This window comes from Sander lucioperca, chromosome 11 (genome assembly GCF_008315115.2).
Source record: "Sander lucioperca isolate FBNREF2018 chromosome 11, SLUC_FBN_1.2, whole genome shotgun sequence".
Lineage (NCBI taxonomy): Eukaryota > Metazoa > Chordata > Actinopteri > Perciformes > Percidae > Sander > Sander lucioperca.
The window spans coordinates 17,858,123-17,930,211 of record NC_050183.1 but is presented as its reverse complement, the minus strand read 5'-3'; the positions used below and the strand labels follow the sequence as shown (position 1 = coordinate 17,930,211).

Below are 72,089 nucleotides of genomic sequence, written 5' to 3'. Positions count from 1 at the left end.
CAAACAACAAAAGCTGGACTTCAGTGCAAAACCAGTAAGTGGGGAGAGTTGAAGAAGTTGGTCGGGCAGTATGTTGTAGAGGAAATGCTGCCCTTAAACACGGTTGACTCGCCTTCGTTTCGTGCGATAATAAACAAGATCCTTACTAAAGGCAACGCCGAGCTGCCTCACAGTAAACCGGTTGTCATTTTTATGTTGAGGCTGTGGGGGTGTTGTCAGCAGCTGCTGAATGTAACTAATAAAGTAACTTGTAATCTAACTTAGTTACTTTTAAAATCAAGTAATCTGTAAAGTAACTAAGTTACTTTTTCAAAGTAACTGTGGCAACACTGGTGTTACCTTAGTTTAAAATGTAGGTGAGAATGTATTCCAGCCTTCAAAACTGGGTACAAGGACATTCCAGTTAAGTGGGAAAAATCACTTACAGCCAAATTGAAATGTTACTCCGTCTTTCAGTCCTGTAGGGCCGGACTCCCACATGGGTCCCAACCTGTATGCTGGAAATCTTTTGGCTTTGTATGTTAGCACTGACAACTTTGGAACAGATCCAGTGGAAGCAGAAACCTTTACAGGCACTGAGCTGTTGTGGCCTAACAAATGGTCTTGTAATGGCACCAGTCAGAGCTCAGATATTCAGCACTGAATACAGTGACATTTGAGAGAAGCTAAAGCAACAGCTTAAAAGAGCAATTATCTTCTGCCACCAGACAAATATCTGACAATTCTTAGGCTTTAGTGACTTCGACACAAAAGACTATGGTTCATTATGATGTCAAAATTAATAGTCTTATTTGATATCTAGTTCAGACAGATGTAGGTCAGAAAACATACTTAGTTAAAAAAATTATCTCAGCACAAGGTCCAATAGTTACTGTTCTGAAACGGCTACAAAGTCATCTAATTAACATTTATAAAATAATAATAGCATCAACTCTGTGTTGCATGGATAGATACATCCTCTCAGTGAAAAACATTGACGCTGGAGACAGGGATGCATCAGTATACAGCTGTCACTGGTCACCAATGACTTTTTCATTATTTAACCAAGTTGGTCAACCAAATGCTATGAGTCACCTAGGCATAACCATAAAAACATGTTTATCATGCTCTAGGCGCCACAAGTATATACAGTATTTTTGAGAGATAAAATGAATATGTTTATGTTGTGTTTTGCAGGTACAATCAATATAAAAAATTTGCAACGTTTGCAGTATCAGATGAAATGTTTCCTTATAATGTTGATTTTATAAAATGTAGCATTATCTCTTTCAAAAGATCTTTGCTGTTGCACATGGGTAGGAAATAAATAAATAGATGCAATTTCTAGCAGACAGTGTATCAAATTGGCATTACAATACCACTGCTTCATTCAGCAGCTATTAAACTATCAGACTATTGCTCTACTGTTTGTATTGTTATGTGTTTTGCTTTTGTTCTAATCTGATTAAAATGTCTATAACTGTCCTGGGATTCTGTCATTTCTTGCTGCCTAACTGCCCGATGGGTTAATCCACCATATTGGAAAGCCTCGTATATATACAAACACACACACACACACACACACACACACACACACACACACACACACACACACCCCAGTGTGTGTAATCCACAAGATTTTCGTCTCCTGGCCAGCCACCTAGTTAGCTATCTTTGCAGTCTGCTCACACACACACAACCCTCTCCTTTGGACAAACACAGCAGTCTCCTCTGTGATGGATGTGGAGTCTAAGTGCCACCACTGTTTTTAGCCTTCTAAATATTTCTGCTCTCACACAACCGCCTCCATGAGCTTGACACTGGCTTCTCTGTTTGGCCTCTTTGTCTGCATATTTGCACCTGTTCCATCTGTATCTCCGCACAGCACGTTCCTTTTCTTTCTTTCTTTTAGTTTTTTTGCCATTTGTTTTCTCTCTGTGTGTCTCACAGAAAATCCACTGGAAACGTATTGAGGGAGCTATGCTAATTTCCCTGACAATAGTGCGGGTGAGGAAAACATATTGCCTGTTATGGAGAAAATGTGCAAGCATACACAATACCATGCATATGTTTGCGGGCATCCCATATGTTAGCGTGTTCCTGTATGTAAATTAGAGGTCTGATCGGGCCGAATTTTTCCGTCCAAACCCGGCCCGCGTCCAACAGAGCCGTGACCGAACCCGGCCCGAGCCCGACAGGCATTAAGATATTTATGTCTGAGCCCGACACAGTTAAAATCTCGTTTTCTTTCTCATACTAATGACACATGTACGTTTGTTTGCGTGGAAAGATGCTTTTATTAAGCAACTATAGGAAAGCATTCGGAAATGTCAACAGATGAGCGCATTAGCGCACACGGGGGAACAAGCGCACGTTAATAAGCTGTTAAGATGTTCAATGTGTTAACCTTTCCTGCTTGCTTCGATTCCGACCGTGATCAGAAAACCAGGGGAGACTCGTTACCTCCAGGGCCGACGTTATATAACGTCAGGGTTAAAATCCCTAAATAAATTTTACAACAAATGCCTTATGCCTGATGTGACCGAGCCCGACCCGAACCCGACCATAATTTCTAAATATCTGTCCGAACCCGGCGGGCTTGGGTCGGGTATCCATGCCTTAATGTAAATGTATTCTGCATGCTCCTCTGAGATCAGCGAGTTTGAGTTTATTATGGCTCAGATGATGCAGCATTATAGGAAACCCATAGTGCCAGACATGGTGCTCTCGGTGGCCCTTTTTCAGAGATTTGTTAGAATAAAGATTGGGATCTATTGCAGAGGGCAAGCTGGCCGACACTCTTGCAGACAGGGAGGGAGGGAGGCAGGTTGAAGAAATATACCAAGTTTTTATGAGGCTGAAGAAAATGTAAATTCTAAAGCTAAAAGAAATCTTAAATTATATGCAACCACACATGGAGGTTTTCTGTTAAGAGACCAATAAAATTCACACAAAATACAACATTAATAAAAGGTTTTAAATTAGTGGGACTACTTTTGTTGCATCAACAAAAAGTGAAGGTTACAGAAAACTGTATACTGCTAAATGTCACTGTGCATAGGATGGATGTGTGGGTTGCATATCTGAAATAAACTTCTGTATTGTATAATTTATCCCCAACCGTACATCAGTACAAGTACATGACTTGTATATGCGGCCACTACAACTCAGCAAATGTGCAACATCCATAAGTGCAATATCTCAGCAATTTTAACTGTTTGATATGCATCAATGCACCATCAAAATTGCTACTTTAATTTTATTGTACAGTTACGCACTGACAATAAAGGAATTATATTCTAATGACAGCAATGATATCAGCTACATATGACATAATGTATTTTTTAATTGACTGATAATGATTATATAAACCAAGATAAAAAAGATTGTTTGATTTATACCCACTGTGCTCTGGCTACATCAGTCATAAGGGGCATGTTGAAACCACCATTAGCACTGTGTAAAAAAAGAATAGACTTGTCATTAAGTTCAATAAAATCACTGTATTGACAGAAAAGGGGTATTGACACAGGCAGCTCTGACAAAAATGGAGGGGCTTCCGGCCTGAACGTGACTCAACTTTTCCTGCAACAATCCAGCATCATCCAGCAATTCACATATGTTTTACCATAATACCCTAACTCTAACCATAAAGGCTGGAAGATGCCTCTCTGGAAGGCACTTAAGCAAACATGAACATGCCTCATTTGTAGAGGTTTGCATGGTTGTTTCTTTTTATACTAAAACAGATTTTGAGTTTGAGTTGACATTTATGGTGTTTTGTTTTTCACCAGCCTACCAACAGGAGCTATATAAATACAACAGGTGGTTGAGATTTGAGAGGTGTGTGCGTGTCGGCTCCTTTGCAAGTCTCTGTGACCCACTGTGCAGTTACTCATTACACCTTTGCACACGCACATTTAGACCTGCAGAGGCCTGCATCTTTGCAAAACCATAATTCCAGCCTGAAAAAAACAGCTAGTAGCTTGTGAAGTTAAGATATCCACCTGACTATGCGCCTCACTCTTCCCTGACACAACAGTTTCAGACTGGCACTGCTCTCCTTAGACACTGTAGACAGTTTTGTCAGATTCTACTGCCAGTATTGCACGAGGAAAAACACCTTTGCCACATTTGCTCTATGTCATTCTTATCAAAAACAAAAGCAAAAATTATGTTATTAAAGAGATGAGACGTTCACAAGGGTTCAAATGTTCAGCTGTGTCATTGTGTATATAATGTAAATACAAACCACTAAAAACATTTTTTTTTATGAAAGCTATGACAGACACTAGTTTCCCATAATGCAGATTTCAGTGTCAATAGATGCTCAGTATTAAGTGAATCAGTTTGGGGCGGATGGCAACAAATGTGATGTGTCTTCTTTTTTTTTATTTAGCATTTACAAGCAATAAAGAAACATACAAGCCACCGGCATGACCCAAAGGCATAAGTCTTGGTAATAAAAGTTTTTTTATAGTGGCGTAGTGGAGCACTAGAGAGACAAATGGCTGGGGCATGGCTGATGTTCACACATTTACAATCAAACAATCCTCCAAATGCTTGGTCCTGATTCAAAACAGAAGCTCAGAGAGTCAGCTTCAGACTGCGGCAGCCACAAACAGACCATGAAGGGAAGACATCAGTGCTGAGCTGTTTCCTGCCTCTTTAGGGAGGAGAGAGTAATGCCGGGAGACAGGCTGAGAGTCAGAGATGCACTGAAGGGTGTCAATATAGTACAAAATTGAATTAAAGTGTAATTAGGGAAATCATTACCTGACACTTCTGCAGTTGGGGATTTGGTTAATTTACTGAACAATCCTTCAGTGAATGGACTGTGTCTTAGAAGATTTTTATGTCAAGGGTGACTGAGTGCCTGTGCGTGGTAAAGGATGAATTCATAATGCACTCCTTAATAATGGAATATAGATTCAATCAAATCTGCTTTAAAAGTCTTTATGCAGTTTAAGAAAAGGCAAAGTTGGTGCTTATGGAAGCATATTTTTTCCTGCGTTGAAGCGTAAACAATAACTGTGAGGGGCAATTTATTGCTCCCTGTATGCTTTAAAACAGTAGTATAAAGCACTCAATTCATACTTCATAATTATCATGAAGGATCTGAATGATAAGATATGGTACATTTACTTTCTGCCCTTTTTACATTATTCATTTATTTAATCAGGTAAAAGTCTCTGTGAGATTAAAATGTAATTTCCAAGAAAGACCTGGCCAAGAGGGTAGTATTAAAACATAAACCAGCTAAAACATCACACCGACCTGTAGAACACAGGCCATAACATAAAGCCCAGTGGTATACAGCAGCCAACAATTTTAGACATTAAGCAGTGTAGTCATGAAGAGCAGATCATCCAACAATGATAACAAAAGTTGCTGATACCAGGTGTTTCCCTACCATGAAGAAGAAACCAGAATTAAGAACAATTAATGTGTTCAATTTGATTAATATCATACATAAATAATTTGAGACCATTTCAATTTTAACTCCTTGGGCAGTTGAAAGCCTGGGAACGGTAGTAGTAAGGAACTGAACTAAAGGAACATCTTAGGCACATTGAGGGAATTTAAGGGTTTGTAAAGAGCAATAGATAACAGTATCATCAGCATAAAACTGGTACAATGCAGTTGATACGTTATCACAAAGATTATTTGTAATAATACTAATGGTCTTAGTATAGAACCCTGAGGCATGCCCCTTAATACAGAGAGAAAGGAAGAAGACCCAGCATACCGAAACACATTCTTTACCTAACAGGGAGTTGCCAAACCAGTTTACAGCTTGTATAGATAAGCCAATACTGTGGTGTCTATTAACCCAGAAGACATATTCAACTGTATAAAAAGCCTTTCAGTAGTTGATGCCTTTAGACATACATCTGGAGAAGATGACTCTATGACATTGTTGCTTGCTACACACTGCTCTTTTTCAGGCTAAACAACGTAGCTACACACAAGTTACATGACCGCAATTAGCTACAGTGGGTCCCTCTGGGGGGAGAGATTTATGAGCAGGTGCATATTTTTGTATGTATATTTGTATGTGTGTGTGATCTTGAAAGTGCTGCACTGGGGCAAAGCAGTGTGTGTGATGCTATTATTTCCACAGAGGAGCATCATTTGTTGCTCCTTCTCAAGTAATTAATTTATACATGCCAGTTAAAAATAAAATCAGGAGAGGACCCTTGTGAGAATATTAAGGGAGGGGAAGAAGCTGGAAGGGTGTCAAAACATCTGGTGATCGCACTGCAGAGCAGCATCCACTAATGATCAAAAATCACAGAAAACGCTAGTTTATGGGCTCTTAGTAGTGGTGAAACATTGTGTACTGTTCATCAGTTTATTTAGCAGCAGTATGGACCAAAAAGTTTTTTCTCCTCGGGGAAAAAAAATGAGATGTTAATCTTGATGCTTACCTGAATTGCTCTTTTGGATTTCTACTGTGAATGAAACAAGCAGGATTTTCAAGTCCAGCTTTTCAGAGCGATATGGCCACTGAGTAAATACAGTCTTATGCAGGGGGGGTGAGTTTTAAATGCATTCTTAAACACATCTAGTCACCCAGTGTAAGGATACAGCCAGCATGCGCCCTTTGGGTAATGATGCAGCATCAAATAAAAAGGTGTGGAAAATATGACCTTCAGCTAGTGAATATCATGAGGCAAACAACCACCAGTAAGAAAAAAAATCAATTCTACATTTAGAAAAGCATTTCCTTTTTCCTCTTAAAATACCATTTGCACGTATATATTGTACATCAACATTTCATTTGCAATGATGACTACTTTAAATTAACTAAAAAATTATATTCTATTGCACAAACTGGTGAAATCACATTCCACTACATCAAAGTGTATGTGGCCTTCCCCTATCAAACAACACCATAGGCTGTTTGTATAAGCAGCTTATTACGACCTAGTGTCACATTGCCAGACCTATCCCCACATCGCTGTTGAGAAAGGTCTGGCTACACCACACATAAAATCTGGGATAGGAGAAAGAAACGCTCTGGGTTGTTTGAATTTCTTGAAAACCAAATTACATCATCTTGGGCGGCGCGAAAGCGGTGGCTCTGCAAAATGGGCTCAGGAAAAAACTTGTTTTGGTGAAACATTTGCACCTGCAAAAGAAAACACCACATACAATATTAAATGAAGTTAACTGTTCACACAATACAGTAACGTGACCTAATTCAATTAGCTGGATACATTGTTTAACGTGATTTGCTCTTACCAGTGTATCATCGTGTACTTCATCCAAAGCAATCCTTGCCAATCTGTCCCAAAACATCCCAGTTAGAGAGTAAATGCAGTTAACATATTCTTTGTAAACCTTTACAACCATTCCCCGAAAGAACCAAGCAGGCCTGCCTTGTTGCACCATCCCAATCTTCTTCAAAACTTGCAATTTTCAGCGTGTAGCCTGCTAGCTTGAAGTTTGTTGTTTCCCGAAGCGAACAGAGTTTGAGAACGGCAACACACAGAGGGCGGAAAGAGAGCCGCATGTCAGGCGATTATCCTGGAGATGTACTTCTGTTGATCCAGACTACTGTGAATGTAACCAGCAGGATTTTTCAGTCCAGCTTTTCAGATATTCCCATGAAAGCTGTAAAAATATATAAAAAAAATAGTAATAAAAGAAAGATATGGGCCTAATGCAGGAAAGGTGACTTTTTATGCATTTTTAAACAAATCTAATGACCCAATGTAAGGATACGGCCAGTGTGCGCCCTGTTGGTAATGATGCAGCATCAAATAAAAAGGTGTGAAAAATATGAGACACTGGACCTCAAACATAGTTCTAATGTTTTAGGTATTAGGTTGGCTTAGGAGGTAGAACGGGTTGTCTATTAATCACAGGGTTGGCAGTTTGATCCTCTGCTCCTCCTGTCAAAGTGTCTAGACACTGAACCCCAGATTGCTCCCAATAAGGCAGGCCAGCACCTATGACATGTACCATTTAGAGGCAACATAGTAAAGGGCTTTGTCTGTTAAGGTAGAAAAGCACCATATAAGTGCAGAGCATTTATCTTCTCACACTTCTTATGATTTTATTTCTCTTTTACATCTCCCTGGCCTGAGTTGTGACAGCTCAGGTCCCTGCAGCCTCCCCTGGTGTCAGTCATTTTCTAGCAGCACCCTCAAATCACAACATTCCATTTATTCGGTGTTTGTGATTACATGTAATTTGGTTTTCTCTGCACTGTCCCATTCTTGATGGCAGCTGATGAGGTCTTAAGAGAGCCAGGCCTTTTATTCTCCGGAGAGCTTGTCCCAAAACAGCATCTGGCCATGCCTCACAGCCAAACACGCACACACACACACACAGTCTGTCACACAAACTGCCACACAAGCGCTGAATATACTATATTTAACCAGTTCAGTTTGTCTCACTGCTGCATTAGCTCTAACCATTCGTCCATCTGCAGTCACTCCATTAAATCTCACTGCAGTCTGTTGTCTGCTGTTTAAAATCCCACTGCTGTGTAATTTCAGTATTGCAGGGACATATGGTCTCTGATAAAATGATATTATGTTGTTCCAAGTATAACTCAAAGGAGAAATTAGTCTTTCTAAACTGAACTATAAATGATGAACATTGTATGAGACAAATTGGAGAAAGACACAAGAGATGTGATAATGTTTTTGCAATATTCACAGCTTTAGGATGTACCATAAAAAACTCAATAAGTCCATGTCTCCATTATATTAAGATTTTGATACATTTCCAACCTCAGCCACCGTTTTATCTCAAATATAGCCTGCAGCAAACGACTGAGTCATACCCACAATTTGTTAAGGTAATAGTCTCAGGAAATTTAAATTTATTATTTCATTTATCTGGTATGACTACAGTAAGAATTAGTGTGAGAAAAGAAGAGAAAAGCAGGTTGAATTCAATGCTATCACAGAGTTATTAGTTTACCTAACAATGAAAATCGTATTCTCTCTACAGAAAAACTTTGTATGTCATTATAACTTAATGAGCTTGCTGCTTCAGGTTCTCCCCCAAAACAGTTTTTGACCCATAACGAGGTCAGTTGAGATCTAATGTGAGCAAACAATGACCATTAAATTACTGCAAACATCTTGTGCAGCACAATCAACGTATTCAAGGGTCCAATATTTACCTCATTATCTCCTAGATGTTCCCCACTCACAATGCTCTGGTGGCCCTGCTGCAAGTGGAAAAATAATGCTGCTCTCTGTAGGCCCTCTTGTGTGTGCACAATCTTCCAAATTTAAAGGTCTAAATATGACATGCAGTGATTAGATATGATATAATCCTGAGACTTAAGTAGCTCATTTGGCATTTATGTTGGTGGCTACCAAGTGGCGCAAAGCTGCTTGGTGCTGCATTGGCAGAATTACGAGGCAGTGGAAAAATTAAGATTAATTAGCATTCATTTATTTATTTTGGGGACAGTGGAATAACTATTAATACAAGATGGATGTATGATCACCTTATTAGGTTGTCATGGCAAATGTGTTAGAAAACAGTTGCCTATTGAAACACTAGCACATTAGCATTCATTTAGAGTCTTGGTTTAGCCATCTGATTAATGTAAGTTCCAATTTTTACTTTCCTGTAAGCTCTGTTTTGGGCTCTACCATTATACCAACTCCTCTTTGCAATTTGATGCTGGACAGCTTTTTGACTTAATATCTTCAATGTGTTAGAATTATCTATACAATAGTTGATTAACAGAAAGTTTACTGACAACAACAAATTGGTTATTCATTTAAGCCAAAATGCTCTTACTTTTCTAAAATAAAATACAAATAAAATATTCTGATCTCAGCTGGTCAAATGTGAAAATAAGCTGCTTTTATGATTTAAATATATATATATAGTTTGTTGTAAATATGGAGCATCCTAAATACATGGTGAATGGAGTGAAAATAATGAAGTCAATATTTTACTTTTAACACCCAAAGCCCCATTGTTTGGCTTTACAGCACTGTTTATGCTGTATGGTTATCAGAGTAATTATTTGGTCATTTGTGTCCTCTTTTGGAACATTTCAATTAAGATACAACCATATTTAGTGCTCAGACTGACATTAGTCTGAAAAGTAGATTTGTCATTTTGGGGTGTATGTACTACTTTTCTGAAAGGAAAAAGAAATGGGAAAGAAGTGCGTCTTACGTGCAGTGTTGACTGTCGTGCAAAGTAGACTGATTGTAATAAGCCATTTGGGCCATTTGCATACTCTGATGACAGTTACACTCACAATGGGTGAGCAATAGCAATCCAATCAGGCTTGTAAACAACATGTTCGCCACATGGAGAGGATTGGAGCAGAGCTCCTGGGTATTTCAGCTGGACACTGCACAAGACTGGAGGCTGTTGGTTGAGGTCATTTATCAGCAGCCAGCCACCACAGACAGAGAGGCCCGGCACATTCTATCCCTGACCTATGTTCTCTATAAACCGAGACAATGTCCTACTAAGACTCGTTTTTTTTCCTGGGAAAAGTCTCTCTATCACTGGTGAATTGTTTGCTTTTCTTTCCCCAGAGGGAATGAATTGTCCTTGCCCACCCCCCCTGCAAATGCAGACCAGCATCAAGGGGGAATAACTCTGAAAAGGTAAAAACAGAAGAGGAGAGGAAAACAACGCTAACAAGGTTTATACAATGGGTAGTGCCAGCCAAGCATTCTGCTTGGTCAGATAAGCGTTCTTTCCATGTTTTATGAGACCCTTAACAACATTCAGCCCAACAGGACAAAAATGAAACTGGTTGCTAAGCTAAAAAAGTGAGCTATTGTGTTAGTCAGGGAGATAAGTAACCATTTGGGTTTGTCCTTTATTTTTGTTTATTTATATTACTTTAGAGGGATATTTCAGACAATAACCATATGTTAAACAACTGTGAAACAGCATGTACAGCAATATACTACACAGTGTTTACATAATGCACTACTAATAAATGTGTCCCACAGATGTCAAGCACTCAACAACACACTTCCTTGGGTCCTCAGCAATACACCCGCCAAGTGCGAAGTCGATCGGATGAACGGGTTTCGGGAAAATTGAAGGACATACATACAGACAGAAACACAGAGATTCCTCGCTTTAAAGTTAGATTTATTTTGTGTGTTTTTAATAATTCATAATGGCAATAATGCCCATGTTCAGAATAGAGCTGCATCATCTTCTTAGCTTCTTACCTGGTGTCTTGACACATATCAGAGGCGCATTTCACTTGCAAGCAACAGATATGTTCTCATTTTGGGATATTCCAGAATTATTCGGGTTTTAGAGGCAGTTTTTGGGCATGTATACAACACATTCGGAATATGCGTCTCCATCTGGGTTTTTACCGCAGTTTACGGCCTCTTGTCTGTTTACGGCTTATGGTCAGCTCTATGCATTGCTATGGTTGCTGTACACAAACCAACCAGCCAACCAACAGTTTGCAAGGCTGCAGACCCGATAAAAAGAAGAAACCTTTTAAACATTATCAAAGACTTGGATATCAACAGGTTTTTGGATATGCACAAACATTGCTACACTGACCTTTAAAGATGCTGGTTGAACGAATGAAAGAGGGACGCTGTGTTCACACGGTCCAACAAGTCCGCCACTGCTGGAAAACTTAGAAAAATCTTATTTTGCATGGCTACATGTAAACGGGAATATTAGTGGAATATTTATTTTCCATGTTAATGTGACACTGACTATGTTTACATGCACATAATATTCTGGTTTTTGCTCTTATTCCGAAAAAAACAATATTTCGACTAAGCTGTTAATGCAATCGGCACGCAAGTGTGACACTGACGCAACGTTTGTGGTCAAGACGGCGGGTTATGCCTATTGTTAGTGTGTAAAGCAACATCAGTTCAACAATTTGGATGATTGTGCCAATGCCTTCCTCACTATTATACTGTCTATCACTAACAAGAATGTAACAATATAGTATACTGTAATTGCTATAAGCACATCTTGAAAGCCAGACATGCTGGAGATTACCATCTGCTTGTTAGCCCTCTGTTTATTCCTGTCAATAAAAATGCAATAATGTTTGCTCTTTACTATGCAACACAGTATATATTTCAATATCTGAAGTTAATGGGTTTTTAACTGGAGTGGCCACATTTGCAAATAACAATGTTGTTCCTGCAAATGAACTCAACTCCCTGATGAGGTGAAAAGTCTACGAGCCTCAACAGTGGGGAATGATTTCACACAGGCTCCTTATCATATGGTATACACACCAAATACACGAGTGCACACAAACACACCGGCTGTCACTGTATTCTTGACTGAATATGAAGGAGGCTGTGAAGAGAGGTATGAGCCTCTCCCTTTGTGGATAGACATTTAATTATTTCTCTCTCTCTCTCTCTCTCTCTCTCTCTCTCTCTCGCTCTCGCTCTCGCTCTCTCACCTGCTTCCAATATACTGTACTTGCATTAATAGTTAATGGCAATTGTACAGCAAGCATATGATATGAGACAACATACAAACGAAAATGAATGACAATGAAAAACATGAAGAATTTATAAAGAGCATACACTTCAATATAAGAACAAAAATACAGTAGGTCCGGTTGATAATGGATCATACTGTAACGGACTGTGTTAATTCTCCAGGTTAATGTCTTCATGTTAATGTTAAATGTTAAGAGTATCACTGTTTATATACAGTAGTTTGGGCCAGAATAGAGATGTTGAGTTAAACACTGTGATTTCCCCCTGTCAGTGAATTAAACGTGAGTTTAGATGCTGTGAACCCTGTCTACATGTCATCTCGAGATCACACGAGATCGTACACCTGTAGTTGGCTGAGAGCTAAGGGGGGGTTGCTGTTGTTATGTCCTGCAGGAAGAGAAGAGGTGTGTTAGGAGACGGAGCTAGCGGGTAGCTAGTAATGTCAGGTAACGTTAGTTGACTTAAATGTTTCTTTGTTTTGGTGTTGGTTACGGCCCACAGTAGCCTGTATTCAGGTCAGTAATAAAACCTAAAATAAACTGGCTATAACTTCTCACCGGTTGCTTATTGAGGGACGTTACAATACATAAAAACTTAAACTGCAAAACGTATGTTTAGTATACATTACAAACAAACACATATGTATATACTGTACAGAGCCACAGTATTATTACATACTTTATACATTTCACAGGGCTATATTAGACATGTTCTCTCTCTGAGAAAATCTGTGTAACTTATATGTAACTTAAGTAATGCTGCCTAAAAGGTAAAAGTTATTATAAATGTAAGTAAAAGTAAAAAAAATAAATTATCTATGTGGCAATTACATTTCCTTCAAAATATATTTGGTATGTTGTAGAGACGGGGTTGAAAACAAATTTCGACAACGTGAAACAAGACCATAAATGAAACAAATGTTAAATAACCTAATTATGATAATACAACATAAATTGGATCTCATTGCAGCATATTGGATCGCACATACTGTAGATGCACGTAGATGCACATATTGTGAATACAGTCGCGTTCACACATATTGTATATATTTAAACAGCACAGTTCACAGCGTCTCATAAAACATCTGTTTCCTGTCTCAGCTGATGGCAAGTGAGGATGGAATCTGCAGATATTTGTGCTGTTTCTGTACTTCGACAGAATGCAGACTTTCTCCTCACAACTGCATTCGTAGAATTTTCACACATACACAACTTTAGAAATAATGAACTACTAGAGAAAAGTACACACATTAACCGCACTAACCTGGCAGAAACACTGTGTGGCAGGGAGGAAGATTAAAAAAAAAGTCTAAAATATATAAACGATCACAGAATTGGGTTTGAATATGTTACTGTAATCTAGACAAGTTGTAACCATTTAAGAAAAGAAAAGAGCATGACTGACATGATAGAAAAAAAAAATCCATGACCAACATCTATTAAGCCATGAAACAGCCCTGCAGCACTGATCTATCTCCTGTTGACTCTCCTCTGTGCACAAGACAATAATGTGTCTCAAACAGTCAGACAGCAACACAAGACCTCACAGTGACCAGCATTTATTGTACTCAAACAAATGCTTGTGCAATCCTGCCCTAGTATTAAAGAAGCTCAGCTTTTTCTTACGTTGATTAATGGCGAGTTTGGTGACCCAGATGAGCAATAAGTAATGCAGATTCTGATTAAAGCGCTGTCAGGCTATTGGCTCTTTTAATCACCACATTTTATATGCCTCTGACTTCGCTGAGATATGTACTTTGGACAACATTAAGTGTGGATGTTTTTTAATTTTGTTTTTTACAATTGACTGGAGGCAATTTATCATTTATGGAGACATAGAAGCAGTTAACTGGCATCCTGTGCCACTTAGTGCTACTTATCTGAACAAAGAAGATGCAGGGCCCTATTTCAACGATCTAAGCGCATGGCGTGAAGCACATGGCACATGTTTTGGGCATAACATGCAATAAACCAATCAGAGTGTCATCTCCCATTCCCTTTAAAAGCCAGGTGCATTTGTACTTTGACGCATTGCTATTATGATGGCGGATTTGCACCATAATATTTATGTTTGTAATCTTTTGCATGTTTGTGTGCTGCACTTCACTGTGTGTGTGTGTGTGTGTGTGTGTGTGTGTGTGTGTGTGTGTACCAAGCATAGTGTTTGCGCGCTATGCATAAGCCTAGGCACATTTTACCAATGCACTGTTAAAATAACAATGAAATGCTGCGCTATTGACCTTAGACCAGGTCAATAGACCAGGTTAATGGATAATGTCTTATCCATTAAAGCTCATAGACAGAGATGACGTTAAAGATTTATTTTTGAGCACAAACACATCTGCAAAAATGCATGATTAGTTCACGAGGAGAAAACAAGTAAAGCCGATACTGCTGTTACAAAGCACTGACAAAGGCTGTCAGCTTTTCAGGCTAATTAAAAACTCAGCTTCACTCTGTTCCCTGATCACTCCTCACAAAGACCCTTGAGTGGCATCAATGAGCACGCTCAGGCTTAAGTGAATGTTTACCTCCCCTAATGACTATCTGTCTCAGTGCTGAGTAAATGCATCTGCCTCGGTCCTCTCTGCCACTCGTTAAGGTTACACACACTAACACAGAGACGAGACCTCAGCCCCGAGGTCTGTGTAGCGGCTGTTTGTCGACTCGACACGACCATTTTGCGGGTTGTTGTTATTTTTGCTGTGCATGATGATTGCTGGACAGCACGGCGGCTCAGTGGTGCACATCGTTGCTTAGCACTAAGAGGAATGCTAGTTTGATTCCACACCTCTGTTTTGTCTGCTTAAAGCTGCGTGCAAGTTCTTTCTGCTTCTTTAAAAAAAAATGCAAGTCAGGTTGCTGGAAGAATCTGAACTGTCAGCATGTGTGAATATGAATGTGAATGTCTCTTTTATCTGTGTTCCCCGGTGATAGAATGATGACCTGCTCCTCGATGATGAGGTTAGATCAGAGGTGCCGAAATTCTTTCATATGAAGGGCCAAAATGTATCTGGATGGATGAAATAATATGGATGTTAAATAATACCATAATTATTTTTTTTCATAGATAAAACTTACCCATGTGATTTAATAGGTAAGTTTAACAGCACTGTGCTTTACATTGCCGTAAAACTCAGATTAAGTACTTGTTAGTCTTACTTTGCCAGACCTTCCTCCACAGCGCTGCAGAGGAGGTAGGTCTGGCTAGTCCACACAGCATTCCAGGATGGGAGAAAAACATCCTCTGGTTTATTGGCATTTCTTTAAACCAATCACAATCGTCTTGGGTGGCGCTACGCCGAACTTGGTCCGTTCAAAAGTTGTTTTAGTTGTGAAGAAAACTCAGATTGGGCAGATAGTCTAGCTAGCTGTCTGGATTTACCCTGCAGAGATCTGAGGGGCAGTTAACCATAGTCCTCATAAATCCACCAGAGTTTAGAATGTCAACACAAAGAAAGTGGAAGGTACCGGTGGCACTGGAGCAATCCCGGAAGTGGAAGGTCGTTGATATAGACTAAGTACTTGTTAGCTGCACAAAATGGACGTTTCGTAGTCATTACGGTTAGGATTTTACAACACTTTCAAAATAAGAGGAGAATAAGCATGAACATGTCAAATGCCATGGCTGGCCAAAACAAAGGGAGCACAGTAGCTAACATAGTGCCCTTTTTCCATTCACAACAGGCTGCTTTTTTCAGCTAAACAAAGCTCTTAAAACCGACTGTTTACTACCTGCTCACCACCAAATACGCGGACACACTGTAAGAGACTAACTGGAGAACAAAGTAGAACATTTCTAAAGAGCCAGGTATTTCCCTCAGGAGTTGCTACTGTATAGAGACCAGAAACAGAGCTGTAAATATTGGACTTACATTCAACTTAAAAGGTGATATGTCAGTAATGTTGCACTCACAACTAGTTTCCGCAGCCCCCAAGTGGCCCAAAAAAATCAGTTATTACAGGTTTAAAGCTATACCGTGCAACTATTTTATATTAATGGACGTTGGTTACATTCAAGCCATTGCCAAATTAGTTGATACATCAGCTCCACAAAACTCTCTGTATATTCATTATGGCCATGTTTACAAAACAGTGTTGTACGGTGACATTCGTGCACAGCAGCTCGAGTGATGCGTTTTACCACACCACTAACTCCCATTTTCCACGTCTGTGCTGCGTTCCAGCTGCGTTCAGGTTTTGTTCCGTCCTCCACCACGCGCTATACCACACCGCGAGTGTCTTGCCTGCCAGAATCGCAGATTATATTGTCTCTACTTTGTACTTTACAGAACAAACACGTGTTTATTAAGCTATCTACCCACTCCAGGCACTTGTACAGTTAACTCCATGCCTTCTCTTTTCTGGCGTTTTATAAAAAAGGAGACATATATGATATTGGGCGGGGGGGCTTTTGGTAAATTGACTGGATGCTCTTGGTGTTTCACTTGCTGCCCGGCTGTTCGAACGCCCCGCGGCTCGTGTGAAAATAGACCTGGGGCGTATCTTTAGCGGAGTGGAGCGGAGAGCCACTTTATGCATGCTTCTAATATAAGTTAGAGACCTGCTTACAACTGTTTGCTAAGTCACGTTACATAATTTCTCAAATATATGAGACTTTACAAGGCATGTGTCTTCCAGATATGGACCGTTTAAAAAAAGAATGGGAAAAGGAACTAGGTGTCTCAATACTACCAAATGTTTGGGAGGGTAGCTTGGACTATATCCATGACTGCTCCATTAATGCTCGACACTGCTTAATACAGTTTAAAATTCTTCACAGACTTCACTATTCTAAAGCAATGCTATGCTATGCGTAAAATATTTCCAGAAGTGTCACCCCTCTGTGAGAAATGTGAATGCATGGACGCTACCTTACTTCATAGCTACGCTTTATGTCCCAAATTGCAAGAGTTCTGGTGCGACATATTTCATTTTCTCTCTATGATCTTAGAGGTCCAGATAGAGCCTGACCCTGTTTTAATAGTTCTGGGTATATCTGAGGAGTTAAGGAAGTTAAGAGTAGCACAACAGCGTCTTCTGGCATATGGTGCTATAATCGCGAAAAAACTTGTCTTACTTTTTTGGAAAAAGAAAGAGGTGCCATCTTTCAAGCACTGGCTGACAGAACTGACCGATACTCTACACTTGGAGAGAATTAGATTCATCCTGAAGGACAAGCTTAGGGATTTTGAGAAAGTTTGGCTTCCCTTGGACTCTTACCTTGGCAGAGAAGGCCTTTAAGACATGAGTAAGAATACTGGGTAACTGAAGAAAGGGATCATTAGAGGAGTTAAAGGGAGGGGGTGGTAAGCTATGTTGGGTTTTTATTTGTATATATATTTTCAATTTGTATTACGTCTGTCACTGTTTCTGTTACTATTTGTATGATGCCTGTTACTGTTTTTTTGTTGTTTTGATTATTCTTAAGGAAACATGTAAATGCCATGCAAATTCCTTTGTTGAAAGAAATGTTTCACAATAAATATATTTGAAACGAGAAAGGACAACAGCAGCGTTCAGCTTTGGAGACGAAGAGGACATAAAAATAACAAGATAATTACCTCTTCTGAAGAGTCCATCATACTTTGTTTTTGTATCCTCCATGTAAGCAACTGTGTGAAGGAGGGTTGGGGGTGATGCAATATCACCGAAGGCCTGCGTCGTGTGGATGTTCCGACAGTGTTGTTGTCATTACTTAGAAATCCTCATGGGGGTGATAGAAACTATGCACTATAGCTTAAAGTGTGCATTTCATGTGCATTATTCCTGGCTGCAAGACAAAAAAAATCCATTAAGGGACAATAGAGTAAAAGCTGAATTAAAAGAAGCTAATCATAACTGGATATGATAGGAAAAAGATAGGAGCAAGATGGTAAGAATGATTTTTTTGGTTGCCATTACTGGATGGTGCTAGTAGTAATACTGCAGAATCCAATGTAACATTTCTCCATAGTTTACACATTTTTAAACCTCTGCTGAATGCGGTTGCCAAGGTTCCGCTTTTGGAATCTTTGGTTACTGTGGCCTCAAAGGGAATATAGGATAGCTCCTTATTATAGGTCACTGCTCAGCCGCTGTGACCTACACATTTCCTGCACCTATCTGAAGCCATAATGAGCCCATTGCTGTGACAGTCTCTTTGATTTTTTGTTGTGTTATTGGTATACATCTGGCCTTGCATGAACATCCTTATGTTCCATCAATTCTCTTGCCTTGAATGTCTCTCCTGAAAATTAATAGGCAAGCACAGCACAGCACATCACAGTAGGCTACACACGTAAACGTATCTCATATTGTACACACAAACACGCACAAAATGATGAATGATTTATTTGAAACGGTAAATATGAGCTGCGGGGACTTGTTTCCACTCTGCTCTTTTTGGAGTTTGGGGGCTCTGAAACCTAAAAAAAAAAAAGCGTTCTAAAAACTGCCTAAAATGCAATGTGAAAGTAATGAGCCGTGGCACTCTCATCTCATCTTTTATTCAAAACTTTAAAAAAATAAACGTTAACCTGTGCTTGCAGACAAACTTTAAAGAGGCGCTATGCAGTTTTGGCCATTTCTTTGCTGTTTTTTTTTCGCTTTTTGCTCGCAGGTTTCTCTATAGAGCTCCCCTTACAGCTTCGGAATAGATATTTGGCAACTCCGATGTTCACTTGTGTCTGACTCCTCGCTCGGTCAGTCTGCCGTTTCCTCTTTCTCTGTTCCTCCAACAATGCTTTCCTAGCTTTCTGCTTCTTTTTAGCCAGCTCAGCCATGACGATAGTGTGAAAAACTCCATCGCTAGCCGGTTCCTGAATGGGCATATGTGTGCAGTGCCGTGAAGCAATTCGTTACATCGCGAGACCTGATATCACGCAATACTTCCTGACGCTGAGGCCGGCGACTCGCAGGCCCAAAGTTGCAAGGGTGGTTTTTCCACTCACAGGCGCTAGGGGGAAGCGAGATGACCACCATTCAACCCGAAAAAAGTCATAAAACCATTCCAATGACTCCGAAGCTGTTCAGTTAAGGTAAATTAAGCTAAAAAAAAAAAAAACTGCATAGTTCCCCTTTAAATGGTCAGCTTCAATGCAACTTGGAAAAAACAACAACAGCAAAGTAGAAAAGATCCTCATTCAAAAAACAACACTATATAGACCAAAGAATGTCTGTTCCTATTAGATAGTTGTCCTTCACAAGTCATCATGGCTGCAAGGCAGGGTCAGAAGAAAAGCCACCCAATCCCGAGACATGATGATGAAACCCTGACAAATCAACTCATTCTTTCACTCCAGAATCTGCAAGTTGCCATGCCACGGGATTTCAGTTTCTCTTTGAGGTTGGGAGCCAGTGAATCTCGCGAAGACGCGAATCAATGGTGTTCATTTCTCTAATCCAATCCCTGTATAAAACCTCCCTTTGAAAGTCTGCAGAAAAGCTGAAAGGCAGCACATATCCCTCCCTTCGTTCGCCTGCTCCCTGCCTCTCTGATCCACGCTCAGTGTCCGACGCACAGGCGCGCGGATAGAGCGGGGATAGAGCAGATCTAATTAAGTTTGCTGATGGTGAAAGTGATGATTGCTCTGCAGGAAGAAAGGAGAAGGAGGAAGAAGGCAAAGGAGATAACGAGAATAACTGCAGGGAGGCTGAATACACCCTTCTCTTCTCCTCATGATCGTCATCATCATCACCACAACCATCGTTTATCTTTTATTATTATTACATGATTCAAACTTTTTATTAAGATTAATTTATACAATGATATCATAATTTCTGGTTTTCTTTACAATCTACCATTAGCAGATTGACTATACATCTATTAGAGTTCTAGAATGTTAATTTATCAAATCACAATGAGATGAATTTTCTGTTTTTCTGAACAACTCAAATGTTCCCAAATATATGCTATATTGAAGTTTCCGTTTCCTTTCCTTGAGAATTAGGGTTTTTTGCTATTACAAAATTGATTGTGCCATTCTAAATCTATTCGCAGAATTAAATAGAATTCAGAAATGTGATGGCACTGGTACTAAAAGTTGACATGTGCTGCTTTTTTATCCCGATTTCGTCTTTTCTCTCCATCCTCCTTTGAATCTCTATTGATCGCAACAGCAGGTAACTTCTGTCGGTTTTATAAAATGAGGTATCTGACTCAAGCATATCGGCATCCTCTGACCCCCTCCCCCCACCTCTGAACACCTCCTACTCTCACTTCCTCCAGTTACATCTTAGCCAACCGAGAGTGTGCTCGCTGCTGGAATAAATTGAATTGCGGTTGTATGGTACACGGAGAGAGAGAGAGAGATAAAGAGAGAGAGAGAGAGAGAGAGAGAGAGAGAGAGAGAGAGAGAGAGAGAGCCGCGAATGCCATTCACACATTCAGTGCGCTGGGAGTCCAGGCACCGTCAGCAGCTTTCCGTGCGCCCTGCATGCGCTCCGAGCGCGTCGCTCCAATAAAGAGCAGAAATGAGTTAGAGGGCAGCAGCTTTAGCGACGCTCCTCGCATGCAGGTGGTCATTTTGGCCCCCCGCACATTCATCGACTCCAAAACCTACTGGTTTGTTAAAAAAAAAAACGATTTGGTCTACCTGGAAGGCTTGACCCTGTGCGCACTAGAGGCATCGTGTCCGCTGCGACTCATTCCGTTGGATTAGACCTACAGTACTTACTGCGCATCGTCTGAGGCTCTCCGCTGGAACTATATGCCACTGTGAAAAAAAGAGGAGAAGAGCGCGCTCGGAGGAGGTTGGATGTCATCTTCTGTTTCGCTCAAGTTGCGCTGCCCCTAATTGTGCGTCTGTTTCCATTTGTGGCGATAATCCTCCGCGAGAAAGTCCTTTGCCAATGTCGCCGCGTCTGTGCGCCGAACCGAACCCAACTTCACGGTCCTATCAGGGGATTTTGCGGAGACTAATTCCGACCACTCACGGACCACAACACTTACACAATAAGGTAAAAAACGTCATATTAAAATAATAACGGAATTGTACACATTGAAGCTTTTCTAGCATCCAATTTAAAATGAATATACATTATTTAAAAATATATATCATTTGCTTTATTATGTGTATTACGCACACGCACTGTATATACTCTAACCTCTAAAACTATAGTGAGCCTTTGCCATCATTTATGACCCAGCAATACTGGAGAAATGCAGCTCAGTTCATCTTTATCCCCCTCACACCCAAGCCAAAATTACAACCTTATTGTCCTATGCTTCAACTCCTCTTCCTCTTCCTCTGCTTCCTCCTTCCAGCAGGACTCATCCGGAGTGCAGGGAGCATGAGGAGTCACCGGGGCCGGGGGAAGCAGCATGAGTGGCCCGTGCATCTCCGTTAGACTGACGGCCCTCATGTTTCTATGGAAGTGGTTAACATTAAGCCTGCTCCAGAGCTGGGTGTCAGTAGGGACCAGGGCGGCGGACCCTGTCGGGGCTGGCTTCAGCGGCTCCACCGGGCCACTGGGCTGGCTCCTGTCGGACAAGGGACCTTTTCACCACTCCCAGGAGTTTGTTGATTTCACAGAGCGCTACCAGCAAGGATTCACCACCAAGTACAAGATATACAGGTGAGAGACAGTAGACAGCTGGGGCCAGAGATGACTCTCTGCATGGTCTGCAAAGCTCAGATGCCTGTGGGGAAGGTTGTTTGTGAAATGGCCCAAATGCAGAGAATGTTGTGTAATTTCTTTTAAGCCTTCTTGTGGCCTCGCTTGGAAGAGAAGATGCGTTTCTGCAGGATCTTTAGAAAAGTATAGGCAATAGATCACATAATACTTTTTTTGTCTATAAAAGATGCAGATTTAGTAGGTGGCAAAGTGTGGGATGATGCGTTGAGACGATTACTTAGTGGAGTTTTACATACAAATAAAAGCTCTGCATGTGTTCTATACATATAGCTTATCTGGGTGCGACTGGCTGCTTCCTCTTTACGTGGGCAGCAGAGACATATGGTTTGAGTATGATACAAACCCTCAGAAAGCTACATATCAGTGGAAACTCAAAGTGGAGATACAGCAGGAGGGTTTGGGCAAAGCAGCGGGATGTAACAGATATCTGACTGAGCCTGTTGATGTGTGACAGTGGGTAGACAGAATGGCTTCAGATGTGTGGTGTGAAGTATAGTCGTTTTTTGTTTTTATAGAAGCAGCAGGGTATTGTTTTAAAGACAGGTTGCAAACTCCCACATATGAGTTCACCGGATTTTAGATAGTTGTCCATTTTTCTGTCAGTCAGATATATGGCATTAAAAAGTATACAACATGTATGCTGTTTCATTTTTTTTTTTTAAATAACACAATTCTGAATCTTGCTTTTGAAGAGAAAGCATGATGGTTTTGTCATTTCACAATTCCACCAAAGTTTACTAGCCATACAAAGTGAATGACTTTGGCTACGTACAGTACACAAGCAAACCATACTGTAACAGCTGTAAACCTCAACTGTACTCAGCAGGCTTTCTTCATTTGTAAGTCGTCTGTGTGTACGTAAGCGTGGGTGTGTGTTTGTGCTTTATACTCAACACCCAAACTCAGACTGATAAAATTATTTTAGGTGGTTGTTCAGTGTCCGTTTAAGGCAGTAAGCATGGCAAAGTGTGTGTGTGGGCTTGTTTAACTATATTTGTGGGGTCCAAAAACCGGGAGTCCAGTATACTTGTGGGGTCCAGCATTTTGGCCCCACAAAGCTGTCGGCAGGGCTGTTTAAAGGGCTGTTTGATGGTTAAGACTTGGTTGTAGGATTAGGGATAGAATTAGGTTATGGTTAGGGTGAGGGTGAGGGTAAGGGTTAAGGTTAGGCATTTAGTTGGGATGGTTAAGCTTAGGGTAAGGGGCTAGGGAATGCATTATGTCAATGATGGGTCCCCAAAAAGATAGTGCCACAAACCTGAGTGTGTGTGTGTGTGTGTGTGTGTGTGTGTATGTGTGTGTGTTATATACATGTTTATTTTACAAATTCCCATACTAACTGTATTTTGCACACTTTGATGTTTTGACTTCAGGTTGTCGGGGTCCTCTAGAGGTTAGAAGAAACTTCTCTGATCTATAGTCAAACCTTTTCAAAATGCATTTTTCATGTGGAGTAGCATAATTTTTGGGGGGTTGGTTTTCTCAATGTCGATGTACTGTTTTCAACCGACAACAACAATAAGGTGACCGTGATCGGGCGTGCATACTTGAGTGTCTGTATAAGTGGCTGTGTGTTGTGCCAGGAAAGTGTTGATGAGAGCGATGCTAGCGGAGCATCCGCAGCCGTGAAGTGGAGAGGCTGAGTCCAGCTGAACAGAGGTTTGACTGACACTGGCATTTAGCAGCTGACAGGGGTGACAATGCCAGGCAAAGATAGAGAATGTAGCGCTGTTGGCTTCCTCACATCCATCACTTCCTCCCTCGCTGCCTCTCTGCTGGCCTCTTCTTTCCATCTCTCGCAATGTCTCTATACCTCCCTTTCTCCCTTCCTGTGTTTTTGTCTTCGTACCCCACCCTTAGCACTAAAGTCGAACAGATATTACACATACATACACAATATTCACAGTTTACCTAAAACTCACATGGGAATTGTCTGACCACTTTCATTTCCAAAACTATAGCACTAAACCATTTTTAGCATTCTGTTACCTACAGTATGACTACTGACCTCTATCAGCAAATATCCAGAAATGCAAACTTGACAAGTCCATAACCCTCCTTTCCCCTTGAGCTACAGTGGCCTTTTCAGTTTCCTCTAAAGAAAAGTAAGCTGACTAATTAGAGCAAAAAATCCAACTCAAGTGAAGGGGAAGATTATCAGTTTGTTAAAAAGTGGAATGCAATTCCTGCATTGTCGTTTGCTTTCCTTGCCTTGAAAAGCAAGTCTTTTTAGGCTTTAAATATCTTGTACCCAAAGCACTGCCATTCATAGCTGAGCAGTCGAGGATGCCAGTTAGCTGAGTGCTGAAGAGATCAGAAATGCCTTTAAAATGCAACGGGCTGCACAGTTTTTTTGTTCCAAAACTGACTTATGATTTTTTATAAAGCCAGGAAAATCTAGGCAAAGAAATCTTTGGGTCATTTCGTATTGATCAACAACACTGTTGTGCTTCGTGCAGACACATTACAGTCTTTTATGGGTCAGTAAAATTCTTGTTATTGGCTCTTGAATTGTCACCGCTATGGGTTGTAATCCTAAATCCAAGTCCAAAAAGGCAAACTGGCTTCTTGTAGAACTAGTGAGCAGCCAAAATGTCCTCAATATTGACAGTTTTCCTCAATGCTTTTGCAAAAATGTTTGGTCTTTGTAGCTGTAGAAAAGAAGTACACGCAGACTGAGATAGAGGCAGAGGAATAGTAATACAAAAACTTTTAATTATCCGCCAGGTTAGAAGAAGTTTAAATAAAAACATTAAAATCCAACCTCTGTCTCCGCCTTTGTCTCCACATCTATCTCTGTTTTCTCTTTTCTCTCTTCCACTCTCTCGCCCTCCCCCATTCTCGCTCTTCCTCCCTCCCTTGCCGAATGATCTCAAACCAATTGCTCTCCCTCGCTCATAAATATTCTCCAGAGCTCAGTTGGCCTTTAGCGTCAGGGGGCAGGGGAGAGGGAGTCGGGGATGAGGGGGAGGACCGCAGGAGTGTCATTTCAGAGGTGTATCCCCCCCTGCTGGCAGGTCACTGCACGAAAACAGCTTGTAGCCATTTCTAATAAAAAAAAATAAAAAAAAATGTTAAATGGAAATTTAAATAAATTGTTACAACAACCTTTCATCTTCTTTTTGGTCTGTATTAAAAGAACATATTTAAAAGCTTGAGAATCACAGCTTTCTGTCACAGTGGTGTAATGTGAAGCATTGTAACAAAGTGATTTTCAAACTGCAAATCCTCTGAGTAAAAGAGGTTTTCTTCTTCTCAAGGTCTCATGAAATGCAATAATGGAGGCGATGAATTAATGGATTCAACGCCTTTTAAAAGCAGCGAAAGCTGTTATTGCAAAAAAAATGCACTTGTTATGTCAGGCATAATGGCTGGTTTTAAAACACTTACTCATTCTTTTATTCTTTGTCTTCTCCTACGCAGGGTTGCAAATCTCTTAAAAGCTTTGTGGCTTTAATTTTATACTGAAAGCAGTCGGCTGGTTGCATGTTTCCTCGTTCGCCAGATACACCTGGGTATATTCGAAAAAGACAAGACTAAAGCAATTAACAGCATTTCTTAATTGACTGCTCTTGCTGTTCACACTGATGGCATGAGTTCAAATTAAAGCCATTTTTGTGCAGTTGCTGCTGTTACGCACGCATCAGAGGTGGAAATGTGTGTAAAATGAACAAAAGCATGTTTCATTTTATAATTTAGAAGCTTGTGGGGTTGTGAAATCATTCCTGTGAACGTGAGAATCTCTTGCGCCATCATTTCTGTAGTCGAGCCGCAGCCACAGACAATAACATATTAGTCAAAATGTCAGCTCCTCCTTTCTTCTTCTTCATGGGCCATAACTTTTATATCACGCCTCATCTGCCGGGCTTTCTCCTTCTCTTTTCTCCTGTCAGCCAACTGGCTATCACATTGACTTCCTTGATGTAAGGAGTCGTCTCTTGTAATTATGGGGTAATTAGTGTTTCCAGTACAGATGCATGCTGTTACAATACCTGTGCAATAACTGTGTTATCATGTCATTTAGATTTGGTGGAAGTATTCTGCTTTTTCTGTCTCGTGTTTGTGATAATGCTCTTGTGTTTTTGAATGCTTTAGATGAGACAGCACATTTAAAAACGATTATACAATGGGATGAAATACATGGGTATACAACTGCATACATGGAGCAATGAAGAAAAGAAAAGAAAAGAAAAGAGAGCCTTGAAGAATAACATACTACCCCCCCCTTCCCCCCATTTTTTTTTTGTTGTTGGTCCAATCAGATACTTCATTATCTTACCATGTATGTCTGTGCTGACTGTCGATAAATATGATAAATAAAAAATAAGTAAACAAAAAAAAAATAAAGAATACCATACTACAGTCAACCATGCCATATATAATACAGTAGGTGTACAGGAAATAATGAATATTTAAGACAGCAATACAAACTAATTCTTCCATTATGGTAAAGGCATTTTAAATATAAATATCTAATTTTCAAATCAAAGGGGCAACTCAACTTTTTGGGAATGTTTTCTTAAGATGCAAGGCGTGATGTTGTTAAAGCACCACAAAAGCTCTTATCTAAAGGTGAGGGAGGACAGTTGGGTCAGCAAAGTATTTGATCTTTCATGCTGAGACTGTGACCTTCCCTATTTTCGAAAAGTCAACATTGTTTTCTTTGCACCATCTCTGTGATATTTCCCTAACCTTAGTGTTTGTGCCTTAACAAAGCAAACTTTCATATCAATCATTTTGTAATAATTTTGGACAAACAATTAGGGAGGCCAGATCAATAAAACACATTGGGAGGCAATGATGAACCTCTTTGGTTGTTTAGTTTGGAGGACTTGTTGGGAAGATTGCCTTAATGTTTGTGTGTGTATGTATTGTATATGTATGTATATATTGTTATGTTTGTGTTGAGAGCGAATAGGACATAAACTGTGGTCTCTGGGTTCAACGTAGTCTCACATTGCCAGACCTTTCTCCACAGCGCTGCCGAGGAGGGTCTGGCTAGTCCACACAGCATTCTGGGATGGGAGAAAAACGCATTTCTTTAAACCAATCACAATCGTCTTGCGCAGCACTAAAGGCCGGACGGAGCAATGGTGCATCTGCAAAACAGCCTCGGAAAGGAACTTGTTTTGGTGGAACATGTGTACGTTCGAAAGTTGTTTTAGTTGTGCAACAGAAAACTCAGATTGGACAGATAGTCTAGCTAGCTGTCTGGATTTACCCTGCAGAGATCTGAGGAACAGTTAACCATAGTCCTCATAAATCCACCGTAGTTTAGAACGCCAAAAAAAAGAAAGCGGAAGGTGAGGGACACCTGGCGGAACCTCCGGAACAATCCCGTAAATTAAATGCCGTCGATATAGACTAGGTTTAACGTAACAAAACCGTACACCCAACTGGAGTCTCTGCGGTGATATAACAATGAGGCGCTATACTTCCACCTCAGCTACTAAGAGAGGACACATAATAATAGCAGGACTGTTAGATGTTCCTTGGCACTACATTCCAAACATAGGTTGTTTCAAGCAATATGAGAATAAAGAGATATATGGGCAAGTAAAAAAAAGGTAGGTAAAACTATTTGACTATTCTGCCTTGGTATCATTGCAATAAACAGTCATTGAATGCAGTTTGTTTCACACTTCATTTATTGTTGGTGCTATGTTTTTTTTTTTTAATGCAGAACACATTCCAGCACTGCCCCTCCACTTTCCTGGCATATGTAACCAAATCAATCTGACCTTGTTGTAAACAATGTAGAATGCCGTTGCAGGTAAAGGGCTGTTGATCCTGCAATGGTCTCGTTTGTTTGCAATCAATATATTAGTGTCTGGAAATGATTATGGTAAAGATTTGTTTGCAAACACATTGCAGAACAGAACCAGAGATATAGTGTATACCGAGATACAGTTTTCATCGAACTGCAGTTTTCTCTCATGCATGAATGACAGATTCAATGACAGAGTTGTGGTGGAGACCGGTCTATCGTCCTCCACTCAAGAGGTTGACTGTGTCTCCGGGACAGAAGCAGAGCAGCCTCCTCCCCATGATCACCAGCAGCAATGGCAGTGACGAGGACTTCATCCAACGCGAAGCTTATGGCTTCTGACAAGTGTGTGATGAGGGAGTTATCAGGGCCAGAGGTCCACGGAAGGAGAAGCAGCTTCTATTAAGAGAGACTCTGTTCGACTATATTTTATATGGATGGCCTGAGCTTTGATCATTGGGGTAGAGTCTGTACCACTTTCAGTAGGTTTATTTGTCCCCTAAAAGTCTACTTATAGTTGAGCAAGCTTTTTACTTTAAAAACACAATTTTACATTGTAGATTGGGCCTGAAACGAAGAAACGCATGGCACCTGCCACTAACTGAAGCTGTTTTCTCATATGAACTCTGGACAATATCAGGAGAATCAGGTCCAGAGTTTTCCTTTCACACATGTTTGTTTCTTTTATTTATTTTGAACAACATCAACATAATGTAAAAAACAATAAAAAGAAGAAAAAAAAGTTATGAGTTATGAGTTCGAGAAGGAGCAGGCAGAAGCATAATGCTTATAAAGTCCTGCCTCTACTTTACAATATCATATTATTACATAAAAAAACAAATAGATATGCGCATACAACATTTTAAATCATACAACAATCCAATAACTCCATACAACTGTACTGTGTGTACATTCCCATTTATATATTCAGGTCACCTTTCTGTATTGGTATATTCTATATAATTATTGTTTTCTTGAATATATTTTTGAACTATATAATAGTATGACACTGTTTGATCTCATTGTTTAGACCATTCCACAAGGTCACCCCACGAACTCAAATGTAGCGCAAAACAGGAGATCAGCCGTGTCAGACACGTTCTCACCGGAAAAACTCTGTTTGGTTTAGGCGAGGGGTGACGCCTGGGTAGAACGTGCAGGAGGCAGGACTGATTACACTGTGTCACGGAGCTGTTCATTTGGTCATGAACAACCAAGTCTCTTTCCGTTCCGTTGGCCCTTATTAACAGAAGTTCCTGAATCGCATCGTCTCTCCAGGTAGACGTTTTCCTTGGCGTCTTTGTGTCAGTGACCCTTCTTTTTCATCCTTGCATGTTTGTTTTCTTCCGGTTTTGCCCCAGCCTCATGATAGAAACGTCATCAACATGCCCACTTGGTCGCTGTCAATTTTCCGCACAATGAGCTGCTCTATTCACACATTGGCTCAATTGGACATTACGTGGACTTTGCACTTGGGAGCTGGCAGTGCCTTCTTATACAGGTCCTCTGGGTAATGTCTAGACAAGTTCAGGGTTGCAGTCCATGTGTAAAAGGGGCTTGGAATAATCATTCCCAAATTTAAAACTGGTGGTGTCACAATGCAATGGCAGGGTGTCTTTTCAGTGCACAGGAAGTTGTCAATCAAAACTTTCGGAGTAGATTTAAGGATCACCAATAACTGCTCTTCACAGCACAACTTTAATAAAAAATTTTGAGACATGTTATGACGTTTTGGCAGCTCGTCCTATACATCTTCAGGAATACAAACAATTATTTACCGTCACTGTATAATTACATTTTATAATTTAAACTTTTAGAGAAATGAGAAAAGGTCATGAATACAGTTTTACACTTATTTAATAGAGAAAAGAAAAGCTTTAGTTTGTTTTACAGCCTGTGTCACTATTCTTGATAACTTGGCCTGTCCGCCTAATATTGAGATATTGGTAGCATTGCTTACCAGTGATATCATTTCAAAATGTGATAATAACTGAAAGCAATGACATTAAAAATGAGACCCAGATTAGAATAAAGCATCTCAAAGCATATCAACTGTTAAAGTGATAAACAACTATGTGAGAGCACTTTTTTGCAGGTTGCAAAACATGAGGTGCGCCCTGCTGCCTTTTTTGTTAAAGCCTTCTATTAAAAAAAAAACGAGCAGCTTGCTGCGTCTTTCTAATTGTTATTGTTGCTAAGCAGCCGCCTCTCAATTCATCCCATTTGCGAATTAAACGCGAATTCAAATTCAACGGAAATGACATCAGGTGCTTTTAGATAGACACATTGCACGTTAACCACCACGATTAAACACATTAGAATTTCTGATCTGAGTTGACGTTTTTTTCAACTCGAGACATTCAGAGCGCTCCAAAAACACAAGATGCATGGAGTGGAAAAAAAAGTGAAGCACAATGAAAAAGCAGCGAGCAAAAAGCCACACTCTCATTGAAAAGAATTACAAAAAAACGTCCTACAAGCGCTCTGCCTGATCGGGGCCTAAGTGTAATAACAAAAATGGCATGTATGTGGTGACACATTGTGTGCAGCTATAGAGATTATAATTTTAAAAAGCCCATGCAGGCAGAAAGCGACTGTGTCATGAGGAGCAGGATTTAGCATAGCTGGTGGCTCTTCTATCTTCTGTTCCATTTGTTTGTAAGTGTGTGTGTGTGTGTGTGTGTGTGTGTGTGTGTGTGTATTTGTGTATGCGCAGCATGTATTAACAGTATGTACATGCCTCATTATGTACACAATGTGATTCCAGGCATTCCTTGTTTTCTGTGTGAAGAGGAGTCTCTTGTCAACAGTGTTATGACAAATAGGCAGTACAAAAGGGATCAGTAGGCTTCATGTCAGCAAATCATGCTCTCCCTCTCTCTCTCTCTCTCTCTCTCTCTCTCTCTCTCTCTCTCTCTCTCCGACTTGCCCTTGCTTTCTGTTATCAGAGGTGTAGTAATATTCATGGGAGCTAAAAATCAATAAGCAATTGCTTTTTTAACAAAAAAAAAGAAGAATGTCTGATTTTGAATTCCCTCAGTATGCTAAATTACGGGAAGATTGCATGTTGTTAAAGCTTTGCTTAAAGGCAAAAGAAAAAAAAGAAAGAGATAGCCACCATTTTACATAAATGGCTCACTTGGTGAAAAAGCAGTAAAAATGGTTGTTGGTTGGAGTAATCCATTCAGTCAGAGACATTTACACCAGGGAAGTAACCATTAAACAAACACTACATTGGTAAAGTCGAGGTCTGTTGAGGTGGTGGATACGGTTGCAGCAGCAAACAGCATTGGCATGAGTGTATCAGCAGCAGTGGCGGTTCTAGGGGTGGCAAGGGTTGTCAGTGCCCCCTTAATATTAAGCCTTGACCCCCGTCTTGCCCCCCTATCTGTGGCAAATATTTTCCTACATTTTTCACCCCATCTTTATCCCCGAAGATTGGATATTATTCATGTTCGGTGATGAATAAAATGTAGGTTAACACCGAATGAGTATTCTTGTGTTTATTGTTACATGTGTATTGTTAGTCTTTTGTAGAATCAAACCTATGGAGGGTTGGTGGTATGTAACACTTGTGCTTTTATTTGTTACCCCTAAAATTGCATGTGGCCCCAGCATGGCCCCTCCATTTGAAATGGTCTAGAACCGCCACTGATCAGCAGAGTAATTAGTGAGAAGGTTACTAAGGCCACTGTGTACCCCTGGCCTGTACGAATATGATTGGATGTTACTGGTCATCTGGTAACCAAGCAGCCGATGAATGAGCCACTGATGGAAATGCATGAATGAAGAAGCTGATGTCAATCATACTGTAAAAGCATGCTTGATTATTGCAAAAACAAAGACATTTTTTTTTTATTTTATTTTCAGATCTATAATTATCTTATAAACCAACATATAAAATATAATGTGATTTTTATTTTCATTCCATTTAATGAGACTAAAGAAAAGACAGCAATTGGTTGTTTTTCTGGTGAGGGCAGTTCAAATAAGGGTCATCAAAATGAACTACAATTATGTTTTCCTGTTTGCTGAAAGTGACTGCATGCCCAGACATCCACCTCGACCTCCTCCCACAGAGGTGTTGGGGTGCTACTTCCACTTTTGCTTCTCAGTGACAGCAAAGTGCCTGACTGGAGACTGCAATTTGCTTCCTGTCTCCTACAGTCAACCCTATTTTTGAAGAAATACTTGGGCAATTTGGGAAAATATGTTTATTGACTTTCTTGCAGAGAGTTAGCTGAGAAGATCGATACCACTGTCACATCTGCACGCTAAATATAAGCTCCAGTCTGCAAACAATTATCCTAACTAAAAATTGGAAGCAGGGGGAAACTGCTAATACTCTGTACTCTGTTATTCTTTTTTTATTTTTTTTATTTTTTATAGCAGCACTTCTACAGCTAACTGAATAATGCATTATATTCTCATTTGTTTAATTTGTATTCAAGTCTAAGTGTAAAAAAGACAAGTTGTGCTTTTATTTGGAGTTATGTGGTGGGCTTTTTATTGGCTGGGAGAAGGGAATTTCTGGCTCTTGTTGGGGTTGCCAGGCAACCAGGGGATTTTCCTGAATAATGAGTAATAAAGAGTGACTTTAGTCTCCTTTAGCCCATCTGTCGAGTATTATTTTAGAACAAACAGTAACATTTTGAGTTATTCAATGACACCAAAGCAGAAAAAGAATAAATATGTAGTCAGATCTATGTCGTTACAGTTAGGGCTGGCCAACATATCAATATTAGAGATGCACCGATTACAACTTTCTAGGCCGATTCCGATACCGATTTTAGCCAATTCCGATTTCATTTTTTCTAACCACTTTAGAGCACACACAAATATTTATTTTCTATCTTTTCCTTAATAGAAAATGTTACATTTTGCATAGAACATAGAACATTTTTTAAATAGATAATCGATCGCTATAAAATACAACTATATAAATGACTCCTGGTGTGGGAAATTCACACACATCTAAAGTGCAATGTTATGGAAGAACCATTTCCTTCTTTTCACATCCAATATCCAACTAAACAAAATGTGATAAATTTAGCAAACTAAACTTCTGTATGGATGAAAACAGGGAAAACAGGTAATGGCAATAAAATAATATATAAATAACAAATAAAAATAAAATAAATATAGCCTTAATGCAGTATAAAGATATTTCTCAAAACACACACACAGGCCTGTTTGAACGTCAACAGTGACGTTAGCTGAAAACAGCGTGTAGTTCCTTTTTTAGCAAGTTTGCTTTATGTGTCATTGTGCATAAATATGACAATGCCGTTGCTGTCAACAGGCTTATCTGCTAACGTTAGCTAACGGCGGTTACCTCGGAACAATCCAGCAAATAGACAGTACCCTAGAATGCCGTTACCTGAAACAGATGATTTAACGTCACTGCTCATTTTACAGTTTAACAACAAAACTTAACTCTTTAAATATTACTATGTTTTTAATGTTGGTTTTGAGCTGTATGCATCCCCACTAACCTGGAAAGCGTAAATAGTAACGTTAATACAGCATGTCGGAGGACTACAGCGTCTCTTTTTTTTTTTTTTTTTTTTCATGGGACCCGCGTGAGTGCGATTTTCATGTTCCAGTTTTTCAGCCTCAGAGGGGAGAGAGAGAGCGGCTGACTGTTCGAGCCGTGTATAATTACGACTGTATGACATTTCATAAACAGCTGATGGAACGGCAGTGCGCCGCTGCTAAATGCATACAGCGGAAACCCTGCATGTGCACGTGTGGTGTTGCTGTTGCGCGATGTTAATCATGCGGTGCCCGAGTGCATTTGACTGGCATAAAATCGGCATATGTCAGACTGACCGGCCACTGATCTCTAATCGCTATTATATCGATATTGATGTATAAGACTAGATATCGTCTTGAATTTTTGATATTGTAATATCGTGATATGACACAAGTCTTGTCTTTTCCTGGTTTTGCAGGCTGCATTACAGTAAAGTGATGTAATGTTTTGAATTTACCAGACTGTTCTAGCTGTTCCGTTACTTGCCTTAACCCACTTCGTCATTATTTCCACATTATTGATGATTATGTATCAAAAATCTCATTGTGTCAATTTTATGTGAAAGCACCAAAAGTCAACCTTACATTACTAAATGAGATGTCCAGTAAGTTGGACTCTTCTTCAACCCCTCAGCATAGGACTTGGTTGCTTCCTTTATCACCATGTTGCATCCCCAAATGCAATTCATCCTAATCCTCTACAGGGGCTTTAGAATGCCTGTGGCTATGATAACAGTCTTAGTAATTGAGTGTTTGAAATGCGGACTTGAGTAACACTTGGTAGCATCAAAGGCATGAAAAATCAAAATGAGCAGGAAACAGTATGCTGTGTTGTTAATAGGACCTCTCAGCTGTTTTAATAGGATTTTCACAAATTAATGGTCTGATGTTTGTTTGATCATGTTGGAGAAACTGTTGGTGTCAATTTTTTGAAGCGTTCACAACCAGCAGCTATTAACTACATCATTACACTCTCTTCTGTCGTCTTGATCTCACTTTCGTTCCCCGTTTGTCTCCACGGTGGGTGGATTACCAAAAGACACAAGTCTCTCCAGCATTTCTCCCCCATCCTACTTCCACTCTCATTTGACTCTCCAGCTCTCCTCCTGTTGAGACTGGATCATCATAAGCTCAATTTACAAAGTTGATGAATGCCAATATGAAGATGCCTTTAAGGAAAATGCACGAAATGCAACCGACATGCGTAGAATTTCTTTTGATGTCGCTCAAATGAAAATCCTCTCTGTTTGTAATTCTCAATTTCTAAAATCATTTATCTGTGTGTCTAATGGTGCCTGCGTATTGAGAAGGATCAATGTCACATCAGATTAAACCAAGAGAAGAAAAATAGCAAACTGCGACAAAGAAAAATTTTAATCTGAACATTGAAAACAGCAGAGCAGTTGCAGTTACTGTAGTTTGCAAGGTCTTCCATATTAATGCAATTGGGTTTATCTTCCTGAATGAAGCATGAAGGACTTTTCTTCCATTTTGCCCAATTCTCTTTGGGGAGGTCCTTGAAATAACATTGAGTCTACATCAACCGACTGTTTTGCACGACTGGTTATTTTGGTATCTGGGGTAACCCAGCTACAAACACACACATATGTTCTCGCTTAGTCTTCTTTTGATGATAAACTAAAGTTTGTCTATCATGGAAAGGTAAATGTTGGGTAGCTTGTGAGTTTCTTTTTTCTTTTTCTTGACTTACAAAAATGTAAACCCTTTCCAATAAAGCTAATGATTTTCTTTCACCTGATGCCACAGTATTTGCTTTTTGTCTCCTGCCCCATTTTCTTTTCTTTTAATTGAATGCTGTATTCCGAGAGCTTTGATTATTTAAAACAAACAACAATGTAAAAAACGTCAAACTAGTTTTGTAGCGGCCGTTTATAGATTTTTCAGGCCTACCCTGTCTCCTAAAAAATATTTTTATATACTACTGATACTACAAGCTTACATCATGTGGGACTCAAGACAAGGAACATACTTTCCCGTGTTATATTGCTACGATTTGTAGACACACTTTCTTCACTGGGAAAAACGTTGCCAGTGAGCATAATCTGACCAACAAAAACTAGATGGATTAACCTGAAAACCTGCCTGCATGAAGTCAGAGGTGAAATGAGACTTTTCTGAGTCCGTTAAGTCATTTAATTAACTTCCTCCCCTTTACACCACTATGGCTCAAAATAAATGTGCATTAATTACATGAGAATAAGAGAAAACAAAATGTATCTCAATCCACAATTTCTCCAGTGTGTAAATATTGTGCATTTGCTTTGTAAATCCAGAGTTTTGATATGTAGAGCAATGATCTGGACATAACTGCTGTAAAGTCATTACACAGTATCTGAGTGAAACAGCGAGAAAATGAGAGATGAAGGAAAACCGTCTTTAGAGGTAATCAGCTCGCTGCGTATGCATGCAAATATTTGGAACACCTGCAAAGATAATTCAAGTTATTTTTTCTTTCTCTTTTTTTTTTCTTTGTCTTCTTTCCCCGTGACAGTCGAATGTTCTGATGATGAGTTCAAATGAGAATGCATCGTAGCTCAACACATTAACATTAGCATGAGTGAGACACCAGCAACAGAAGAATTGTAAAGCTCATTCATGCTAGACTAATTAACTTGCAGCCTGAAGAGGGATTTTAACCCTAAATTATATATATTTTTAAAACCCATACAAAATGAATCTACTTGCTGTTTGGAAAATAGTGTGCATGAACATTGTGTAAATTGTTATCATGTTACAGAGGTTTCAGTTTACGCATCAATACCATGAAGTCTTCATGTTATATCAGTCATATGTGACTTCTGTGTAAAGATCATAAATGGGCCACGGAGTTGTTCAGGTTAATAGGAACAAACAACAGAATTCATGCGCAAATCTCTCTGAAAGGTTTTTTGGCTATGCATTACTGTTACCTGATTTAGCATGGTTTTTGTTTTAAAGATGTGGAATGGCCCTGTGTGGTTTCCAATCATTTTACAGAATTATGAAGCAGGCTTTGCATAACTTGTGGTCTTTTTATAAACCAGAGGATCAGACTTTAACCCTGCAGAATGCCTTTGTTTTTCACAAAGAATAATGACATTGAGGCTGATCTAAACAATAGTGTATGTGGGCCAGTGCCACTGTAATTGTCCATGTGATATACAATATCACATAGAACCCAGGTACAGTATGACATTTTATTGGAACTTTACTTGGTGCTTAAACAAATCAAAAGATCTAATTAGCAGCCATATTTTTATATTACCACCAAGAAGGTTATGTTTTAGGTTTGTTTGTCAGGATGGTTACGGTAAAACTCCTGGCCCATGAAATCATGAAATTTGGGTGAAGGGTGTAGCATGGGGAATGGAACAACCCCTTCAATTTTGGAGAGGATCCAAATCACAGGGCGGATACACAAATCATTTTTCAAATTATTAAAGGTGCTGTAGGTAGGATTGCGATGATCCAGGACTTAGCCAAACAATTTGAACATCAACAACTTTTCAGTCTCTCCACCCCTTGCTAAAGCCCAAAACAGTCTCCTAAGCCCCTCCGCCAGAGGAGCCGGATGGCTTTTTAAATGACCTGCATTAGGGTCAGACATACAACATAGGGTCAGTTTCAGCAAATATGACAGAAGGTTTTAAGTCTTACCTACTGCACCTTTAACAATGCAAGATAGGGCATTTGGTTGGCGGAGGTCTTGGCTCTCAGACTGCCCTTCTAGTTTTATAGTAGTGTTTCAAAATGTCTGAAGTAAATTACAAGAGGCTCCTTTGTCCTGAAAGGCAGTTTTACATTTTCCGATAGCTTCTCTAAAATGTATTTTGTGTTATTAAAATACACAATGATGTGTCGTGTAAGTGTAATTTAATTTCCAAGACAATTTCCCTGTTAACATGCCTCAGGAGATAACATTAGCAATAGCAGACATTTACAGAGCACGCTCAGTCACATACTGTACTGAACAGACACAATCTGCAGTGCTATGCTCGGTAGCGCGTCTCGACTGTATCAGCAGGTTATTCGCTGGGTTGATTCCCTGATTTGTTATGTTGGGCACCAAGCGACGCCCTCAGGCTGCCTGTACGCTGTGATGGATCTGAGACGGGCTGTGATGGACAGGTAGCAGGGTACAACTCCCCTGCTCTGATCATGGCTCCTTTAGCTCCTGCAGCTCCAGCTCACTCAGAGGGGAGTTCGGCGCGTGTGTGTGTGTGTGTGTGTGTGTGTGTGTGTGTGTGTGTGTGTGTGTCGGGGGGGGGGGCTTACAGGTAGATGTGCAGCAACCCCCTGCTTCACAGAGCTGCAGGTGAAATATACTTGTGTGTGTGTGTCTGTGATAGGCTATTTCAGTCACTCAGCATCTCACTGAGAGGAGTTAAGGGTGAAATAAACCTGCAGTCTTCCATGAAACGAAAGATCTTTTCATGTGTGTTTGTGAGTGGCATGCAGAAGGTGAGGTTACATTGTGCGTGTGTGTGTGTACATGTGCGTGCATGTGTGTGTGCTGTATCTGCCAGCTTAGCCTTGGCACCAATCATAAATGTCCATTAGCGAGCAGCATGGCAAGGCATTGTGGCGACTGTTGATCACGGTTAAGTTCTCTCCCTTTCTCTCTGCTCTGCTACCTTCTTTAGCCGGGCCCCAGCGGATGGAGAGAAACACTAATGGCCGCTCGTTATGAAGAAACACAGATATGAAACGGGCTTTAATGAGCTGTTTTCCTGTTTATATTTTTCTCAGGGGGTCATTGTTATTGGTGAGAAATTGATTGGCAGCTACACCCGCACCCATGGGGGCTCTGCGATATTCTGGGCGATAGCAGAGTTGTTGCAGCAATGACAGCTTTGTTTAGATGTTTGCAGCTGCAGGCTGCGTCAATACATGTGTGTGGGCAAGAGTGTCTTTGCATGAGGGAGTTGGTGTGTGTCTGTAGGGTGTTGGGGGTTGTATATATGTTAGAGAGAGAGAAACACATCAGGAAACCCAAAGTCCCTATTTGCTACTTTGCAAACGGAGGACGAGCAAGCAGTGTTGGAAGAAAAAAAATGCTGTAAAACAGTTTGTCACTTTGTGCAGTCCTGTCTGTTGCAGAAGCAAAATGTTTGAATGGGATTCTGCTAGGGGTTGGTGATATAGATAAAGTGATACTGATGTTATTGAAAATCTCTGATAAATTGCACAGTTTGTTAAAATCAATTAAGACTCCACATAGATTAATCAACGAGATGGGAATGTCTGTTTTTCGGCTAATCCAGTGAATGATATAGCTGACAAATTTAAAGTCACTTCACATTGAAGCAAAAATACAACCTAATGTAACAATAGATAGCCTATTTAACCGCCACCCATCAATAAACCCACAGATAATTATAACCCACCTGCAATGCTTTTTTTTTACACCACAGTATGGTTCAGTCTCAGTGCCCCTCAATCCTGTTTCCAGCAGCAGCAGGCAGCTATTTTCAGCAAACAAGCTCTGATAAACCCACTGTACACTAAACAGCAGACAGACAAAGCTATTGACTAGCTGGTAAAGAAAGTGGAACGTTTAGCAGCTGAAAGCCAGATATTTTTTCTCAGGAGTTGGTGGAGACCAAATTAATGATAAAGGTGAGTGAATATTGGACTTTCACTCGTACAGTATACGAAAACACAACTCCAAATGAATGTGAATGTAATTTTTTTCACTAGTGTCCCAACACTGATGAATGCAGTTAAGATTGGATAAAAATTAAAGAGTAAAATATTGTCTTTGTCTCAGTTCATAGGCCATTGTCATATTAACCAATAATCTGTAGAACTGGTATCCAAATTGCAGAAAATTAAAATGGGAGGTGGCTGCTAATCTGTCTTGTTACAGCATCCTCCAGACTGCATCTTCGCATTATCAAATCAAGATTAATAAGAAACAGATGAAATGGTTGAGTGTTAAACAAATTATTTGTTGATTTTCTCTGAAATAACTGCAATTAAGTCAAAACTAAGTATTTGCATGAGTCTTCTCAAATGTTGTGGGATTGTCTGAGTCATGGATATTGCTCAGCTTACATTGAAGATGTTCATTCCTCTCTGTATTTAATTCTCAAAATGAAATTACAATATTTTTTTGTTTTGCTTTAGATTTGTCTTGGTGGGAGGTGGGAGTGGAGAAGGTGGTGAAGAAGATATTTTTTTCAAATATTCACTCTTCTTATTTATAATGGATTATTCTTTAAACAGACCTTCCCAGCACTTCATCTGAACAAGAAGTGTAGATGCAGAGTTTTTAGGAGAGATATGTTAATAAGAAGATATATGGTTTGTGTTGCAGCCACTCTCTGACATAACATGGTGTATTTTTACATGTAAATCTCACCTTTACAAAGCAAAAACACATTCAAAGGTAAATTCATGCAAGTGCATGTCCAATTTTATTTGTGTTAACCATTGACCCAACAGTGATTGAAAGGTCTACCATTTCCCTAGAACCATGTTTGGATAGAGCTAATCTATGCATCAAGCAGCAGCAATCAGTCTGCAATTGGTAGATAAAGGCAGCTGGCATGCTCCAAGCCCAGGCTGAGTATCAAACGACTTCAGTTGAAGCCTGTTACCAACAAAAGAGGCACTGAAAGCCTCCAATAGTGACACCAGATGAGAAAAGATTGCGCTGTTATTTAAAAACACAATGTTTTTCACTATAGTTCAAAGCAATTCTCTGAGCCGGAGGTAGAAACGCATGAGACCATTCATTAGTTTACTTTAAGTATACATATTTAGCATTTATAAGCATCTTACAAACTGCCATAACTTTACTCTGCAACACACTATAATGTAGTTTTACGCAGCTATAAGGACATGTGTATGGAGTTATTAATGTCTAGTATTTGTCAACAATTTACCTTCTCATGCCATTTCTCTCTCAGGCTCAGATAATAGTGAAAAACACTGTTTCTCCCCCGATTTAAAAAAAATAGGGCAATCTTTTTCCTCTCATGTCACGTTTTTGAGGCGCTGTGGTTGGACAGTTACCTGTTCATGTTCTAAAGAGTAGTACAAAAGATTGACTCAGAGGTTGTGCAGACATATTTTACGGCTCGCCAGGAAAAGATCCGAATAAGAGCCTCCATGTGAGGGGCAAGCTGTGTTTTGTCTACTTTAAAATCACAACAGTGGGTCAAATTTTCCTGATTTTCAAGAAGCAGAAAACAATAGAATTGGTGCATTTAGTCTATGAATCGTCCATATGTCTTGCTTCTGTTGGACCCTTGTCCTTTTCTCAAATGTGCCTGTATGTAGCATTCATGTGTTGTGTGTCCTTTGCTTACTCTTAGCATGTGTTTCTGTGACATTGCAGGGAGTTTGGCCGCTGGAAGGTGAACAGCGTGGCCCTGGAGAGACAAGAGAACAATGGCTTTCCTTTGCCGCTGGACCCAGAGTTCCTCCAGACGATTAGGCAGCTGGGAAGAAGGCCCAGTCTCAGCGCCATCACTGACAACATTATCAAGAAATACGGAACCCACTTCCTGCTGTCTGCAACACTGGGAGGTAAATAAAGTAGACAGGCTGTGATTGTCTTTGTTTTTATTGACCTACCTTAACACAAGGGGGAAAACCCAAGATTAACATGTGGCCCTATTCCAAACAGGAAACCTTCCAGGAACCTTTTTAAGGCTTGTGAAACTTTACTAGTATTTCAATTTGAGCAACAAGGGTCTAAATTCAGTAGTGAGTGAAACAAAATGTAATTTTACTGTATTTCATAATTGTTTTAAACACTCACTAGAACTTTACTACTTTGGAGGACTCTGAACTCCTTTTCAACAACCATTCATACATCACAGTCATGCAGCAGTAAATTACATAGAACTATGCGATGAGTCTGCATCAAAGAAAGCTGATGCTTTCCATTATTGCTCTAATTAACCCATTGTTTGTTCAGATGTGGTGGAAACCCTTAAATAGGAAAAGGTTAAGGGGACTTTTTTTTTCCTGTTCCGAATATATTCAACCATAGTGTCCTAAGTTGGTACCATGTCATCAACATCTTTCTCTGCTTGTCCGTCATTGTTGCTGTAGACCATCAGCTATCAAATGAAGGAGAATTGCCATACAAGAGTGATCTTTTAAAATGGTCAAAGATCTAGCAGTATTTGAAGCTCTAAAGCTTCTTGTGTGCTCAAACAACTAAATGTGTGACTAAATATTGTCTCAGCTGTGACTGCTGGATTGTTTTGTGGTTGTTTAAGCTCATATTGTCTGATTCAAAATGTACAATCTATGTTTGGAGTTGTTAAACAAAAAGAATCCCCAGTTTCCATAACAATGGATGTGAGTTAGCCAGAGTACTGTGCAGCAAAGCTCCCGTGGCTATCTGCTGCACCATCTCCTTCCAGCTCCTCTTCTGGCTCTTTTCATCTTGTGTCTCTTGTGCATAAACTCTCAAAGCCATGATGAATAACCAACAGTATTTAAAATATATTGAAAAGACAATCACGTTTGTGTGTTGCAAACAAAAAGAAAGAAGTACAGGAGCTAAAGCATGGCCTGATATTACCTACAGCTGAGACTACAGTTGAGTGGGAAGTGGGGCTCCCAGGAGGGCTCCAAACAGTTTCCTCTGTGAAAGGAAGTGAAAAAATATATCACATTAGTTATGACATTGATTTGTTTAAAAATATAGTTCAGACTTACAGTAGTATTTGAGAATTTTACTGTTTGTCTCACTTTCCCAGAGTCAGAAACTAATAAATGCCTGAGGACAGCCTTTTTATGTATTTGGTGTATTTTGAAGTTGTGTCAAACAGCAGTATTAGGCTATCTTGGCTCAATTGTTGAGTGTCTACGGGATCAAATAACATAGTCATGATGGGCTTTTCCCATCCCATAGGCATCCAGGAATTGAGCGAAACTAAGCAAGTAAACTAAGCTTTGTCTGAGAGAAGGCCCACAGTCAGAAAACTTTGAAAACCCCTGACCCAGTGGCAAGGAACATATAGGTTGTTTTTATCTAAGCAGTGTGCAAGTGTTTTAAAGGTGCTTTATGTAGCATATTTTAACGTTAATAATTCTTGAAATAAAATGTGATGATTTTTTTATAGAAGAAATGTGTCAAAATAAAGAAGCTTGTTGCAATGCAATTAAGACCATTATACCATATTATTTCTGTAACTTTATTTGTATTGGAAACACATTTTTTATTTTTTTTACGATTTCAGGACTTAATAAAGTACAAAGTGAGTTATTAAAATTGAGAGTTTTTTTTGACATTTTTGTGGAGACAAGCGCTAACCTTTATCTACACTGTATCCCCAGTGGAAATGTACATTGTTAGTTCTAAAGTCTTTCCAAATTAAAACCAAATTCCCCATGAAAGCTAATGCTGTTAGAAAAGGATTTTTCCATTGATCTTTCACTCTTTCCACCGTTTGTCAATACAGTGTGCTCTGAAAGCTTTGGCTCTGTTCGTATTAAAAGACTTGGTGTTTCATAAAGCATCTCAATTTGTGCACTATACTGTAGCCACAGACTTATCACAATAACACAACGTAGACCACAGTATAAAATGACCAGAGGCAGCTAAGTTTCTAATTAGCGTTCCACCTTTACCATGTTTATCTGCCTATGTGATGGTTTAATTAGCGCTGGCAGGTGTTAATGGGTTAATATTTATCATTACACCACTGAGAACAGTGTGTGTGCATGTTCACAGGGGATGAGTCATTAATGAACTGTGTGTATGTGTCTGTGTGTGTGTATGTATTCTCAGGGGAAGAGTCATTAATGATCTTTGTGGACAAGCGGAAGTTGAGTCGGACATCTGAAGTGAGTGAACCCAATGGCACAGCTGTGACTCTGGAAGCTCTGCACCAGCTGGCTGCCTCCTACTTTATTGACAGGGAGAGCACCCTGCACAAGCTGCACCACATCCAGATCGCTTCCACTGCCATCAAGGTAAAAGCTTGCTGCTCTGAGTCAAACAATAGCAATAAAAAAACCATCCCCTTCTCACTCCCAACTCGTAAAATAGTGACGCTTGGTCAGTGGCTCTCAGAAAAAAAATGTGCTTTTAAATGGAACGCACCGGGCATAGCAGCAGCTTGACCGCGGCGCTGTAAGATGACATAGTATTAAGAGCGGCAACGGTAGCAAGTAGTATGAAAGACCGAAAATCTTTGTAAGAAGGTTGGTTGGGGTGGTCGATGGGTTCAAACAACACAGGACTTTCAGCCAAGAGACCTTCATGTCACTAGAAAAAAAACTTACATTTTGTAACCCCACCCACGATCTTTTCCTAAACCTAATTGTCCCATTCTTGTGCTGCATGTCAGATAAATGTACATCCCGACCCAGAGCATCAAAAAGTATGACGCCAAAGGGCTACAGGTGAGGCCTGAGATCGTCAAATAGTGACGCCCAGACTCCCGCCCCAGAGCGTCAAAAAGTGGCGCCAAGAGTCCCTACCAAGTGCGTCTAAATATGAAGCTAAAGAAGACTTTTTGCATCAGTAACAAACGCAAAAGGCACCTGACCAAGCAACGCTTTTTGACGCGATGGCAGTAAAAAAGCAGGTACATATTTGCCAGAGCTTTAAATTTTCCCTATTGTTGGATTTTTTTTCATGGATGATTACAGCCATTACATGGCGACATTGTTCAGATTAGATAGTGTTTTAGTGGATAAACGTAATTGTTGTATTTTTCATAACATAGCAAGTGGTCTTGATTAGCTCACTCACTAAAGAATTAATGAAATTATAGCCAGTATAGAGCATTCAAATGGGAACTCTATCAGCAGGTTTAGCTCATATTAATGAAAAGAGCTATTATTGCCACCCAGGGTCTAGTTTTTTTCTGTCTCTCTGGATTTAGTCTCCAGATGTATTCAGCATACACCCTTTCAACCATTTTATTTTTACTGGCAAACATTACAAACATTGAGTTATAGAGTTACTGACCTACATGACATTGAGTTTATACAAATTATTATGGTGATAATAGAATATTATGGGCTCTTTACCATGAAATATTGACTCGTATTGTTTTACTGTGCATGCAAACCTGCTGCCCTAATGAATGTTACGAAATCCACTTAACGGCAGTTGGTTTGTAGTTTTAAAGCTTAGTTAATTGTTCTGAGAGAAGCTATTCACGCTTAGACAAGCCAAAGATTTATCGTATTTTCTTTTTTTTGTGGAGTACAGTAGGTGACAACATATTTTGTACAGTGAATACAAAACATAATTCTTGCTGTTTATGTGCTTGTTATGGTTTTGCTATAATAATGGTGTTTGTGCTCCCCGTTGGGTATAAGTGTTTGAACAAATTAAGAAAATCACACTCTACAGTGGACAGTACTTGCAAAGTACTTACCAATTACTGTATGCAGTTGGTGACCCATCAACAGGCCCTCAGTGGCCTACTGTGGCCTGCTTCATATGCAGAATAGCATAATGCTGCACATTATTAAAACATAATTTTAAGGACATAGAGCAGACCAAACCCTATATGGAATGATGAACTTCAGCTGCTGTTCTTACCATTTTTAATTAATGAACCCTTCGTAGTGAATGCACTTTTAAGACCTCACCTAATGTTCTAGCCAAAAACCCAGTGGCAGTAGTGACAGTTTCCTAGGTTACCTCCAGTTACTTCAGGAGCAGTACTCCTCCAAATAAATATTTACACAGTGCCATTAGGGAAAATGATCCAGAGAGTACGCCTTTGGTGAGGAGAGCTCTATTACTTAACAGATTTACTTCACATTAAAACTGCAAAATATGTCTTAAAACAGTGGTTCCAATTTTTTTTTTAAAGCAACCCCCCACTCTTTATGCTAAGCTAAGCTTACCAGGTGCATATTTACCATACAGACATGAGATGGTATCAAGCCTCTCATCTTACTCTCTGCAAGAAAGCGTATTGTCCTGTCACACTATTCCTGTTAGCTAAACATTTAATAAAGTATAAGTATCCTAAATGGCTAAATGTTAAAACACATGACATCATGCACTGATTATGTTTTTTTTTAATTTTTATTTACCTTTAGTTGCTTAAAGCACCCAATATATGTGTTGGCTACAAAGGGTTTTGTCTCAAGATGTTTCCTGAGCTTACTTGGTACCATTGATGAATTAAATATTTTTAGATAGTTGTTTTTGCTAAGAAGTCGTCCAAATTAAACGACAAAAAGTTTCATAAATCCAACCGAAAAACTGCTTGGTTAGGGTTGGGGAATTATCATGATTTGGGTTCAAATTACTTAATTAAGCCATTAAATCAGTGTTGACTGTCGATAGTAGACAAGGAACAATCACAATCAAAAATCAATCAATTTTTTTCACCTGAACATATACAGTATGTCGTTTGTGGGCATATCTTCCCTGCAGATGACACATTCTAGGGTGATACAACCATTATGCAAATGTGACTGTGACGAGCAAACCATCCCATGAACAAGACACTTTACAGTGACAAATCTTTCTGTTGCTTTCTCTTAAAGTTGCTGTTTTTGTTTCTGTGCACCTGGAAAACGTTCATGCCGGGAAATACGTTTTTTACTATGAGAATCGCCGAGCGTGAATGAGCTGTCGTTGCCAGTCTTAGATGCAGCATAATTGCTGTGTACTTATGAATTTAAATGAGATTTTAATGTGTATTGTTTTTCATTTTGATACTTTCTAAAATGTAATATAAAAATGTGAATGCCACCATGTTTTTTAATGTGTTGGAGCATTATTTAAAAGTAACAGTCACTTTGTAGGTTACTATCTTACAGCTGGCTTATTTGTTTGATGTATTAGGATTTTACTTGGACATTTGACATGCAGTTTTATTGCAACCAATGCTCTAACCGCAAAAGAGCTGCATGTGTGATAGAGACACATACTTAACTAAAAAAGATCTCTATAATGTCTGCGTTCTTAACACCAATCAATATACAGTCCCACTTTTGTGATCCCCTGCACTATTATGAAATAAAAGCTTTGATATGGAAAACAATTGATAATGTAAGGACTTGGTAGCCATAATGAGCCAAAAATGTAGCTGAAAAATGAAACTGAAAGTCAAACATTCATTTTAGTAAAATACCTATAATAGCCTATATAATTAATAGGGCTGGGATGATTAGATTCTTTCACAATACATGGGTGCAGATTCGATCTGTATCGCGGTTTTCATTTATTGCGATTCTAGAAGTATTGCGATTCAAAAGTATTGAGTATTGTGTAATTATTTAGCTGGTCGGCATTGTAAGCACTTTACAGTGCTTTAAATGTGACATTGAAGTAAACATGTACACTCAATGAGAGCGAGCAGTACGGTTTACTTCCCTCTTTGCTCTTTCATGTGTGCACAGGCTCGTTGGAGCAGCATGCTATGCATATCAAGATATGCTTATGATGTAAATATCACCTTGCATCTTCTACTGCTTAATACCTTCAGGGTGTGTTCATTCATCACTATGTCAGTTGTTATCAGGCAGAATGAATTGAATCGGCTGAGTTTGCTCTTCGCACCGCAGACTGAATTCTCTTTGCTTTCTGAGGAACGCGTTACCTCACATCGCTTTAATGTGTTTGCACTCACTTGTGGTAAAAAACAGATTAACGTCATGGAATGTATGTACCATCAGCAACCTGCAAACACACCCACATCTGAGACACTGTCTGCTTCTTCAGTCTTTTTGTGCTGTCTGCTGTGATTTCACAAGCCTCTGCAGTGGTAGTTTTGAGATTGGATGTACCACACCCAAACACATCTCACCTGACTAATAGATCCCCATGTATTGCTTTATTATGATTTTTCTTTAGATCTGTGGTGGGACCTGTTTTGTTTTTACTGTTGTGTCTTTTGGTAAAACCAGCAAGTCCTTCAACTCATAGGACCACATAGGTCATTTGTTTCTAGCTTCTAACACGATCCACATGAGCATTTCCTAAAATAGCACCCCCACTGGTGGCAGCAGATCAACACATGCTCATATCTAAACATAAGTAACCAGTTTGGTTATGTTTAGGCAAACAAAATGCTTGGTTAGGTTTAGGAAAAGAAAGTGGCTTGGTTTAAATTAAGTATGTTCGTAATTGTACTTACGTACATACAGTAAGTGGGTTAGGGTTAGGGTTGGGGTTTAATGTTATTGTTTAATATTTATTTTGCACTGGCCTCCGGTTCCAGGTGTGATGATGTAAGTAATAAAGACTGGAGCCGATATCAGGGTTGGTGGCGCCGATGGTAAGGTCTCACCTCCCACTCGGGGGATCCGGGTTCAATAGGAAAAGAAAGTTGTTTGGTTTAAAATAAGTATGTTCGTTTTACTTACGTATGGACATTAAGTGGTTTAGGGTTAGGGGTTAGGGTTAGGTAACTAAGTTAACTTACATACGTTAGGTAAAATAAGTCAATGTTGACATTTGTTTTCACACAGGACACAAACAGTGTCCTCCTGGTAAAAGTCCCATGTTTGTTTGACCCATCCACTCTGGCCTCCTCCCTACGTGGAATTTGAACACAGACTTTAAGTACAAACATATTTGTGATACGTCAAAAAAAAACAGGACATCCTTACATTAGAAAACTAGCATGTTTGGCACATGTTTGGCATTTTTTATTGGTGACTGAATTGATTATCAAAATCCTTTATTTATTTTGTTACTAGAATTATGATATTGTTATTAGCAGTAGTATTTGTTACCCAACGGTACCTACCAAAACAATCTTAATAAGATAAAGTGAGTATAGGTGTTACAGTTAGCAGGATTTCTACAAAGTGTTTTGTCCTCCACACGCTTGTGGGAAATTGCCTCCACCTCATTTGGTTAAATATTCAACTGGGTAACTTGATTTCATATCATACATGACATGTGAAAATACTAAGTAAAACTAGCTTCCCCTTCACACCCCTAGTAATTCTGTGATGATCTGTTATGCAAGCTCACAATTTTCTATTAATGTACATGCCTAGACTGTACATAGTAAATGATGCAGTCATCAGCAAGTAGGGAGCTCTAACACAGCGCTCCACTGGAAGAGCAGAAACATCAGGGTCTATACACCTTATTCTGTGTAGCTGCAGCTAAAGCGCTAAATTGCTTGCCTTTTTCTGAGCTGCAGCCCATTTTTCATTGACTCGGCCTTAGTGATGCCCTGCTATACAGTCCATCAGAGATAAAACTTTATATTCTCTAAAGTGAATTGGCAAGAGGACGTTGAGCTGATTTGGCAGCCGCCACTGAACCAAAGTGCTGCTAAAAACCACTGATTGAGATGAATAGAGAAAGAGCCCTCTAGGGTACGTTTGTTTGTAAGGCATTTTCAGGTGACTGATGTAAAATATTCAGAAAGTCAGCAGCCTTTAATTCCAAACATGGGTTTTTACCTCACCCCGATGAAGACGGATGCCAAAACAAAGTTGCCTTTAAGAAGAACACTGGCCCCTTGGTTTTAAGAGATAACATATTTTTTTTTAGAAATGCCTGGTCTTAAGGCCAGAAAGTGTAGCAGCACTGGAAAATAATCAAAGACGGGAAAAATGAGATGGGAGGGCGGAAAGAAAAGGTCTCTACTGTTACACAGTGTGATGAATCAGCCCCTCCATTTCAGTAATTTCCTTTGAGAGCCTCCATCATTTGTCAAACATTTTGTGGTATGAGTGTCATATGCGACTGAACAGAAGAGATGAGACGAGTACAGACAGCCCTCATTCAGCCGGCCTTTCAGCCCAGTATCGAGGTGCAGCAGTTACACAGGAAATGCTGCATCAATCAACGCTCTTACCATTGATTTGCAGTCCAGGCTTCTCTGTATTGGAGATTCATTAAACCAAAGTTAGGAGGAGAATATCATTAACGGGGAGGAAAAGTGTTGAGGAATGTTTGACCCAATTTGCCGCACGAGCCTTGATTGTTCAGTCAGTCGTGCGACGTTACGCTTCATTTGTTGCCGTCGAAGAGAAGCAATTCAGAGGCAAGCTTCAGAAATCAGATAATGTCTGCTGAGGAACGGTTGCAGAGAACACGGCTCCATGAGTTTGGGGGCAGTTTCGATGGCAGGATAAAAAAACAACAAAAGAAAACAACAAAAAAACAAAGCGCTCCGTTATCACAAGAGTTAATGAATAATTCATTGCGGGCAGATTTTTTTTAGCATCTTCATTATTCAGAAAGGAACATCACTGTCCTTCTTTTTTGTCTTTTCGCCTTGTCTTCAACCACTTCAACCTTTGAGATCCATCTCTTCCCTTATATGTGAAGGGTTAAGAAGCTCAGATAATTGTATGGGATAAATAGATGGCTTTAGTCTCATATTTGACTTCCGATGTCAAAGAAGTTCACTTCTTCCAGCTGTTTGTCTTTAATCTGCCGCTGGTTTAAAGAAGTGAAGCCTGAACAGCACAAATAAATACACAGAATCACATTTGCTCTCTTGGCCCTTTTAAAGTGACTGGTAGCTTCCCTTAGAGAGTCTTAGTGAACATAACAACACATACAGTATTAAATTCCACTTTCTTCTACCAAAGGTTCCCCTCTGCTCCCCTGTGGCTTCGAGGGGCTTTTTTCTTCTTCTTACAAACACACAATAATCTCATTTTGATGCTATTTCCTTCCCCTTTTTCTTGCTTAAAGTTTATGAGCTTATCCCTCACTGGTTGACATTAAATTGTAAGCCAGTGCAACAAAGTGGTCTTAAAACATGCATTGAAATCCTCAAAGACTGAATAAACAGCCGGAAACGTATCTCAGATGCTAATGGGGATTTGCACATCTACTATGCAGTGGTGATTATGCCAACGATTCTTGAAAGGTGCGGGGTATGAGGCGAATTTGAAATGACTGATGATTTTCATGAAACATTAATGCTATCCCGTACTTTTTTCCCCAGCAAGCAGAAAGTGCAGCCATTTAAAGCCCATTGTTGCTCACTCTGACAACACAAGCTCACTAAGTGACATTTTATGCTGTTTTTTGTGGAATTATTCATATGAGGGATTTGCAGCATTGATGAATCTTCATCAGCAAAACGCTCCCACCTAACTGGTCTTCTAATAATATTAAAGTCTTGCATTTTTAAATAATGGATGTGCCTCAGAGCCATGTGTATCAGTGGACCATGTTAACAGGCTAAGTGCTGCTTCGCCCTGCTGAGGCCCCACACCAATAACACAGAGGCTATCTTCTTTTACATACTGTGCAAGATCTGATTTAGATAATACAGGTATTTTAATTGCCAACTTATCATCATTTCCGTTCATCATGTTCATTTTATTCAATTTATCAGCTTTAAAAGTTCAGTTCTGGCTTCTCAATAAAATCAGATAGTATATAGTGAAGACTCCCTGCTTATTCAAGTTTGATAGAAAGAATGATAATACATTTAATTAGTTTGATATATTAAACATTTCATATTAATTAATGAACATTTGTTTTATGTGTATTATTGTTTATATAATCCTGCTTCCTTTCTTTGTTTGCTATGTCATATACTTGCTTTTTGCAACAACACGCATACTGGCTCTGGCTCTCACCTGCTCCAAGTTGAAACGACACGCCCTGAGCCACCGCGCTGGGCCGCTGTGTTGTCTGGGAGTGGAACTATGTCAACTTTCCAAGCAGCAGTGTTTCCCTGAACAGTGCGTCTGGCAGCAGCCACAGCTACATTTTCACAGACGGAGTGTAATATGAAGCTAAAAAGGATGCCTTCAGGGCTCACTTGGGAATGTTTGCGTGCTGCTTGAATATACAGACTGGTGACAAATTAAAGGCAAAACCTGAATAAATGAGTGGAGAAACATAAAAAATGTAGATGCTTACAGGGCATGAGAGAGCTATGTGAATGGTTTGATGAAAATACATTTGCACTTACCAGATCTCACCTCAGTTGAGTACTTATGGATATTTTAGATGCATGTGTTAGACAGCCCTCTCGACCACCATCATTAAAAGACTAAATACTGTAAGAGGAAAAGAATAGTATTCATCCCCTCTAACAGAGTTCCAGACTCAGACAAGGAGCACTTAAGCTGTTACAACAGCTTGCGGTGATCAACCACCTTAATAAAGTCCCTTTCACACATGCACTGCACACCTGATTATCTAGACATCCCGGTGGAGCTGTATGTGAGAACGCAAATGTCCATTTCAGTCGGATTGGACATGAAACTAACCCAACTCCCCAGTACAAAGATCTCTGTGTAATCTCGGATTGAGCCCATGTGTGAATAGAGCCACTCATTGGAGAATTCACATCGAGCAAGTGGGTGTGGTGATGTTTCTATCATTACGGTTAGGGTTAGTGTTGGGTTGTAACCCTATCCCTAAGGGACCAGTGTTTTTTTTTTTTTAGATGTCTTTATTTAAAAGGGACAACGCACATTAATCAACATGAGTACAGAGTCCAACCTGTAAATGTGCCAGATTTAGCCATACAGGCTAATTTTCATCTGCAGTCCCTAGCAGGTTGATGGTTTAAAACATATCCAAATCCAAACCACAAATGTTTTTCTAAGACTCCTTTTGGTGCCAAAACTTAACTGTCACATCACCGTTTCACATGAACCTTTTGTGACCGGTCACCTTAATTTCGTAAGATATAACAGTTGCATAGATTTTTGTATGATATCATACACACAGGGTTTCACCCAGGAGCCCATGTGTGAATAGAGCCAGTCATTGGAGAATTTACAGCGAGCAAGTAGGTGTGTTGATGTTTCTGTCATGAGGCCCTAAGGGACCAGTGTTTTAACCCAAACAACAACCCTTTTTCTAATCTTAAATACTCATTTTGGTGCCAAAACGTAACTGTCACATCGCCGTTTCACATGAACCTTTTGTGTCTGGTCGCCTTATAACAATTGAATAGGTTATGATAGGATATCATACACACAGACACACACGCAAAACTGGAAGAAAGCAAACATCATAGGGTGAAGAAGAAGGGTCATTTACACACACAAAAACAGCAAAGAAAATGTCTTTAAAGACAACAAGATTTGGGAACTTCCTCGGTAAGGGCCGACGTTCAAATCGTCAAGCAACAACAAGAGACTCGGTTGTTTATGGCCAAATTATGGACCTGCTATGACCGCGCTGTAATCCTCATCATGTCCTGCCTTCTGCATGCTCTACCCAGTTGAGCCCCTTGCCTAAACCAAACTGAGGTGAGAATGTGTCTGACACGGAGAATATCCTGCTGTGTGCTACTTTTTTGAAAGGGAAACTCCGGATAATGTCCAAACCTTTGTATTGATTTTTCCAGTAATTTGTCACCAATGTGTAGTTGACTTGCTCCCCATTACCTCCCCTTTTTCAGAGCTGTGGTGTAATACTGTATAGGCCTATATATGCAGGGTGTGAAGCTTAGCATTGATCTGATGGTAACTGAGCTTTTATCACTTGGCAGCTTAAAAGCTTGCTCGTTCAAGGATTCTGTGCACAACAGTGATTGGGAGAAGACAGACAGATACAGCACAGGAGGAAAATGGCTTTAGCTTAATGGGAAACTGAAATGGCTTTAGCTTATGTTAATTTCTGAACATTGATCATTTGCTTTATTAGAAACAAGTCCCGGTTTTGCTGCTTTTACCACCATGGTCGCTCCAACATTGAACATCAATATGATCACTCATGATTTTGATTTGGCAGATTGTGATAAAAAAACACACTCCTATTACTATGGTGATATTAATCTGCAGCCATATCAGTCAGCCCTAAATACATTTAACAAAGGTAAAGATTTTAGGACTCTAGAGGTTATACAAGATCTATTTTTGATGATGAATAAATTCTGAAGGAGCATTTGAACAGTGAGGAGACATTAAAAGGCAAGCCTAGAGGGCAAAGTGAAATGCATAGTGATAAAATAAACAAGTCACGTCCACAGCATGTGTAAGCATAGCAAACTGCTTATTCTAGAAAAGCCTTTAAGTGCAATTAAATGTTCCATTAAATGCAGCTGTTAGTTATTCCAACACAGTCAGCACAATTATCTTGTAGTCAATTATGGTACATTAATAACCCCCCCCCTCCCTCTAACTGATCCATGTCATTTGCATATCAAAATTTTGTTTTCTTGTTTTTAGCACTTAAAAAACCTCATGGGGTCTTGAATGTAGGGACATATTTTTCTTTTTGGGGTCGATTTCTAAAAGAGAAGGCTGACTGTGCTCACATGCTCTGCTCCACTGGGTTCTTTTTGCAGATGGTCTCATTGCTATGCATAGAAAAAGACATCTTTAGATTTGCATTTGGTAAATTTTCCCCTTTAAGTTGGACATCTGTCTGTGTTAGAAATCAATCTGCGGATCCCTAGGGAGGCTGCTCGGATTTTAATTAATTGTGTCTTAATAATAAAAAAGAAGAATGTAAGCCAGTTACTCTCCCACACAGCTATGTCCTGTCCTGCCTAAAATTATATTGTTGTATTTGAAAGACAACTTCTAAGGGATTGTAAATTGAAAAAAACAGTAGCTGTACTGCATTTTGTAGGAGACAGAAAGAGACAGGGTGTAAAAAGTACATACAGAGCTCCCAGCTTTGATTCATCCTCAGGTCTCTGTGTATTCAGTTTCCTCATTGACCTTGTAGTTGTCAAAAGTAGATGTAAAAAAAAAAGACAACTTTTCTACCCACAGCTGGCTGGATATCACGGTTGCTGTCATTAATTTAGCAAGGAGATGTTATTACTTTTATTTGACCTTTGGGAAAATATTAAAAGAAAACGCCGTCATGGTGTTTTGCAATAATTTGCAAGTCATGATGGAAGAAGATGGATTTCCCTTTAGGTTGGCAGTTTATCTTTGCTGCCTATGGAGCCTGGATTTACAAGCGTGCTCCAAAGCAGGCTTTTGTCAAGGATGATTGAGCTGAGATTGTGAACAATCTAACCATGATCTCAAAAGGACAGGAGAGATCCTACTTGAGTTATTTTGTGTGTGTTAGTGTTTTATCAGCACAAATCTGGTGTTATGTCTTTGAGCCTTGGATACGGTTCTCTATAGTTATTTTCTTTAGTATCTTTCAAGACTTGCAGCTAAAGTTGTGAGTTCTATCCATGCCTGTTTTAGAAGGGTAAAGACTTGGAAGCATGAAACAAAAGTTAAGTCCAAACTAAATCCAATTATTTTGTATTGTATTCATGCAGTGTGTCTCATTGACCTTTATCTTAAGACAGCCTATTTTGAGCTCAATTTAAGCTGACTTTCTTTACTTGGGGCAATTATGGTCCGTACTTGACTGTTTTTGCAGATTTTTTCACCATTTTAAGTTTGCTTTGCTTGCGTGCATGATGGCCTATGCCATCAATGTTACTTTTTGATTTTTTGCAATGAATGGCCAGATATTTGCTGCTTAGTTTTGTCACAATTGTTAACAAACAGCTCAACTGGTTGCAGTGGCTGACTGAGTGACCTTCCCTAAAAAATGTTAAAGCAGCAATTACGACTTGATTCTACAATATTTATGTTTATAGTGGTGGGGCCCTCTAGTGGCTGTAATAAATATGACCAAGTATAAAAGCCCCACATTTTGCGTAAGGAGGCTGGTTGGGTGGTGGATGGGTCAAACAAGCCAGGCTGTTCTCATAAACAATTTGTACATGTTGGTACGAAATGTAATGCACTGTAATTCCTATGTATTCCACATATTTATTATTGTAAGCCCCACATTGACTGCTGCTATAAGGCAGTGACTGCTTGTGGCCGTAGTACTTATGACCAAGGCACCTAGTGTAAGGCCGTGGAAATCACTGATGGAGGAGGATGATGTGGTGGAGCGGCCCAAAACACAGGGCTTTCAAGTGGGGAAGTGGAGTTTGTGGCCTGGAAGAAGTTAAGAGGAAAACACAAAACTTTAATCCAGGAAACACTTCAAAATTATTTTTTTCTTTCTAAAGTTTGCAGTGTCTGTCACAGGGTGCTGGTTCTTCACCAGTGTAATAAGGACTAAACAGAGCATGTTTAGAGTGAATCAGGTGATTTGAAACTTGTTCCTTATTGGAGAAATTAGACGTTTTACAACTGATCCATGTCACAACCATCCCCGGTCTCCCGTAGGTGATGTTTTTATGAAATTGCAAATTTCCCACAGCTCTTCAGCACAGACACAAGGACACAGTGATGTTTACTGTGACTGTTTATTCAGACAAACACACGCTTTTTGACAATCAGGACCATCCCTGCACTCACACAACTCACTACAACTGTCCACAGGCCTCTGTATGTACACAACTTTCCCTTTTTTTCTTCTCCTACTCCTACATGCTGAGTTAATTAACCTGACTTAGAATAGGTGTCTAAAACCAGGTCCCCCTCCCTCCCTCCATCTCCAGCTGGTGCTTCCAACACTCCCACTCATGACAGCGCACTCATGACCAGACAATCTTTCCAGTGCTTTCTTGTGGATCGATCGTTTTCATCGCTAATTATGTACACATAGCTGTTGTGTGACAGATTGTCAGACATACAAAAATTCCATAATGACGCATGGAGTGTCTACCAGTGGCTGGTAGATAACCCACTCTCAGCGCCAAACCAACAACTTCTGCCAACTAGTTTGGCACCTCACTTCATGTCGCTGAACTGTTTTCTAGATTTATACAAGAGTTCTCCTGGGACAAGAGAAACTCTTGCTAACCAAATGTGTTTTTTTCCTCTTCAGCTGTAATAATTTGATATCCTCCAAGTTCCGGTAGCTTACTTGGGGTGTCATGTATTCTCACATGGAGACTTTACACCTCCCACACAATTACCCATGTCCGCCCTCCACTGTTCTCTCCGTCATCACATTGTCAGACTGCCATTGTAGGAACTGCACTCTTATAAAGAGAATGAAAAAACGGTGACTTTGACATGATTGAAGTGTTCACACCTACTGACAATAGTAATCCTATTGTAGGTCTGTCTTCATTTTGCCACAGGCTCACCAAAATTCCAAAAAGAAATGTTACACAATGTGATCTCCCATCATACACCTGGTTTGTATAGATAGATTTGGAAAATAAATCCATAAAAAAGGGGGGAAAAACCTACTGTTAGAAATGATCGTGAAGGTTCCATAATCATAACCTGGCAACTGCCAGTAACTTTTTTTTAAACCATTTCAGCCACAATTTAGTATTTTATGTGAGGAAGTCATAATTAACCTTAAATGTACTAGTAGCTACCTGCAATAATATATAACAACAAGGGATGCTTATTGTGAAAGGACATTCTAATCTAATCTAATGTTCAACCACTAAGGCATAATTAAAAAGTTAAATTAATTAGCTTCCGACAATGACTTTAGATATATCAACAACTCTGTGTTGATTTTGAATTTTCATGTTTGGGGTTGTTGTTGTGTCTTTTGTAGGAGATAAATTCAGTAGGGGTGTAATGGTACACAGAAGTCAAAAGTTCAATACAGCTTAATTGGTGGAGTACTCCTTTAAGACACATTTGAAGGATGATGCCCACAATTGACAGGTGTTTTTTTTGCCAATCCTCTCATCACATTTCAGTCTGTGTAATCATGTAACAATATTGCATGCCTCATGTGAAATATTGCACCGAGCAATTACATGAATCCTCCGGTGCGTAAATAATTGAATATGACTTAGCTTACACTAGCATCACAATATAGTTTAGCATGTTATGGGTGTCAAGGGGCATTGTAATAGGGAAACACAATATAAAGATGAATTTGATAGATGACACCACAACATACTCATTATACTTTCCTCCAGGGATCCTTATCACAACTCAATGTCCAGCCCACTAGCTCACAGAGTCGTTCTCCTAGTTATGATTTGCACAATGTAGGTCTAAATGATGCGTGATATATATATATATATATATTTTTTTTTTTTTTTCTTAGAATAGATAGTGAAGGGAAAGGTTGTTTTTAATTTAATTCTGCAGGGCAGTTATTCAGGTGCTCTCTCTTTTTCTTTCTTTTTCCTGTATCTCTCTCACTCTTCTTCTCTGTATATGTAATGCCATTAGTGGGTTTCTTTCTCAGTATGGATTATTGTTATGTGCTTCTGTGTTCCTCTCTTTAGGTGACTGAAACAAGGACGGGGCCTCTCGGATGCAGTAACTATGACAACCTCGACTCTGTCAGCTCCGTTTTGGTTCAGAGTCCTGAAAACAAGATTCATTTGCAAGGTTGGCCATCCATAATTGAACTCGCCCAATTTCTGATGGAATTGTCACAGTGTCTGTTCTCTGGCAAGCTTATAACTGCAGCATGAGAGTGTCAGAACGAATTTAGCTTCAATCACTCTTTTGCTTTTTTTTTGCCATGCATGCTTGCAGAGTTCTGAAGTGAATCGCAGACAGTAATGATTCAGAACAAAAGTAGCAGAACTGTGGAGTAAAAATAAAACTTTAAGTGAATTTCAGCACATTGCATGTGACGCCAAGCATATGTGAAGCATGGCAAGAAAAAAAACCCAAAGAAAATAAGTGCCGGCCTTCAGTGATTCACAGATCTAGCATACAACAGCCATCTATACACATTTCCTGCAATACCTAAAGTGCGTACAGCTCCTTCTTCATTCATCCATGTGACATTTCCATGTTTTTGTCCTGTTTTTGTCCTTGCCTCAGGCCTTCAGGCCATACTGCCAGAGTACCTAAGGGCCAGGTTTGTGCAGGCAGCTCTCAGCTACATCGCTTGTAATGAGGAGGGCCAGTTTGTGTGCCGGGACAATGACTGCTGGTGCCAGTGCGCCGTCGACTACCCACAGTGTAATTGCCCCAAGGTGGATCTGAGGGCTATGGAAGCCAGTGTGCTTGAAATCCAAGATTCCTGGAACAGGGCCAACCAAGACTTTGAGGAGTCAGGTCAGTGTGTTTTCTTTTTGCACTCATTCAATGGCTGTGACACCTCCCACTGACAGAAAATTAGACCCTATTGTTAGAGGAGCCGATGGGCAAAGAAAAGAAAGGCCCAAAAGCCTGAAAATAAGGGGCAATTACATCCAATCTTTGTGATGGGAATTCAACAATACACAAAGGAGCAATTCTTAAAGCAGCATCTTGCAAAATTAGACTATCTCATGCATATTAACTGAAATGACTTAGATTTTCCTACATTTAGGTGTAGTCAGAGCCTATAAATTCTTACATAAAACACCATAATGTTGATGTAAAGCACTTACATACATCTTTGTCTATTTGGTAGGTTTTCATTGAAACACAGTTGCAGAACAATCATTTGATATGACTTTGTTGCAGCTGATGTTACAAAACATAGCAAGGGGATAAACAAAATATATTACCATATATATACAGAGGTGTCAAGTAACGAAGTACAAATACTTTGTTACCTTACTTAAGTAGACATTTTGGGTATCTATACTTTACTGGAGTAATTATTTTACAGCAGACTTTTTACTTCTACTCCTTACATTTTTACGCAATTATCTGTACTTTCTACTCCTTACATTTTAAAAATAGCCTCGTTACTCCTATTTCAGTTCGGCTTGTTTTCATTACGGCTTGTCATCGTTCAAAAAAACACCAACAAAAAAATAAAAACCTATCCAGATAAATTGCGCCATCCAGATAGAGTGAATTTGATTGTGGTTGGATGAGAAGTATAAACATATACCATTCCGACACCCTATTGGTTTGTACGCGATCCATCGCATCTGCACCTGACACAAAGCCAGGAAGACCAGCCAACCCTTCTACATCCCTGGCCGTAGCCTATCTGGAAGAATTTTTAGAAATGTTTGGATGCAGAAACAACTCCTTTCGAATGGGCTGCAAGCTCTGCGCACCCAAGTACCACAAGCTAATTGTTTCCAAAACTCGCCATCTAATTTGAAAAAGCATATTGATATTATTTTCTTTCCCTTACATTACTTTTACTTTTATACTTTAAGTAAGTATAAGTTTTGAAACCAGTACTTTTATACTTTTACTTGAGTAAAAAGCTTGAGTTGATACTTCAACTTCTACTCAAGGCTTTTTAAACCCTAGCATCTATACTTCTACCTGAGTAATGAATGTGAATACTTTTGACATCTCTGTATATATATATATATATATATATATATATATATATATATATATAGACCATGAGTAACTAATTTATGATTATTTTTGTTGGACAATCTGCTAAATTAAATGGTGATTGTCGTGTTACAGCCAGAGATATTAAAGGCATAGCTGACTCAATAAAAATGGTGTAGAAAAGCCGTTGACAAATCTGTTATCTCACAGTGTACGTTGTCAAATCACGAACCCTCTTCGCCATGGAAACGACTATCTTTTTGCTGCCATTTAGCCTGTCTGTGTGCAGAAATTGCACAGTGCAAATCTCATGCCCAGAAAATGAAAGGGTAGCATTTACAGTAATGTGACTGGGTCAACAGTGATTCAGTCAAATGAAGGTTTTTCAGTACTCTAGGCGAAGCTGTCACACTCCAGAAACACACTACAGTTTCTGTAATCTGTTAGCAGCCTATGATGTAACCTGTGATGTGATACTTCGCAGCTCAGTTGTAGCCATCTGATCAGTTAACCTTATTTAATGTCAGCTGGTTGACATGGCAAAAACAGGCACATCAACTAAGTATTGTGCTTAGGTATGAGTGTAAAAAAATATATCATACAAGCTTTCAAACAAGCTTTTTGCAAGTTGATTTTATTAATGAATATAGGCACACTTTGAATATTAATTAAAATGTTGCACCTTCACATTGTATTACTTATTTTTCTAAATGTTCCAACGTAGCTCTGTTTCAGTGTTCCTGTCATTATTGAAACTGTGAGCTGCATCCACAGGCACTGAGGGCATCTAGCTGTTTCAGTCATCCCCAGCCCTGCCTTAAGCTGTGCACATTGCTGGCTGAGTGTGTTATTTACTGGCTACATGTTTCTGTACTGAGGGCAACTTGATTAGCACACAGCTGGCAATAACTTAAGCAGCAAGGTGCCCTAAGAACTGCAGTTGCAGTGTTGTATTAAATAAAGAAAAATAAGTAAGTTCCCTCGAAACCCCTGGGGACCCACTTGTGTATTTGATCTAATACATAGAGAACAACTAACATCAGCGGCAGAGAGATTAATAATCATGACTCACTGCTTAATAGGAAGACTATATATATATATATATATATATATATTATATGGCTGGATCAACGTCTTAATTATTGAAAGCTGTACATTTCTTCACTGTTTTACACAGTTTCCTGGTGATCTTTACCTTTCGTGAGACAAATACTAGAGTCATATTCGTAATATTATCTTGAAATAGAAAGACGTCTAAGGTCTGTTGACTGTAGGGTGCAATATGTACCAAGTCAGGGGGTAAAATAAGTACGGATCCAAGAGGTCTTGGTCAAAGTACATTACAATATTTGTTTTCAAATGAATTACAACATTTGCTTAAAATTAACCCAGCAACAAAGGCACATTATTTATCAATTGTAACCTCATAATTTAGCAATTTAAGAAGAACCTGCCAAATAAGCCTCTTGAAACACATCATTACCCTCCAACCACAAATCATTTTTTAGCAGTGCCTGGAATGTGTCTGTACTTGTGCACCTCCGAATCTGACGCTGCCAAATCATACAAAGGGGGAGCACATGGAAATACACAGTCAATTTACAATGATCACATACATTTAACATGGGTTGAAAAACAATTAGGAAATCATAGCTGTGTCTATTTAAAATAATTACCACCCTGATAAGGCACTTTGTAAAAGCACTGTCATTTTCTTTTAACGCCACAAGGTTTGAACAAGGTAGTTTCATTTTGTTCCTTTTATCCTTACTTTTGTTTTTAATTGTAATTAACTTGTTATACTTTTCATTGCAGCTTTGTCCTTTTGCATTGCACCCCAATGCCCCCCCCCCCCCTTGCGCTACTGAGCCTTTTTTTTATTAAAATATATTAATGACCCACATTTTTAAAAAAATATATTTACATCTTTAGTAGAAACAAATGGGCATGTGGATTGGTGCCACAGACAGTGGATGGAAAGTGTTCAGAGAAGAATCAATGCCTATTAATACAAATTACAGTAATATATCAAAAGGCAACATCTTAACTGAACATGTGGAATCTTTTCTCCTCAGGACAATGTCTCTCATTTTAAAATGTAGGCCACCCAAAGCACCCACACATACCCTTTTAATATATTTTATTACAAGCTGTTTAATCAACTTATTAATTTCATAGGAACATGTAATACACCTTGCATAATCACCAGGGAAGTCATTGACACTTAATTGGTTTTCTAATCAGATGCTGTATTATCAAGATAACGATAACTAATTACAAACAGTGGAGTCATTTTCTCATCAGTTTTGCGCATCACATTGGTTTTCCATACAACCATTCATGATTACAGTGATGATGATATTGTTATTGAATGCCTTGGAAATGGAATCTGTTTGTGCAGCTCTGAAGGGCTGACATATATTATCCTCTGTGCTCCTTGTCCATACATTTTCCACACATACAGATCAGCAGAAATAGCCCTGAAAAAGCTGTTGGCCGTTCATTAATGGAAGAAAAAAAACTTGCCCCAACCTTGTCTTTAGCTCTGTCTTTTTCAATTAGCATGTGCGTCAAACAATATCCCTTCCAGTTTGCCCTGCAGCTCTTGAGCCCTATGTGGCCTCTGCAAAGTGATTCTCCCATTTGGTCTGATTAAATTAGCCAAATAGTTGTAAGGAAGTGAGAGAGTTAGTTTGGCCTGTCTCGGAGAAGTGTTCAACTCTCATCGTGCATCTCTCCGTGCCTTTCAGATGAGTTTCAGAACTTTGTTCGAAGGCTTCCCACGTTCTACGCCCTGAACACGTCCGCCATCCAATACTTCTGGAAGATGGAGCCGACCATTCACCAGCGCTACAAACAGCTGGAGCTCAGCACCCAGCAGCTTCTGAGCAAGGCCAGACGCACCGTCAACAAGCTCTTCACCCTCAGCAAGAGGTGTCGAACGCCGCCTAAAATCATTATGCTGAGGGAGAGGTGAGAAGTTGATAAGTATTCCTGCTGACTTTTCTGTTAATACAGGCGTGGAAGTGTGTGTGTGTGTGTGTGTGTGTGTGTGTGTGCATGCGTGCGTGTGTAAAAATAAGCAATAATTCCAAAGCCTGCAGCCACATCACAAGTCCTTTCAAGCAAGCTGTGAACGGCAGTGCTCATTTCCTTTCTTCAGCCAACTCTGTGCGCAGCGCTTTGTTATCCCCTCAACTATGCAATATGCTAATAACGCACACAATATATTAGCGCTTTGATATTCAACTAAGGTCCTACTGAAGTGAGCTATAGTGTCACACCTGATGACTTGGCTGTACTCCCAGCCCAGGTCTTCTTTACATCCAGGAAATCGAAGCCATCCTCCTGTGAAATTAAAGTTTGCAGTGTTTTAAAAGAATATGCTAAGTTTGGGAGATTTTCCTGTTGGTTAACTAGCCCGTGATGAAATCATAGACAAGAATAAAAGTTTTTGCATTTGCCTTCATTCAATCTATTTTTGTGTTTTTCACAGAAAAAAAATTGTCATATAGTCTAGTATAGTCTAGACTATAGTCTAGACTATAGTCTAGCTTATAAAAAAGAAATGTGATTTAGTCTGTACAGCTAAAGCATCGTGGCTTATTTTAGGAGCTATTTCAGGTAAGAAACTAAATATGTATCCTGTACAATGTGATTTTTAGCTCCAGCTACAGTCTCTCATCGCCCACCACCTTCACCTCCTAAAAGAATATAATCCCTTTTTATTCTTTATACCAGCATTGTATCAATCACCTATCACACCTTAGATACTGAACATGCACAAGCTGTATTGCTAAACTTAGAGGTGCTACAAATTCAAATGTTCTGCTTTTTTATTGCCTTTATAAAGTTTTAGCATAGAGCACAATAGTCAGTGAACCACAGAGTTGGTGCACACTGTTATTGGATATTTACTGCTAGGACTTAGATCCCCTTTTCAGGCACTGAACAGCCAAACTGCGTTTGTCCTTATTTACTATTAGACTGAACCAAGATTTTAACCGACACTTAAATGAAAGAAAAGCGGTACAGCTGAAAATCGAGAGTTTGCTCTCATGCAATATGTATTTTAAGGCTGTTAAGGAGGTTTAAAGGCGCAAAATATGGGAGGAGGGAACGGTAATTCAAATAGTCTATGCACTATTATCACTGTAGACTGACTCCTGCTACAGAGGAAACTGCATCTGAAATGTAATGTCTGGGAAAGACAGGTGTAAAATCTGCATCACTGTTTTATCAGACACACACAGTGTGAGACTACAGCCAAACACAGTCAGAAACAGAGAGAGAGGGGTTCTAATTAAAAGATGCATTACAACGTTACTGTCATGGTTGCGATTTTCTGTTATAGTTTTTCCTGTTTTATTGTGCTAATTTATTCCCCGTTTCCTTGTTTTTTACTGTCTCTTGTGTTCTCTGTTGCATTTTACCCTGTTTTCATCCTTGTGTATATTTTATGTTTCATGTTCCTGTTTTATTTTGTAGTCTGTTTTCTCCCATGTCATGTCTTGTTTTACTTTCTGCCTTGTGTTTTCTCACCTTTGTGATTGTCTGTCCCACCCTGATGTGTTTCACCTGTTCCTGAGCCCGTGCCAGTTCATTTTTGGATGCCTGGTCTTTTGGTTCCTCAACGGGCTTTGGTTTCATTTTTGCCTGCTATCTTCAGGACTCCTTTTGTTGTATTGCTTTTTATTTTATTAAATCCTCAAGCTCACCACTGCCCTGCTGTCTCTGCATTTTTGGGTCTGCCATTTCCCTAATTGTAACAGTTACTTTAGCAGAGCTCTCCTCTCAGCAGCACAACACGAGACAAAAGAGCAGCATGCAACACCCTGTTATCTTTCACACAACCTTTTTGTTTCCCGCTAGCCCCCATGCCTATTTCTCCTGACTTTGAATGGCTCAGCAGCTCCAGTCCAGTGCAATATGATTGAATGAGCCAGTATTAGTCATTAAGTAGGCTGTGATATTATCTGTTTACAGAAATAATCCAGTCAAAGGAGTTTTAACAGTTTAACTAATCTCCCACATTTCCATAACTCAACTAAATCATGGATCTCTTTGTTGAGCTGACGTCAGGCTATTTAACTTATAATTCCTCACACGTTGTAACTGGCCATTAGTATGGTCCAGTAGACTTTAAAAGTCTGTTGTTTTGTGTATTCATTTCAATTATTGTCTTAAGGCTGTGTTATTAAAGTACATGTCCTGATAGTTATATTATGAAGGCTGGTACTTTTATTTTGAAAGAGTAATGCCGGTAGGATGCAAAAAGACTCACTGTAGAATGGCAGACTGGTCAGTACATGTGCCTACCTAAAGCACTAACTAATAACTAATGACAATGAAATTAGATGGTACAATCAGTTAATTGCAGGATATGTGGAGATAAATCCATAAATAAGGGACATCCACATCTACACTGAATCTATTGAGTATTTCTCAACACTTCAGCTGGACAGTATCTGGGGCAAATTTAGGGAGAGTAGTAAATGCAGTAATGATGTATAGTGAGAGTGATGAAAGTAAATACTTAAACTGGATATTTTGGATCTTGTTGTGATACAACCAGGTGCTCTCGAAAGATCTGAGGAGTTTGTGGTATTTTATATTAGTGAGGGTCAAAGCCCAGCAGTTAGAAAAAAGATGCAGTCCCTCCTTTGATTGAAATATCGTATTTTTCTCTGTGTCAAAATATTTTCATTGTGGGATATCATTTAAAAACTTGGAATTAAAAAAATCTGCACGAAAAGACAGTAGTAAATGACATGTCTGACTTCGACAAACTATTAAATTATTGTAAAAATAAAATAATGTCCTCCTTTTTTCCCTATTGTCTTGTATGTAATGACCTAGCTCATGGTGGATTCTTTTTCTTCTTTTTTTATAAGATATATATATATATTCATATATCTCTGCAGCCATTATTTATGTACTGAAGCATCATGGTTTATGGTCAGATAAAGAAAAAGCAAACATCGCCAAAAATCAATTTTGGAGTTTCTACTGTTACTTTCCAGTACAGTCTTGGAAGATAAGGACAATATGCTTGTTTTTGGTTTTCAGCTGCTGTCTGAGAATACAAGGTGTTAGTATATCAGTGATGGAGCTGCACACAACAACTGATGTGTTTTTGTTTTTTCTGCGGTTCACCAAGTCAATAAATATTGCTTTTAATGGAAAAAATGGAGCGCATCTTCTGTGGAGAAAAAAAGTTTAGCTGACTAGTGAAAACTGAATCTATATAGCAGGAGAAAGTTTGTGTGATGCATTGATCAGTGTGAAATGAGCTGACAGACAATGAACAGATTGCAGAGTGAACACCCAGCTTCTCTTGGCCCGTACTGCACACTGCGTCTCCATGACAGTTTACATGTCCTGCTGACACAATGCGCTTAATGATGGCGGGACAGCTTCCTCCCTCTTGCTGTGCACAGCCTCCACTCTGGAGGTGAGATATGCACAACTGACTCTGAAGCTGGATACTGTTAAAACTGTTAACACATTGTAACGAAAATGTCTCCAGATTTTAAATTTGATGTTTTGAGAAAATGTCTTTTGCTCCTTTACTTTTTCCTCCATGTCACACTCTGCTACACACAATGACTACACTCACTGTGATGTTGGAATATATCGTATTAAAGTGGCTTGCTGGTTCAAAGCTCTTGTGTTTCTGTATCGACTTGGCTCCACATGATGCTCGGCACAAAAACAAAACCCCAAAAAAACAAATCTGTCACAGTTTTGGCTCTATTCTTTCTATACGTTTAAAATTTGTCAATTAGCCTTGTGCAAGATGTTTTTTATGTTTGTTTACTCGATTAAGATGAAATGGAATGAAAAATATGCTTATCCTTTTCTTCTTTTTTTCCCAATGCAGCAAAAACTAAAAAAATCTATATTTCATAAGATTTCTCAGGAATGTAGACACTAACAACGTAAAGGTATTACATGCTTAAGTAAAACGTGCAACTGCCTTAAAAATGTTACCTGCATGTATATCTTACCATTATCACACATAGCATACAGTAGTATGACATTATCACACTAACTTTGCCATTTCTGTGCGATTCTTGCATAATGATTATTTCCTGGAGCCCCAATAGGTAGACCTTTATTTAGAATTGCTGAAATACGCCTCATATATTTAATAACTGGGTAAACTTGGCTGACTTTTAATGACTTTGATCTACAATAATATTCATCATTGAAGTTAAAATTCCCAGTGCCACACACACAGCTATTATTTATTCAAACAACTGTTAGGACTAATGTTTTTTCCTTCAAAAATATGTTGTTGTTTTTTTTTAATCTAAATTGCTTATACATGCACCATTGTCTGCATATGACCACAATGACAAAACTGCTAACTCTGCCAGGGAACAAAAGGGGATTCAGAAATGTGACAGATGTGAACAAGGAAAGTGAAAGACTGATTTGGAACATTATATTCTTGTCATGCAATCCATCTGCTTCTATTTTTCATAAACAATCTCAGGAATTTTGATTTACCATTAGAGTTTGTGTCTCAGAATAAATTAAACATGGCAATTGTTACTTATATAGTCCTAGTCACTGACTCTCAATCATTTCTCTAGATTGAATCGTGTATCAAGAATACAGACCCTGATGTTTTAAAAAAAGATATTCTACATGGTTATCATTTATGATGTTAAACTATGTTCATAAAGGCCCAGGCCAAGACACATTTGCTTCATAAAGTGGGATTATATATGAAACATATTGTGCCAGGGTTGGAGCAATAGTGGTTATTAATGACAAAATGATTGTTTGTGTATATGTCTGTGATGATACCAGCACCAATCAAAATGGAAAACATAGCAATCACAATCTGATTAAAGTTGTTGTCTTGTCAGCGTATCAGGCCAGGGGAGATCCATGTTATACAGAAAGATAAAATAGGGATCCTGATAATAAAACAAAAAAATATATATGTATATTTATTCTATATTTATATAGATAGAGATAACTGAACAATTCACACAGGGACACAGGATGAAAACTTGGAAAATGTATTTTATATTTTATTGGGTCTTTAACTTTATTTCTTTTATTATATTTCTTATTTAGTCCCATTTAAAGATTTTCTCTTGAAATTTTTCAGGTGCCGTGATGCAAATCAAAATAGCTTCTATGCAGTCATTCTCCACATGACAATAATTTCTTTAATTTACATGTTTCTGTGCAAGATGGACTTTTTTTATTGAATACTTTTTTATTATATAGATGTATTCTTATCTACAGTAGTATTGCATTGCCAGACCTATCTCCACAGCCCTGTTGAGTAAGGTCTGCTATACCACAGATACATTCTGGGATAGGAGAAAAAAAACGTTCTGGGTTGTTTGCATTTCTTTAAACCAATCACAACCGTCTTGGGCGGCGCTAAGTTCCAGACGCACTTCGTCCATAGCAATCCCACTAATCGGTCCCAAAACGTTCCAGTTGGATAGTAAATGCCGTAAACAGATTCCTTGCAAATCGTTACAATCATTCACCGAAAGAACCAAGCAGGCCTGCCTTATTGCACCATCAAAATTTTCTTCAAATCTTGCCATTTTAAACGTGTAGCTTGCTAGCTTGGAGGCAGTTGTTGTTTACCATGGTGAAGAACTTTTGAGAACGGCTTTATCCTGGAAATGTACTTCCGTTGATCCAGACTATCTAAAGTAAATCTTAAATAGTGCTCTTTTTCTGTTGCAGGCCATACAGCTACTGGCTGAACTACATCCTCTCTATCATGTACTGCAGTGAGAACAACCACATTGGCTCCTACCTGGAGGAGACCAGAAGCTGCTCCTGCCCCTACGAGCACCCCCCCTGCCAGGGTGTGATCCCCTGCACAATGGGCGAGGGCACCTCCTGCGCCTCATGCTCCTACGAGAACCGCTCCCGCTGTGCCACCTGTAACCAGGGTTACATGCTGAGCCAGGGCGTGTGCCGCAACGAAGTGCCCGACTCCACCGATCACTACATCGGCTTCGAGACGGACCTGCAGGACCTGGAGCTGCGCTACCTTTTGCAGAAACGTGACAACCGCATCAGCATCCACGGGATCTTTGTCAGCAACGATGTCAGGCTGAATAACTGGTTTGACCCGTCATGGAGGAAGAGGATGCTGCTGACGCTGAAAAGTAATAAATACAAGTCAAACCATGTCCACATGCTCCTGGGGATGTCTCTACAGATCTGCCTTACCAAGAACAGCACTCTGGACCCCATGCTGTCTGTGTATATCAATCCGTTTGGGGGCAGCCACTCGGAGAGTTGGATCATGCCCATTGACCAGAACAACTACCCAGACTGGGAGAGGACTAAATTAGACCTTCCCTATGACTGTTATAACTGGACTTTGACTTTGGGCAACAAGTGGAAAACATTTTTTGAGACCGTCCACTTTTACCTACGGAGCCGGATCAGAGGGCCCTCAAGTACTGGGAATGGAACTGCATATTATGAACCCTTGGAGTACCTGGAACCGGGGCGAAATCTAGGCTACATGAAGATCAACAGCATCCAGGTGTATGGCTATAGTATGCACTTTGACCCGGATGCGATCCAGGACTTGATTTTACAGCTTGACTACCCATATACTCAGGGATCGCAGGACTCTGCCCTGCTGCAGCTGCTGGAGATCCGGGATCGGGTCAACAGGCTTTCCCCCCCTGGAGCTCAGCCTCTGGACCTCTTCTCTTGTCTGCTGCGGCACCGGCTCAAACTGTCCACCACGGACGTTGCCAGGATCCAGGCAGCGCTGCAGACTTTCAGTGCCAAGCAGCCCAACTCGATGGAATACGAAACAACCAAATTATGTAGCTAATAAGTGGGCGGGCGGCCACGTGCACAGATGGCAGAGCAGTTATTACACAGGCCTGAGGATGGTTAAGAGCAATTCTGGAGCCGAGTGAGGGACATTTGAGGGACATTTTCATTGTCGTCATGGATCTCAAGAGTGCATTTGAGATTGTCATGTCAGCTTTTCGTATAAATTTCTACAACATTGTAGAATTAAGGAGGATTTCACCAAACTTGCCTCATAGCTTTTGTTTTCTCTCCTGGTGAAAAAAATAACTTTGACAGTTAATAATATAAAGTTAAAACTCTATCACCACTGATATGTTGCCGTGAAACGTGTGCTGACGTTTGTAGGTTGCACAAATTTGAAATCGCTCACATACGTAAACAAAAGCTTTTGCTGATGAAGTATTACCCAAGCAATGTAATCATCTCACAGATATAAACATTTCAACACCAGCATGTTCTTTTGTTTGTACTTTTCTCATCACATTTATTTCCCCTGTTTAGTATCAAGGCCCTCCCTTTTAACCTGGCACATGATGGGCACCTCATTGTTTTTAGCTTTCCATACAACAATAAACTCACTCCTTTTTTAAACTGTACTACACAATTTTTAGAAAATAAAAAATAAACAAAATCAATAAATAGATGCTGTATTACTCCAGATTTGCTGAGAAAAAAATGTCACCATGATCACAATATATGTTACATGTGCTTTTATTTTTATAATGCTGTTGTTTGTGAAACAAAAAAAAAAACTAAAAAACTGTCTATAAAATGTATAATACAATTTGTTAATACACTAAATAAAAACATTTTTATGTGTGGTCTATAGATGGTGTACTTTTCATGCAAGAAATACTTATGACACAACAGTTTCACAGCCGGTGCAATTATTGCCATTAATATACTGTAGAGTCCATTACATTTGAGTGTTACAGTGTGACAGCATGCAGAATACAGAGGCACTGGAACTTGACTTAAGCCTTTTATTAAGGTTATAAATATCACCTGTGCTTTTCCTGCTATGGGATGTCAAATGTCTGCTGTGAGAATATATGGGCCCTGTTTTTAACAATGAACAGCTGAGTTAGCTTGACTTAATTGTCAAGGATTTAACACAAGCCTTGACTTTCCAGTTTTTCTAAGCTGTTTTTAAATGTATCTGGGTCTGTTGTCAGAGCGTCAACTCCTCAAGGCCAAACCGGCACAAGCACAAGTTAATTCACTGTTAGCTGCAAGCTAACCAAAATGTTTTAGGTAAATCCTATAAAGTCATTTTCAGATACAAATGTTAAATGTTAATAACGTAACAATTTACTTGAAGGTATCTACATAAGAGTGACATGACACTGTCATGAACACATGACACAGTCATGACACATGAACCCTAACCCTAACCCTAACCATAACTTGTCATGACAAAAACCGAATGACACTTAGTAAAGGAAGTGTTATGTCATAAACATTTAAGACTTGTTCATAATGTTTATGACACTCACTCTTATGTAGATACCTTCAAGTAAAGTGTAACCGTTAATAATGATGATTTTAGATGAGAACATATAGACCATTAATAAGTGTTGGTGTGATTATAACAATTTAGTTTTCAAAATGAAGAAATAAATACCATGGGTGTGCGTATGCAAACACGATTTAAACACACATAAAAGTTTCTGACTCTTAAAACAATGAAACCAGAAAACATGGCATTCAACTATTACATAATGATGAAAATAGGCCTTTTGTGGCTTATTGGCACACCTGAATAAAACACAGCCATCTTTAATGTTATTAGCAACACTTTCAAAATTACTGCTGTGAAAAAGCATATTTCTCATTTTGAACTCTAACAATTTTGAAACATACTTGCAACATACAAAGTAAGATTATATACTAATTTATTCCTCTGGACATCAATTCAAGATATGAGACCTCTGAAGGACAAAAAGTGTCTTGTGATATAAAAGCACTTGACAGAGTATTTTATACATGCATGTTTGAGATTAAAGCTACAACTGATCACCTTTTGGCTGATGTTTTTAAGATATGCAGCATTGCATTCCATGCTCTGTAGTAACAGGAAGATAATTTCTGTACTTTAGATCTCTTTCGGATTTGTGCTGATGGTTGGCTGCTGGAGGCAGTGGGGAAGATACAGCAACAAAGCCCGTTATCTCCGGTGGTTCTTTCACTGGTTTGTAGTCTGTTGTAATTTCTGGGGGTTTATGTCTTACTCCAAGCCGTGAAATATAAGCATCACACTCCGTGTCCCCCCAAGTGCTTTGTGCTGCCGACTGCTCCACACGCAGCCATTCCCTTACTCCCCTCTGATCTTTAACCATTTCAAATGATGAAAGCAGTCAGTGTGGAAATGCAGGTTCAGAGACTCAAATTGCCCAGAGTATTCTCTATCACACATTCAAAAGACAATGATACTTTCTGCAAGAGATGTCAGAAAAAATGCAAAACGTTTCCTGCTAGCATAGTGGAATAAAAAAGAAAGGATAAGTTGGAAATTAAAAGTAAAATTTTGACAGATTTCTTAACTGCTATTGTTTTAACTGCCATTACATCAGCATAAAAACAATTTGTTGTCTTAATGTTTTTTAGTATTTCCTGTGCAATCAAACTAAAATCTGTGTGATAAATTACTGAACATATTCATCTGCAATAATAGGTACATTATAGCTTAATGATGCGACCCAGTGTGTGCTGATGTATGCAGCAGCACCCAGCGCCCCTGAACAAGAGAGAATGAAGAATGGATTGATAGAGTGAGTGAAAGTTATTTTGGAAAACACCGTACTATTCGGCTAGTACTGACATACTGTAACATTAGCAGTTGCATGGACAAACACACATGTTTTTGCTAGTTAAATCAAGTCTCACAAGCATCAATGTTTCATTAATTTCTTTTCTCACATC

The 72,089-nt window shown here is 39.4% G+C and overlaps 1 protein-coding gene across 2 annotated transcripts; it reads left to right on the top strand.

The window, feature by feature from the left end:
* Positions 1-20,741: 20,741 nt before the first annotated feature.
* LOC116038184 (BMP/retinoic acid-inducible neural-specific protein 3-like) lies at positions 20,742-69,915 on the top strand. Of its 2 annotated transcripts, none has more exons than XM_031282401.2 (8): positions 20,742-21,373; positions 21,684-21,991; positions 40,699-40,889; positions 43,111-43,295; positions 57,377-57,482; positions 57,927-58,163; positions 62,090-62,312; positions 68,067-69,915. In XM_031282401.2, the coding sequence occupies exons 2-8, from the start codon at positions 21,738-21,740 to the stop codon at positions 69,181-69,183; spliced, it is 2,313 nt and encodes a 770-aa protein (XP_031138261.1). In that variant the 5' UTR covers positions 20,742-21,373; positions 21,684-21,737; the 3' UTR covers positions 69,184-69,915. The 2 variants fall into 2 exon arrangements, with proteins under 2 accessions (XP_031138261.1, XP_031138260.1); XM_031282400.2 differs by having other exon boundaries at positions 21,681-21,991.
* Positions 69,916-72,089: the final 2,174 nt, after the last annotated feature.

Bases quoted from the DNA above. Each gene is read 5' to 3' on its own strand.
- LOC116038184 (XM_031282401.2), top strand. From the start codon at position 21,738: ATGAGTGGCCCGTGCATCTCCGTTAGACTGACGGCCCTCATGTTTCTA. The intron at 21,992-40,698 runs GTGAGAGACAGT...GTGACATTGCAG, and splicing joins ACCAAGTACAAGATATACAG to GGAGTTTGGCCGCTGGAAGG. The intron at 43,296-57,376 runs GTAAAAGCTTGC...TCCTCTCTTTAG, and splicing joins TCGCTTCCACTGCCATCAAG to GTGACTGAAACAAGGACGGG.